This window comes from Tasmannia lanceolata, unplaced genomic scaffold, assembly GCF_043159265.1.
Source record: "Tasmannia lanceolata isolate RefF3 unplaced genomic scaffold, GAP_Taslan_0.1 ptg000003l, whole genome shotgun sequence".
Taxonomy (NCBI): Eukaryota; Viridiplantae; Streptophyta; class Magnoliopsida; order Canellales; family Winteraceae; genus Tasmannia; species Tasmannia lanceolata.
Genome location: NW_027518680.1, coordinates 13,943,718 through 14,011,317, shown reverse-complemented (window position 1 = coordinate 14,011,317; position 67,600 = coordinate 13,943,718). Strand labels below are relative to the sequence as shown.

Here is a 67,600-nt window from a genome sequence, read left to right as displayed (position 1 = left end):
GCTTCCACGACAAGGTCTTAAGAAAGCAGAACCGAGGTAAGTAGGAAAAATTTGAGTTTGCATGGGTTCTTTCTTTGGTATAGTGGTAAAACCAACTTCACAAAGGCTAGATCTAAGATTCTTCCTTTTTGCTGAATATTATTTGAGGCTTGGTGTCTCTGGTAGGTTTGGACCACATGTTTCTTGCCCTTTCCTTGATTCTTAAACCAGGATCTACTCTAGATTTTTCTTTACATTTCGGAAGGTGTACACCCATTCTTTTCAGTGCCAAACACTTTGGATTCTAAAAGAAAACAATGATAAACAAGGAACAGACTCCTAAGGACTCTTTCAAAGAAGACTTACAATATTCAAGGGACTTGACTAAATTTTGATTCACTCTTAAATCAAATGTATCATTTTTTTAAATGGTAGGGTCAGCCACTCTTAGAGTAGTCTCAAAAACCAAGTCAAGATGCTCTAATTTCCTCCATCGGGATTTCCGTCATGGTTATTACCCCCTTTGGGTTGCTCAGTTTTAATGCCCCTAGTTTAAAAAGGTGTCAAAGTAAGTCTCGCTGACACTGTTCGGATTCCAAGATCCTACCCTATGCAGTGATTGTTTCTCTGTCTTCTTGAGTCTCCTCTTCAAAAGAAGTCACAACTTTTAATTTTCAAGTTTTCAGTCTAAAAGACCACTTGTCTCAACTTTTGCTTTCCAAGTTTTCAGTCTAAAAGACTACTTGTCCTAACTTTTGCTTGCACTCGAACTTATGAATTCTACGTAACTGAGGAACTCCTTCTGCTTCTATTCAATTCAACTTTTCATGGGAAGTATTTGCCTCTGACTAGATTGTCTCTTCAAGTTTTCAATCCAGCATACCACTACCCTTACTTTCTGATAAGTCAATCATTTTGCTTGTTGACTTAGCAAGAAAAATGACTTTCACCTTTCTCTAGGCCGCCCTTTCGGGTTTTCAACCTAGCGGGTCTTCAGACTCTCATTCTTTTCTTTCTGTTTTTCTTTTCATTCGCCTCGAACCTTTACTTGTTTCACCAGAAGGACTTTCTAGGTGGGCTCGGGTTCAAAAGAGTTGAATACCTAAGGTTCTAAGGATTTGGACCGAATCTGGTCTAGCCAGACTACCTACGTACCCCAAAAATGGAGGATCAGGTCCGCGTAGTTCGCTTAAGGATTTTTCAAATAATGGTTTAGCATTTAGCTTCAAAATTTTGAAAAGGGATTTTATCCCAAGGTTTGACCGAACCTGAATAAATCAAGTTGCCTACGTACCCCTGAAGATATGGGGATCAGGTCCGACGTAGTTCGGGCGCATAAATGCCCCGGGTTTATAATGTGTTTGAAAAGAAGTATTGGCTTTAAATTGTTGGCCCAAAGGGTTCTCAAAAGGATTTTAAAACGTTAGGATTTTTGCTATTAAGGCTCAAACGTCCAATGATGGCCTCCTGATGTATTTGATGTACAAGCTCTTTTGCTTAAGGTTCAAAGACTTTGATTTTTTTTTTTTCGAGGAGTCTGACGGCATATTAGGCAAAACTTCAACCACTGTGCTCCGCTCCCATCTCAAAGATTTTGGATTTATGCTCAAGATTCCACAACTCCTTGTCTGAAAATCTTCTCTCAGTATTTCATCAGCTCCACAGGATGTCTGATGCTTATCTCTTTAAAATTTTACTCTTCAACTGGATGTCTAAAGCAGATGAAATCTTGCTTTGCTCAACGACAGGGCATTCCCCTGATTTATCCTTATAGGATCAAGCAAGACTACCTCTAACCCCTATAAACAGGTTTATCAATTCTTTGCACTCCTCCGGAGATAAAGTTTTGCCAATCCATCTTTCCCGAGTTTCGGATTTCGATACCACTATCGATGGCTTCGATTTCTTCTTTAAGTGGCTATGCTCGACGCTCTTCCTCTCGTTTGACCATCTTTCAGATCTCGAGGTGAATTTCATCTGCATTCTCATCCGAGAAGGGGGTCTTTAATTGTTTAAACATAAGATCTAAGAGTGAATCATAGAGTATCAAAGATACGAAATCAACAATTTTATTGAATTGAAACTGTAAGTACATTGATGATTTTTGACACACCTCAATGGGCTCTTCATCAGTTCTAATAGAAAACAGAACACTGACTCTGTATAAGAAAGATTGACAGCTATGACTTCTTCTTTTTTCTTTTCTTTTCTTTTTTTTTTTTTTGACATTGACACTACAAGACTCAACAACCTTCAACCTAGGAGTTGGCATAGATTCAACAAAAAGACATTCTAAAAACTGTACGCATCTTCATGAACAAGAAACTGGCACTGAAAGTTTATGGGTAACCCGCCTATTTTCATGGTGACAGTTACTGAGTTCGATCCCGGAGTAGGAATCTCGGAAAGGGCAGTCCCACCAAGTCCGGATGACCTGGCTTGTACTGACTTTCATTCTCTGGCATCGGCGGAGTCTTCTTAGTTATGCTTAACTCCTTCTGATTCTCAATCATCAGCTCTTTTCCTTCTAAAGTCTTATTGTCACTCGGCGCTGAGGTATGAGCAAGAACAGCTGATTCTGCCTGCCACTGAATGAGCTCATCTTCTTCAAATCTCAAAACATATGGAGTACGATTAGGTTCACTTGGCCCTGGAGTAATGGAAGCAGGAATGACTGGCTTTGTGAAAGACAAGATAAACTTATCTTTGTCAGTTATCGGAATAGGTGGATCACTTTTCGGCGCAGGCTTTGATGCAGGTTTTGGCCTGGGTTTCTGAATGAAACTGAGTTCATGGATAACATGAGGGTCATTGTCTATTACATTCTGGATCTTATGCTTCAACACCTCACAATAATTGGTATCATGATCAAAACACTGGTGATATAAACAATATCTCTTACTACCATGCTTCTCCGAGTTTTTCAAAGGGCTTAAACGGGAAGGCAAAATGAATTTTCTGATTCTGACCAACTCCTTTACAGCAGCTTCATATGTACAGGGTAATTTTGTGAATTCTCTTCTGTGCTTCCCAGTTGATTCCTCTTTCAGAACAAGGGGTTTGTTTAGCGGCTGATGAGAAGTTCCAATGTAATTCATGTCCTTCGAAGCATTGAGGTATTTCTTTCCTTCTGAAAAACCAATTCCTGTTTCAAACATCTTATTCCGTTTCTGCTTGAGTGATTCTTGCCTGCCATTAAAGAACTCATTTATATTTCCCGAGGAAAAATGATCAAGGAACCTCTCAACTACATCTTTCAGGCTGTTAATCTCCCTTGGGTTCAAACTGCCATACCATTTCCTGGCCATCCCAGTTAAAGAGAGTGGGAATAGCAATGCCATCTGGTCTGGAAATAATCCTTGACCTTCTAAAAGAGTAATGAATAATATCAAATGTCTCTTTGGACATCCTATCCCATCATATTCGTCGAACTCTGGAATCTCAAATTCAGGAGGGAGGGTGACATCTGGGAAAAATATGGAGTTGTGAAGGTTAAGCTCCTTTTCGTTCTGAACTCTTGTATCCTCATTATTAAGGTCTAACAGCCCGAGTTCTTCTAACAATGATTTTCCTTTATCCACCTGGGTCATATTTCTGCTACACTTCTCTTCGGCACGCAATGCATCATCAACATCTACTGATAACTTCACAAGCTGACTTGAACTCGTAATCATTGAAGGGTCCGGGATAATCAGACTCTCAGAAACTGGTAACTTTTCTTTTGCTTGGATTTTCAAATGAGTCATGTCTTCTTTCATCCCTGTTACCTCCGTGCAGAGGATTTTCAACATGTCTCTTATCTTCATTAACACTTCCTCAGATTCAGCCATTTAGTAAAGACCGGGTGAAACAGGTGAAGACTATATCTGGTAGAATAAGCGAAGCAAAAGGCTACCTGAATCAAAAGAGTTTGGAAATGGTTAGTCTTATGGATAGACAGTCATTTGCTGAACCCAGACTTTTGAATTGGAAGTGCACACACTAGATCAATGGTCCCGGGATAAAAAAAATTCTAGACAAATAGAGATAGAGTAATCTTGAGCACATCAATGGGCATGTTAATTTGGAAAGAATCCTCAATCTACTCCTTAAGGTGTTCTTTGGGTATAACTGCTCTATTTTTATGCGAAAGAGTCAGGAACGATAAATATCCCTAATCAAAATAAGTTTCGATCTCAGCAATGATCATGCACTCAAAGAATACCGGTAAGATCAAACTTTTTCATCAATGATTTCGATATGATCCAAGGGTAAAAGATAAATGATATGTAAACATGGATCAATGAAAAATCAATGGCTCAGATAATAGACCATGGCCATAAGAATGACAAAAGTAGGGTCAAAGACCAGATCTAAAATCTGAATGATGGATATCAACAACTGTACGATCAATATGATCAGAAGTGATAGATCATGGTCATAAGGACAGCAAACGAGCTATCGGTCAGATCTCAAGACAAAACATGTAAGGATCCAATCCTACTGAGCAATGTATACATGGGAATCAAGATAAGGTAAACTGACTCCAAAGGATAGCAATCATGCTCAACATGTGTTGCGAAAAATTCGGCAGCACAACGGCTATACAAGGAGGTCAAGGCAAGGTGAACTCATGGTCTTCCTAACTCTAAGAGATAGTGGTTATGCTCAAAAATATTCTGGATAAAATCCGGCAGCATAACGACTATACAAAGTATTCCCACAGCTCAACCAAAGGTATGAACAATGATTACCAGAGAACGGCGATCAACTAAAAGACTGAGAATATACAACAACGGGTCAAACCCTATAATCAACAGATCAAGGACCAAACCTGGCCAAGGTAATGGCGGTAAAAAGCCACTGACTAGATCTAGATCTGAATAAGGAATGGATATAACCAATTGAAATGAATAAAGAATCTCTGACTAAGAGGAGAACCCTAATATACATAAACAGTATATATAGGTATATACACATACACACAAATCCTAACCAGGGGCACCAGCCCTAATTCTAATCTAGCGGAGTCGAGAAAATCTCGACTCAAGACAGACTGGTGAGTGTACTAGGACCGTGTCGTAGTCATATAAAATGAGCTACCCTAGTCTACAAATGGGGCAAAGCTCCTAACTCTAGGCTCCACATGTGTGAGCAACACATGTTCGACCCTATATGAATGTAATATACTCATATAAACAAGGGTACTTCCTAGTTGGATTTCACTAGGTCAGTAAGTATATACATAATATATAAAAACAAAGTAGGGCTCCAGACTCAATCTAAAGGGTACTATGCGTATGAAACATACTTAACATGTATAACACAAGTACGCCCCGTGTTATACATAGTATGCTTCATTGCTCATCGGCTGCTGTAGACAAAAGTACGCCCAATGTCTACGACTGCAGCTCTAGCGCATAGCTTGGAAATAGATTCAACAGTACCATCAGGGTGAAGACATCCCAGTCGGATACGCATTGAATCTATCCCGTGGAGCCAAGAAGGAAAAACAATGAAAGAAATAACAAATATGATAATGCATGATGTGTAGTGTGTGAATCCCTCGTTTTAATTACGCACCTGTCTGGTGCCCCTGCATTCTAAGCGAAAAAGTTCCCATTTAAAATGATTTTAATCCGAATTTCTCCAAAGTTAATAAAAATGGCATTTTTATAGAGTTAGGCATTGTTTCAAGAAGTCCCCAGCAGAGTCGCCAGCCTGTGGACCCCGATCCGGAGATAGGCGGCGAGGGAACGGGTCCCTAGCACCCTCTCTGGATCATCCACGTGTGTGAGAGCTCTGCCAAGGAACTCTCGAAACGGATGCCACCCTCATAGCATAGCACGAGTGGCGATATAAAAGAAAGAGATATGTCTCGATCCGGAACCGAGGTTCGAAACCGAGACATACCTGAAATAAACTCAGAGTCGCCATCCATGGATATGCCATGGAACCCTAAAATCAAATCCTCTGTGCAATGGATAACCAGAAATATATATGGGTTCGTGCCTGGTTACGAATGGGGAAGGTCTGAGAGCACCCCCGATTCGTCCGAGTGCAAGCACTTGGTCTCTTATGCCATTTATTATTAACTCCAAAGAAGTTTGGGTAAAAATCATCTGAAATGGGAACAATCCTCAGGAATCGTCTACCTAAGCATGCATTTCCTGAGGATAAAGATAATAAACACATATAAAATAAAATGAAAGATGTGCCACCTAAGCATAGCTAGGTTATGAGTGGCAAACCTAATGGGTGTCTAAGTTCTGATGTGCAAACACATGCAAGCTACAGCAAAAGGTATAGGATCAGTACGAGAAAGTAAGAAAACACATCAAAACATATAATAACAAGATAATAAATCCTAAGACTCTAAATTATTAGCCCGAGTCCTCGGATGGTCTGGTATTCATCCAAAGAAGCCTACGTATCCCCGCCTCCACGAGAATCAAGGCAACGTAGTTCTTCGCGCCTATTTTAAGCTATGATGCCTAAGACACCTAGCCCTCTATCCTAAACTCGATCTAAAAGACCGGACCAATTATTAAAGTTTATTGTACGATTATTTAAATTCCAGTGAATTGTAAATTTTAGGACACCCTATATGCCCTAACTAAATGCAGATTAGCCCTAGGCTAATCCAGGTAGTTCCTACAACCTATGTGTAACTAGGCTGTATTTCCTAAGGAAAACCAAAGGTGGACTACCGTATCCTACTCTAGTCATCACTCGGCGATGTGGATCGCCGACTGACCGGACGGAGGCGCTCCTATAACTCTAGGACAGACCCCTAACTCTAAAACAAGCACACAGCAAACAAATAATCAAACAACCTATCAAAAGAAAAACCCTAACTCTAAAACTCTCTATCTAGGAGAAACTCCTAACTCTAGAGGAAGATCTTTTGAAAACAAGATTTTAAAGGTTTTTGAAGAAGGTTTAAAACGTTTATTTACAAAAAAAGTTTGGCTGGACTTGGGATGTAAATCCCAAGCTGCACTACGTACCTCGTGGAAGAGGATCAAGCCAACGTAGTTCGAAACGAACTCTCCTAATTGCTACCTCTAAAACATTCAACACTTTAGATTTTTGATATTTTTTTAATGTTTTTGATGTTTTTAAAGTTTTTCAAATGTTTTTGAGTTTCGCATTTCTAATGTTTTTTAGATTTTTAATTTCTGATTTTACCCTTTTGGTCAAAGACCTAAGGGAACACACAAAGCAAAACCCTAGGGCTAAACCTTAGGGCAAACAGGGGAAACCCCTAAACCAGGCAAGCTAACTATCAAAGATGACAAAAGGATCTAAGACCCAGAAGGTAAGGCTCCAATGAGACTGGGCAAGTCTCCAACAAACAAGAGTAACGACAACACTAAGGAGAAGCTCCTAAAAACAACTATAGAAAAAAAAGGGAAATGAGTCAAAGACTCTCTAATACTGCTATCTAAAGGACGAGTGAGTCAAAGACTCTTTGAAAGAAAAGGAATACGAGTCTAAGACTCTAACAACCAATTAAAAGGATAAATGAGTCAAGGACTCTCTAAAAGAAATGGAAACACGAGTCAAAGACTCCAACAAAAGGATAAATGAGTCAAAGACTCTCTAGAAAAACCAATAAGAGAAAGATTGAGTCAGAACTCATTAATAACACCACCTGAAAGACAAATGAGTCAAAGACTCTCCTATAACACCACCGAAAAGGCAAATGAGTCAAAGACTCTCCTATAACCCCACCTAAAAGGCAAATGAGTCAAAGACTCTCCTATAACCCCACCTAAAAGGCAAATGAGTCAAAGACTCTCCTACAACACCACCTAAAAGGCGAATGAGTCAAAGACTCTCTAATAACACTATCTAAAGGATGAATGAGTCAAAGACTCTCTAATCAAGGCTGACTCCTATGCGAATGGACTATCGACTAAGGAGAAGCTTACAAGCAAAAGGAATAAGAGACCTTGTACATATTTGGCAAAGGTAAAACACCCAGCAGGGCCGGACAGCTACCTAGCCCTAGGGTGCAACAAATGTGCAACCCAATACCCATAAGGGTAGGGGTATGAAGCCAAGCCGAGTAGGGTATTCTCCCAAAACCAAACGACGCACAAAGAGGAGGTTTAGCAAGAGAAAGACACCAGGCGGGTCTAAAAAGGAATAAGAGACCTTGTGCATATTTGACAAAGGTAAAACACCCAGCCGGGCCGGACAGCTACCTAGCCCTAGGGTGCAACAAATATGCAACCTGATACCCATAAGGGTAGGGGTATGAAGCCAAGCCGAGTAGGGTATTCTCCCAAAACCAAACGACGCACAAAGAGGAGAACTAGCGAGAGAATGAGACCGGGCGGGTCTCCCAAACACACACAAAGATGGGCTCTAAGCAACCTTATCATTACCCTTGCAAAGGGGGAAGCAAGGCTAAGACAACTAATTGACCAAATTGGTCTCTAATTAACAAAGGACCAAACTGAAGTACAACCTCAGAGAGGATTCTACAAATGAGGCTTGCCTCCAAAGGAGGATTGCCTCCAAAGGAGGATTGCCTAACGAGACAGAGTATGTCTCCTAGTACAGGTTCTATTATCTAAAGAAGTCTAGAAGACTACGCTAGTCTATCCAAAGAGAGAAGAAAAAGGTTACTATGTAAACTCAAATTTCATTCAATTATTATAAAAACAAATCAAATATCCGCAAAGTAAGATCTACAACTAAAGAGTGCACAACATGTAGCAATCATAAAATGATAAACAACATTAATTAGTCCAGACCAGCCGCTGGATAGCCTAATAAAGTAAAAACAATATCAAACACTTCAAAGCCAACCACAAACCCCAATACGGGGACTCCAATGAAATCAGATGATGCCAAAGTAATCATCTGATTTCCTACACAATAATATTTCTACAAACCGCCTTGAAATCAGACGATATTCGTGTCAAGGACATCGAATAGTGCAAATCATCTGATTTCCTTCTTCAATTAAACAATTTATAAAATTAATTAGCCCAGACCAGCCGCTGGGTAGCCTAATGAAATAAAAGAAAGTATGATAAGGTTTCAAGATAGTCTCACCTGAATAATCCATTCATCACCATCTTCAAAACCTAACTCAAAGCTTAGTATAAGAAGAGTATTAGATTTTCAACAGATTATACGAATATATCAAATGATATTCCCAATTTATAAAAAATTTAGTGCATAACAGGGGGCATCAACTTGTGCAGATTCAAGTGCAAAAAAAACGGTGAGCCACAAAACACAAAGATGGGCTCCAAGTAACCTTATCATTGCCTAGAGAAAGGTTTTAATGGTTAAAATAAAACCAAAAGGTTGGGTAGGCCTACTAAACAAAAGAGGGGAGCGCTACTTGGATTGAGCAAGTCTCCTAAAGATGGGCTTGGGCTATCGCCTTTATCGCCCTTGCAATGAATAAGGGAACTAAAATCTAAAAGCATCTAAAAGACTGGGAAAGTCTTCCTAAAAGAGAAAGGAAAAAAAAACTAACGGGACTTAGCAAGTCCCCTAAAAAGATGGGCTTGGGCTAGCGCCTTCATTGCCCTAGCAACGAATAGCAGGAACTACCATCTAATGGTATCTAAAAGACTAAAGAAGTCTTTAAATAAAAGAGGGGAAGCTCTGATAGGACTGAGCGAGTCCCCTATAGATGCTATTTACCTTATGAGCTTTATACCTTATGACAAGGTCACCCATAATAAACCACCCCAAACAAACAATCATGCACCCAATGATGGAGAATTTCATACCATTTCCCACAGTTGATAATATGACTGCATAAAGATTCCTCATCTAAAATTATTCCAGTGAGGTTGACATGACTGTTATTGCTATAATCATTATATTAAATCTATCTCACCTGATACATCAATAAAAAACAAGACCAGCAGCAATTTGTTTGAGATTAAAACAATTCAAGGAATAATGAGAAAAACCAGCAGACTTGGTGTATTTACAACAACTAGCAGGTGACAACACAAGCACTACGCTATGCTTCTTTGCCTACTGAAAATAGCAAAAATGACACTTTGAAAAGGACAAACACAACTATCAGATCAATGTTGCTGTTACTCAATTGATGCTAGAGCACACGAAATCTGTAATGGGGTAATATTAACGACAGAATGACCATTATGCTCACAATATAGCTCAATCAATGATGAGTACTTCTTATAGAATCAACAACTAGCCCCAAATCAATAGAGAACAATCATCAGAATACTCATATAACTCAACCCTTATTGAAATATCTGTAAAATCTCTGAAAAGCTAAAACCAATGAAAGAATAACAACCATACCAGCGGTATATGCGACCCAATCAATGGAAGTACAACCATCCAAACAAAGATATAACTCTATCAATTATGCAATGCTCACCAATATGCCCAAATCAATTAGGGAATCAGCATTAGAATAATAATAAAAAATTCAATTACTGATGGACCATCAATGAAATCATCAATAAATTCAAATTCACCCAGGAATAACTATCACCCCAGTAAGATGATCTAATTAACGACAAGGTTTATAGAATCATCAATAGACTAATATTCATGAAAGAACTATTGCCAAGCAAATGTTACAGATCAATCTCATCTGAACAATCCACACCATAGAAATGAAAATTTAATGCACAAAAGAAATTGCCTGAATCGAGAATATCCCTTACCAGTGATATAAGTTGAAGCCAAAGATGCCAGAGATGGAGATCAAGGAATTGATTGAGAAAAAAATGAATCGCACTGGCCTCTCTCCCTCTCTAATTTTCCACAGATCTCCCTTCCTATCTTGCTCTCTGATATGATGTCCTTCAATAAGCAGATCCGCGAATAATAGTGAAATTCCAAGCAGATCCTCCACAATGATCAATTTCAATGGACAAAAAAAATCAGATCCAAGGTTGTCAAAGTTCGATCCAAGATTTCCAAGGTAGATCTATGGCTCTGGCTAAGGAAATGGCAGATCAAGGTTCCAATATATGTATCTAGGATTTCTGGTTCAAATTGGCCGGAGCTTTGATATCCTGGCCGGAGGAAAAGATAAGAAGAAACTAGGGTTTTGGTAATTTGGGGTTTTGCAGAGAAGAAGAAGAAGGTGGGGTTGCTGGTGGCGTTAATGGAGGGTACGGCCGGAGGTGATGCCGGGGAAGAAGGTGGTCGGAGATGGGAAAAAGGGTTTTTTCACCGGAGAAGATGGTGGTGAGTGGTGGTTGGGTTTCCGATTAGAGGTGGTGAAGTGGAAATAAAAGAGAGGCTAGGGTTTGATCTCTCTTTTCTCTATTCTCAGATCTGAGATCTTAGATCTGGGATTTCAGATCTGAGACCTTAGATCTGGAATTTCTCTTTTATGGGCAGATTTGCAGAGAAAAAAATGGGATCTGGACAGCGGTAGAGGAGATAGCTAGCGACTAGTGATTGGAAAATGAGGTGACGAGAATGGGGTTTTGAGGGAGGAGATGGGCGGAGATGGGATACTGGTCGGAGAAGATGGGTATCGGCCGGAGAAGAAGGAGTTGGGGAGGTGATGATGGCTGCTAGGGAGGTGAGGATTTGGGGAAGAAGAAGAAGAAGAAGGTGGAGGTGGGTCCGGCCGGAGTTGATGCCGGAGAAGAAAAAAAAATCGTCGAGACCTCTTTCTCTCTGCAAATGGGTTTCTCCCTCTCTCTCTCTCTCTGCTAATTTTTCTCACGAAAAATGAGACCTCTCCTTTGATTTTTCGTTGCATTTTATTATATATATGATTTTTTTTTTTTTGATATCGGCACTCCATCTTTGGATAAGGCGCACGAACTGCTAGCTGCCCCCCGCCCGCTTTGTCTTATTAGCCAAAAGACAATATTCGGCTATTTTTCAAGAAGACACCCCCCCGTCTAGGATAATTTCCCCCCTTTCTGCATTTATACTACGACACTGGCTCGGTCCGTTCGCAGGGCAAACCAACTCGGATTTCGACGAAATTTTACAGGGACCTATGGGGGACCCTAACCTAGCTTAGGGTGTAATTTGAGACCCTAACTCACTGGTTTGGCGAGGTTTCGCACCAGCAACACGAACTTGGGTCCGGTCAAAATGGGGTGTCTACAGCAGCTGACAAAGAGAGAAGAAAATTATCAGATTCAATCTCTTGTATATGAAAAGATTTGTAACTTCAAAAATTCAGGAAATGAAGCCCCTTTTTACCATTTTCCCTGTGTTTGCTCTCCTATGAATTTGTCATGGAAGTAAATTCGTACTAGGGGCATCTTTTATAACCTGTTCTGGTCATAAAAGATATCAAGTGAACTCTGATAATTGAGATAGTTATTTTCATTAAATGAAGATAAGAAGAGCTTCAGTAGAGCTTTAGTCAAATTCCTCTGAGAGTCTTTCTTATCATCTTATTGAAAACATATCTCATAATCCCCAGTGGAGTTTCTATCGACAAAATATAAATAAACCAAACATTCAAATTAAATCATCTGCATCTGTGCATAAACCATCAAGCCTCCGAGCTAAAAATCAAGCTTCTATGCTAAAACCCATTGCCTCCGAGCATAAAACCTTGCCTCCGAGCATAAATTTCTTGCCTCCGAGCATAAAACCTAGCCTCCGAGCATAAAACCCTGCCTCCGAGCATAAAACCCTGCCTCCGTGCATAAGCTACATGCCTCCGAGCATAAATCCTTGCCTCCGAGCATAAAAACCCTGCCTCCGAGCATAAATCCTTGCCTCCGAGCATAGAATCATTGCCTCCGAGCATAAATTCCTTGCTTCCGAGCATAAATCCCTGCCTCCGAGCATAAAACCCTGCCTCCGAGCATAAATCCTTGCCTCCGAGCATAAATCATTGCCTCCGAGCATAAATTCCTTGTTTCCAAGCATAAATCCTTGCCTCTGAGCATAAAACTTTGTTTCCAAGTATAAATTTTGGTCTCCGAGCATAAATCTTTGCTTCCAAGCATAAATCCTCGCCTTTGAGCATAAAACCATGATTTTGAACATAGAAACAAGCTTCTGTGCAAAAACTCAGGCCTCCGAGCTAAAATTCCCTAGCATCTAAGCTAAAACCTTTCAACCTCCGTGCATAAACCATTTGCCTCTGAGCATAAAACCATCCGCCTCTGAGCAGAAAACCAACATTCCTAACAAACCAACCCTCTAATAATCCAACCTTCACCAAGTCATTTTCTCCATCCTGTTCTCTAAATCAATTTTGGGGCTAGTCAAAATGTGACGTCTGTTCAGCTTTGACATTCGCGCGACAAGCACGCTCTGCCAAAGAGGGGCATTTGTAGACACCCCATTTTGACTAAGCCCTAAACCTTCCCGGTTCGTGCCAAATCCATCCGAATCTCAGCATTAGGGTCCTAAACTTCACTCTAAGCTTGATTAAGGCTTTATTTTAATCTCTGCAAAATTTCATCGAGATCGGAGTTCGTTTGCTTCGCAAACGGGCTGAAATGGTGTGTGCAGTGCAAAGAGAGGGTGGCCCACACTGTTTCTTTGATTTCCCCCAAAATCCATGTATTTCAAGGAAAATCCAAGTCAAATCAAGACCTCAAATACCCATGTATACATATTTGAAAGCCTTGGGACCTCAGAAAAACCCTTGCAAAATCCCAGAAAAATTCGACAAAAAAATTCACAAAAGACAAGTAGAGTTAGTGCAGTTATCAACTGCAAGGGGTGATTTATCCAGTTGGAATCGCGCATTTGTGCGCCCATCAAGTGGTAGTGCAAATATCAATTTTTAATTTTCCTATAAATATCAATCAAGGCCTTCATTTACGAGGGGAGAAGTTTTTTTTTTTGATATTTTTAGAGAGAGAGAGGGTGAGAATTTAAGAGAGAGAAACCGGATCTCGTCAAACCTCCGGCCATTTTTTCAGACCTCCGATCGTCTCTTCCAATCATCTTTTCCGGTGAGATTGCCGGAGTTCAGCTGAAGCGTTCCATTTACTCAGTCTCTATCACAAACCATTGACATCGTCTCCATCTCTCCTTCTCCGATCTGATCAACAAAGCATCAGTGAACTCCATTTTTCGGCAGATCTGAGCTCCGGCTAAGAGTCATCTTCTCCAACAAGCTCCGATCACAGCTACAAACCCTAGCTTGCTTATCTTTGTTCTCCGATCCTCCTCCTTCACCTCCACCGGCTCCGATCCTCCTCCTTCATTCCTCCACTGCTCCGGTCATTTCTCCATCTTCTCCGACTAGAGTCCGGAGCTCCACCCCATCTGCTTGTCATCATCGTTACCATTAACCTTCTTCTTCTTCTTCTCTGACCTAGAGCCGGCTAGATTCCGGCAAAGCTCTCATCGATCCAGCACATTTTTCCGCCATTGAAACCCTAACCTGCAGATCCTACCGATCCATATCATTTCCGGCCAGATCTGTCCATTCCGGCCCGGAATTTCACCTCCGATCATCATCTGCACCTTGAAGCGGTTCAAAGAGAGGGAGATCGAGGCATCCATACATCTTTTGGAGTATTTTCTTATCAATATTCATTCTTAGCTGAGGAAAATAGGTATTTATTTTTTTTGGTTTAATTTCTTTAATTTTTTCAATTACTGTTACGATTCAATGCTTATTCTGCTTATTGATGCTAGAATTGTACAGAGTTGTGATGAATTAGTTGTTTTTTTAAACCTGTAATTTAGTAAATCTGAAGTTATTTCACTATCGATTTACTAATCTAAGATTATTATTGAGGCATGATTTTTGAATTTAGCTGTACAGTTAATTTTGTTGATTGATGTTCTAGATTTTTTTAAATCTGAGATATCTCTGATACTTCTTGTTTGTAATTTGTGTGCTTTACGATTTTAGTTATGGAGGATAGCATTCCCCTCTAGTATATCTTTTAATGATTGATTTTTGGGGTCATTCCATATATAAGGCAACAATTAAATTTTTATTTATTTATTTAAACAGAGCAATGATAAGGGAGATATATAGATGGATATATGGGCATGAATGTGAGAGAATGTGTGTGGCTGTGAAGGTGAAAATATATGTGATGAATATATGAGAATGTGTATGTAACTATATGATTTGCACTTTGGCTTGGTCTTCCAAGGATTCAACTTCTCACTGATTTATGTGGTTTATATGCTGGTTCAACCTTCAACTAGTTAGGTCTTTTGCTGATTATAATTGAATTTGGTCTTTCACAATTCAGCCTTGTTATATGCATGTTTTGGTTCCCCAATTCTGCCCCTGTTTTGCATAAAATCAACCCCTAGTTTACATAGTTTCAACCGATGAATCGGCACACATATATTGCATTGGTTTAATACGCTCTTTTGAGTCATTGATTTATCGCAAATCATAAATACTCAATGACTTGATTCATTTCCTTTCACTTTGGTCTGAAAGTGACAGCATTCATTAGAAAATTACAAAATTGGTGATGGTCATATCTTTCATAATCGGAGATAGTTTGAGATAGTGTTGATTAAAAATGTGGTACTTATTATAATGCTATAAATATGACTTCGTATTTGGTTTACTATTGAAAATAAAACAGGAAAAGAATGCACCAAAATTTGTCCACATTTTCACCCTCACTGTTTAACATAAATCTGTGCACTGAATCAACCCGCTATTCAGCACAAATCTGTCCACATTTCACTCACTGTTTTTGCACTTGAATCTGCACAAGTAAATGCCTCCTTCAAATTAAAATTTGTACAAATTAGAAATATCATTTAATATATTTAACCTGCTGAATATTTAATACTTGTCTTTTATACTAATCTTTAAGTTAGATTTTGAAAATGGTGATAAATGGAATGCTCAGGTGAGAATATCTTGAGGCTTATAATACTTGTTTATTTATTTAAATAAACTGTTTTAGGAAAGAAGGAGATCAGATGACTACTCTATTCGATATTATCGACATGAGTACTGTCTGATCTCAAGGCGGGCTTAGAAATATTATTATGTGTATTTGTGATATCAGATGATTACTTTAGCATCATCTGATTTCACCCCCATATTGGGGCAGCGCTTGTGGTTGGGCATAGAAGTGTTTGATGTTGTTTTTACTTTATTAGGCTATCCAGCGGCTGGTCTGGACTAATTAATGTTATTTATCATTTTATGATTATTACAGGTTGTGCGCTCTTTAGTTATAATTTCTTCTTTGCTTAAATATTTGATTTGTTAGAAATTTACGATTATTTGATAGCCTTTTCTTCTCTCTTTGATAGACTAACACAGTCTTATAGATTTCTCTTAAATTTCTTTAGATACTAGAATCCCCTTTCCTTGCAAGGGCGATGAAGGCGCTAGTCTAAGCCCATCCTAGGAGACTTGCCCAGTCTTGCTAGCATTTTTCTCTGTCTCATCCTTATGCTGAGGAGACTTGCCCAGTCTTGCTAGCATTTTTCTCTATCCTACCTCTGTGTCTAAGAGACTTACCCAGTCTCATTCTCTTGCTAAACCTCCTCTTTGTGCGTCGTTTGGTTTTGGGAGAACACCTTACTCGGCTTGGCAACATACCCCTTACCCTTATGGGTATTGGGTTGCACATTTGTTACACCCTAGGGCTAGGTAGCTGTCCGGCCCGGCTGGGTGTTTTTACCTTTGCTAAATATGCGCAAGGTCTCTTTTTCCTTGTTACTTGTGAGCTTTATCTTAGCTTGATAGTCTCACTAGCACCCTTCTTTATCTCATTTTCTTTTAGGAGACAGGCTTTATCTCATTAGCACCTCCTTCTTAGAATCCTATTTTCAGAGTCAGTCCTTAGCCTAGGAGTCTGTCCTTAGCTAGAGAGTCTGTCTTTCTTTCAGGAGTCAGTCCTATCATCATAGGGGTTAGGATCTTATCCAACCTCTCATCAAATCTTGTTTTTTTTCTATCCGCTCTTGTAAGGTATAGGATGCTGTCCAACCCTTACAGAGTTGTTATTCTGTTCATTCCCCCCGCAAAGCATAGGATGCTGTCCAACCTTTGCGGGATATCAGGAGTCTGTCCTCCCCTTATGATGATAGGATTATATCCTCTTGTGTCAAAAACAACAAAAAAAATTTCAAAAACATCTGAAAATCCAAAAATCTCAAAAATCTTGAGTCATTTAGGAGTAGTTAGGAAAATCGTTTCCGAACTACGTTGGCTTGACCCCTTTCAACAGGGTACGTAGTGCAGCTTGGGATTCACATCCCAAGTCCAGCCAAACCTTTAAAAATAATTATTTCGAACCTTAAAAAAAATATACAAAAAATCTTCAAAACCTTTTCAAAAAGATCTTCCCCTAGAGTTAGGAGTCTGTCCTAGATATTTGGGGTATTTTAGAGTTAGGATTTGTCTTATCCAGTCATGTTTAGAGTTGATTTGTGTTTGTGTGTTTTGCAGTGTTTTCTTACTTTATTGCGCAGACCTTATACTTTTTTGGTGTGTCATGCATGCGTTTGTTTATCAGAACTTAGACACCCATTAGGTATGTCACTTATAACCTAGCTATGCTTAGGTGACACATGTTTCTTTTATTTTATCTTGTGTGCCTTTGATTTCATCTCCAAGACATGCATGTTTAGGTAGACATCTTCTCGGAGATATTCGTTCCCATTTCATGTGATTTTCGCCCAAAACTCTTCAAAATTATTAAGTAAATGACATAAGAGACCAGGTGCTTACACTTGGGCGAATTGGGGGCGCCTAACCCCTTCCCCATTCGTCATCAGGCACGAACCTTCTTTTTACATCTCTGGTTATCCGTTGCAACAGAGCATAGTATGGGATCCAGGGCCTACTTCCCTGGATGGCGACTCTTCTTTGTATTAGGTACGCCTCGAATCTGGGCTAGTCCCCGAATCGAGAGGTATCTCACCTTTGTATCGCCACTCATGCTGTGAGAGGCACATTCTTTCGAGAGTTCCTTGGTAGAGCTCTCCATTCACGTGGATGATCCATAGAGACTGTGTTAGCATGTGGGGGCACGTCCCTCACCACCGCCTCTCTCTCGGATCGGGGTCCACAGGTTTTAGAGAAGAAGATGATGGTAGATGGATTGAGGAGGGTGGAAGTGGTGGCTGAGAGAGGGGGGTTGATGGAGGCGGTGGCCGGTCGGTGGGTGGCTTACCGGAGGTGGAGGCGATGCTCTTCCTCCCTCTGCTTTTGCTATGCGGCTGCCCTCCTCTCCCTTTCTTTTCTTTTTTTCTTAAACCCTAGTTTGTTTGGTATTTATAAGGAAAATGATAAATTCTCACACCCACTACTTCATGGACAGCCCCCTCTGCAGATAGCTCACCCCCCCTTATACATTCGAACCACACCTCTTTCCTGGCTCGCCCTATCTGCCATTTCTCGGCAGATTTTGCTGAAACATTACGGGGACCTCGGTGGGACCCTAAGCCACCTCAGGGTTTAATTTATGATCCCAACTCACTGATTTGACGAGGTTAAGCATAAAACATGGAGATGCAGGGCACGGTCAAAATGGGGTGTCTACAGTGACACACCGGGTTTTCCATCAAGAACACACTTATGTATTTTGTGTTTCTGTTTACTTTAGTCATTTATTTTAAAGTTGGATTACATTAAATCGTGGATTTTACTGAATAAACTCTTTTTGTGGATTTAAATGGTGTCTTAGATAGTGAGCAAAATTGTAACTATCTGTCTTTTTCATCTACAGCATTGAACCCTAGTTCTATCTCTAGTTATTTGTCCGGGATCGAGGTTTTGAGTGGGACTAATTTTGAAAAATGAAAGGATCATATTCCCATAGTATTAGGGTGTTTGGACCTAGATTATGCACTTAGGAATGACAAACCTGAAGTGCATTCTAATGAGAGTACTGGTGCGGATTTGGCTACCTATGAAAAATGGGAACGGTCAAACTGCATGAGCCTTATGATTATGAAATGCACGATCTCTACCTCTATCCGAGGAGGCATTCCCGACTCAGAGGAAAATGAGGAATTTACTGCTAGAGAGTACCTACAGGCAGTAGAGGATCAGTTTAAGGGATCGTCTAAGGCTCTTGCCAGTACACTGATGATGAAGATGATCACTATGAAGTACAATGGTAGTAGTGGTGTGAGAGAGCACATTATGCGAATGAATGACATGGCCTCCTAGCTAAAGAAAATGAACATGGAGATCTCTGAGGGTTTCCTTGTTCATTTTATCATGACATCTCTTCCTGCGCAGTTTACTCCATTTAAAATTAATTACAATACGCAGAAAGAGAAGTGAGAAATGAGTGAACTCATAGCCATGTGTGTTCAAGAAGAAGAGAGGTTGAAGACCGAGCAACCTGAAAGTGCTCATTACACCACAGAGGGAACGTCGAAGGGTCACTTCAAGAAGAAAACCAAAGGAAAGGGCTTTGGGAAAGGCAAGAAGAAGGTAGCAGGTGGTTCGGCTCAGCAGAGCTTGACCGGTGGGATGAAAAGTCGCATTAGGTGCCATTTCTGTAAGAAACTTGGTCACATAAAGAAAGAGTGCTCTAAGTATGAAGAGTGGCTGCATAAGAAAGGTAATAATTCAATTTTTGTTTGTCATGAATCTTTCCTTGTAGATGCTCCTAGAAATACCTGGTGGATAGATACAGGTTCAACTATTCATATCTCAAATTCCTTGCAGGGATTTCAAGAGAGACAGAGACTCAGGAAGGGGGAGCGAACAATTAAGATGGAAATGGAGTAGAAGCAGACGTCAAGGCTATTGACACTTTTCGTCTTGTATTAGATAGTTGCTTCATTATGTATTTAGAAGACACATTTTATGTACCTGCCATGAGTAGAAACCTTATATCTGTATCCAAACTTGATTCCTTTGGATTTGAATTTAAGTTTGGGAATAAAGGTTTTACATTACTCCATGATTCCAATGTTGTTGGTTCTGGTCCTCTTGTGGTCAATCTATATATGATTAATTTAGATAGCTCGTTTGCACATTCTCTGTTATCCATGCATGTGAATGAGGAAATCAGTTACCGTGGCAATAAATGGGGTCGAGTTGATGAAAAGTCTTCCAGTTTGTGGCATAAGCATTTAGGCCACATTTTCATTAGTCGTATGGAAAGACTGGTTAAGGATGGAGTTCTTCCTTCACTTGACTTTTTTTATTTCGGGATTGGTAGGCAGTGTCTTAAGGGTAAACAAACCAAAACTAGTAACAAGGGCACCACTAGGAGTACCGGCCTGTTAGAAGTTATTCACACTGATATCTGTGGGCCATTTCCTACTCCTGCCCTAAGTGGCGAGAGATATTTCATTACCTTTATCGATGACTTTTTACGTTTTAGCTACGTCTATCTCATCAAAGAAAAGTCGGAAGCACTGGATACCTTTAAGATCTATAAGGCTGAGATTGAGTTACAACTTGGCCGGAAGATTAAGGTTGTGAGGTCTGATAGAGGTGGGGAGTACTATGGCAGATATTTCGATACGGGCTGCAGTCCAGGTGCGTTCGCACTTTACCTGCAGGAGAACAGTATTGTCGCTCAGTACACGATACCAGGTACACCTGAACAAAATGGTGTTGCTGAGAGACGAAATCGTACTCTTATGGATATGGTGAGGAGCATGATTTGCAATTCACCATTGCCCGAGTCCTTGTGGGAAGAAGCATTGAAAACAGTCGTTCATATCCTAAACCGTGTACCGAGTAAAGCTATGGCTAAGACCCCTTATGAGTTATGGGCCGGTAAAAAGCCTAAGCTAGGATATTTGCATGTTTGGGGCTGTATGGCTGAAGCCAAAATATATAACCCATAGTTGAGAAAGTTAGACGCTAGGACCATCTCTTGTTACTTCATAGGTTACCCTGAACGGTCTAAGGGTTATAGGTTCTATAGTTCTACTCATAGCACCCGGATTGTAGAGACTAGATACGCTATATTTTTAGAGGATGGTTATCTCAGTGGGAGTTCTGTGCCTAGGTCACTTACTTTTGAGGAGAACCGGGTATTTGTTCCAATACCGATAATCCAAGAAAGAGTAGTGTCGATTCCTCCACCTGAGGATATTGATGCACCAGATGGCACATTGGAGGTTTCGCCCCACATTCCTGATGCTCCAGGGACGATTGTCGCTGAGCAACCTGTGTGTAGATCACAGAGAGAGAGGAGGTAAGCTATCTCAGATGACTATGTTGTCTATCTAAACGAGTGTGACTACGACGGTGAAATGGATAATGATCCACTTTCATTTGGTCAGGCCATAAATAGTGACCAATCAGCTCAGTGGCTTGAAGCAATGAAGGATGAGTTGCTCTAGATGGAAAAGAATCGTGTCTCGGAACTCACTGAGTTACCTAAAGGGGTCAAGCCTGTAGGCTATAAATATGTCTTCAAGACCAACAGAGGCTCTAAGGGCGGTATTGAAAGATATAAGGCCAGACTAGTCGCTAAGGGGTTCACTTAGAAAGAGGGAATAGACTACAAAGAGACTTTCTCTCCAGTATCAAGGAAAGACTCTTTGAGGATAGGTATGGCTTCGGTGACTCATTATGACTTAGAGTTACACCAGATGGATGTGAAGACTGCATTTTTAAATGGTGATCTTCGTGAGGATGTCTATATGATTCAGCCTGAAGGTTTTAAGGCTGAGAGCGAAGAGCACCTAGTCTATAGGCTTAAAAAGTCTATTTACGAACTTAAGCATGCTTCTAGGCAGTGGTATCTGAAATTTCATGAGGTAGTGTCTAGTTTTGGGTTCAAAGAAAATGTTGTAGATCAATGCATATATCTTAAGATTAGTGGGAGTCGATTCATCATCCTAGTGTTATATGTTGATGATATACTACTTGCCAGTAGTAACCTAGGCATGCTGAAAGAAACAAAATAATTCCTCTCAAGAAATTTTGATATGAAAGATCTTGGTGAAGCTTCCTATGTCATAGGAATTGAGATTCATCGAGATAAGACTCGAGGATTGCTGAGATTATCTCAGAAGACCTGTATAGAGAAAGTCCTTAAGAGATTCAGCATGGATAAATGCTCCCCTAGTCTTGCCTCTATAGTTAAGGGTGATGTATTTAGTCAGTTACAATGTCCCAGGAACGCACTGGAACAGGATGAGATGAGACAGATTCCTTATGCTTCCTCTGTTGGTAGTCTCATGTATGCTCAAGTTTGTACCCGTCCAGATATTGCATTTGCAGTTGGCATGCTTGGGAGGTACCAAAGTGACCCAGGTTTGGATCACTGGAAGGCATCCAAAAAGGTTATGCGTTACCTGCGAGGGACTTCAGATTACATGCTCACATTTAGGAGATCAGATAACTTGAGGTGATTGGCTATTCTGATTCTGACTTCGTTGGTTGTCGGGACACCCATCGGTCCACTTCTGGTTACATTTTTATGCTTTCAGGAGGACCTATTTCTTGGAAAAGCGTCAAGCAGAGAATGACGGCTTCATCCACTATGGAGGCGAAGTTTATTTCATGTTCAAAGGCTTCGGCCCACGCCTTATGGCTGCAGAATTTTATTTCAGGGCTTCATTTAATTGATTATATTGAGAGGCCGCTGAAACTTCTCTGTGTTAATTTTGCTGCGGTTTTCTTTTCCAAGAACAACCTCGAAGCATATAGATCTAAAGTATCTTGTTCTGAGGAAAAGAGTTCAGAATCAGCGTGTATCTGTGGAATACATAAGCACCGCACTTATGTTGGCGGATCCCTTGACTAAAGGCTTGTCACCAAAGCTCTCCAGAGAGCATGTAGCGCGCATGGGATTGGTTGACACTTTTGATAGCCTATGATAGTGGGAGTCTGCATTTGGTATTGAGATACACTGTTGTGATCACATTATATTTTATGATTCTGATATATATTATGATTATTTTCTACCGCTCCATTTCGTGCATATTTTGTAAATTGATTGTTAATAAGAGGTAGAATGTGTCTGTATGACTGTTTTGGACCATGTTTACATCTTATGCATGTATGCTTTTACATTCATGTTAGTAAGAATTACTAATAATATAATCATGTTGGGTAGAGTTGGTGACCCAATGGTTACATGGTTTATTGTTGGTAGTTTTTGCTAAACAGAATGTTGTGTTTATTATCTAATTAACTTAAAGTTATGATCCTTATGTTTGGCTCAAAGATCTTGCTAGCCAAGTGGGAGAATGTTAGGAAATAATCCTAACGGTGGATGTGGCTTTTGCAAGATCGACGGTCGAGATCATTTGGTTAGTTAATTACTTTTGTGAAAAGTCATTAAATGAAAAGACTTTATATAAAAGGTATAAACGTTTAAAAGAGACGTTTGGGGAGAAGGATCGGCGCGATGAGGAGTCGCATCTCTTCCCACAAACGCCTATAAAAAGATCTCTTGGGTCCTATTTGCACACAACGAATTTGTTTCCAATATTTGAGAATCCACGCTTGAAGAGAAAGGAAACCGGTCCCCATCACCAACTATTGTGTAGCAAAGAGAAACCCTGAAGAAAGAAAAACAAGATTCATGGCTTCCGGTATGTCTTTTTCTCATTTTAATTCATTCCATATTGTTCTCTGTTATTTTCTCAATGTTGAATCGCTAAGATCCGTTGCCGGTGTTCATATTGTATCGAACATTAACAGATTTCTCATAGTTGGAGAGAAACTAACGCTGCAGCGGACTTATTATCGAAGCGACTCTGCCTTCTAAAAGGTGATGATATCCAATTCGATGGGGCCATTCCGGACCTAGTGGATATCCTCCACAAGGATAGATTGGGGGAGTATTATATCATCTTGTAATGTTTCACTTTTTGGTATCTATTTGTTCCTTGCTTCTCGTTTGTTTATGTAGCTGTGGACCCTGATCCGGGAGAGAGGCGGTGACGGACGTGCCCCACGCGCTAACAGTCTCAGGATCATCCACATGAATAGAGAGCTCTACCAAGGAACTCTCGAAAGAAGTGCCCCTCACAGCATGAGTGGCGATACAAATGTGAGATACCTCTCGATTCAGGGACTAGCCCAGATTCGAGGCGTATCTTAAACAAAGAAGAGTCGTCATCCAAGGAAGTGGGCCAAGGATCCCATACTATGCTCTGTTGCAACGGATAACCAGAGATATAAAAAGAAGGTTCGTGCCTGATTACGAATTCGGAAGGTCTAAAGAGCACCTCATCCACCCAAGTGCAAACACCTGGTCTCTTATGCCATTTACTTAATAATTTTGAAGAGTTTTGGGCGAAAGTCATATGAAATGGGAACGAATATCTCCGAGAAAACGTCTATCTAATCATGCATGTCTCGGAGATGAATAATAAGCACACATAAAAGAAATGAAAGAAGTGTCGCCTAATAATAGCTAGGTTATGAGTGTCATACCTAATTGGTGTCTGAGTTCTGGTGTGCAAACACATGCATACTACAGCTAAAGGTATAAGATCTGTACATGAAAGTAAGAAAACACAGCAAAACACAAAACACAATTCAATTCTAAACATAACTGGATAAAATGAGTCATAACTCTAATGCGACCTGACTCGGACCAAGATGGCCGTCCATCCCAGCTGCTCTACGTATCCCGGCCTCGGGAAGAATCAGAGTCAACGTAGTTCGATGCCCTATTCTAAACTACAATGCCTAACCATCTAGAACCGCTATCCTAGACTCGATTCCACTGGACTCGACTGATTTTTAAAGTTTTTTGTACGATTGCTTAAATTCAAGTGAATTGTAATTTTTAGGACTCTATATGCCCTAACTAATGCAAGTTGTTTAGCCTAAAGCTAATGCAGGTGGGCCCCACATCCTATGTGTATCTAGGCTGTGCAACCTAATGAAAACCATGGGCTGACTATATGCTTCCTAGTCTAGCCATCGGTTCGACTAAATGTCTAACCGATTACTCGAGGCCTCCTAACTCTAGGGACACTCACACGACAGGACACACCATATCAACAAATCAGGACAGACTCCTAACTCTAAAACACCTTAAACAAACTAGGACAGACTCCTACCTCTAGGGGAAGATCTTTTTGAAAAAGGTTTGAATATTTTTGTATTTTTTTGAATGTTTGAAATGTTTATTTTTTAAAGGTTTGGCTGGACTTGGGATGTGAATCCCAAGCTGCACTACGTACCCTGTTGAAAGGGATCAAGCCAACGTAGTTCGGAACAGATTTTCCTAACTACTCTTAAATGACTCTAAATTTTTGAGATTTTTGGATTTTCATATGTTTTTGATATTTTTTTACTCAAGAGGACAAAAATCCTATCATCATAAGGGGAGGACAGGCTCCCGATATCCCGCAAAGGTTGGACAGCATCCTATGCTTTGCGGGGGAAAAAGACAGAAACACGACTCTGCAAGTGTTGGACAGCATCCTATACCTTGCAAAAGCGGATAGAAGAATATGATCTGATGAAAGGTTGGATAAAATCATAACCCCTATGATGATAGAATTTGATTCCTGAACAAGAGGACTGACTCTCTAGACTAAGGACGGATTTCTATGCTAGTGGACTATCAAACTAAGATAAAGCTCACAAGTAATAAGGAAAAAGAGACCTTGTGCATATTTGACAAAGGTAAAACACCCAGCCGGGCCGGACAGCTACCTAGCCCCAGGGTGCAACAAATGTGCAACCCAATACCCATAAGGGTAGGGGTATGATGCCAAGCCGAGTAGAATGTTCTCCCAAAACCAAACGACGCACAAAGAGGAGGTTTAGCAAGAGAATGAGACTGGGTGAGTCTCCTAAACACAAAGATGGGCTCCAAGTAACCTTATCATTGCCCAAACAATGATAAGAAAATGAGATAACTGACAGACCAAGTTGGTCTTCGACTAGAAGAGGGTTTAAGACCTGTGAGACTAGAGGTAGTCTCCTAGGGGTTGACTCAGGTTGATTCATTAATGAGACAATGCCTGTCTCCAAAGATTTGGATCTAAAAGACTAGGCAAGTCTTTTAAGAAAATGGAATGCTATTTGGACTGTGCAAGTCCCCCTAGAGATGGGCTTGAAATGACAAAGGAAAGAAACCTGAAAGACTTAAACAGTCTCATAAAATGAAGAAAAGATTAGAAGGGAAAACATTACTAGGACTGTGTAAGTCCTCTAAAATAATGGGCTCGGGATGACTCCTTCATAGCCCTTGCAATGAGAGGGGATTCTAGTATCTAAAGAAAATTAACAGAAATCTATAAGACTGTGTTAGTCTATCAAAGAGAGAAGAAAAGGCTACCAGATAATCGCAAATTCCATTCTATTCTTATAAAAATAAATCAAGTGCTAAGCAAAGAAGAATTTTCAATAAAAAAAAATCTATAGCAATCATAAAATGATAAACAACATTAATTAGTCCAGACCAGCCGCTGGATAGCCTAATAAAGTAAAAGAAAACAATATCAAACACTTCTATGCCCAACCACAAACACCACCCCAATATGGGGATGAAATCAGATGATGCTAAAGTAATCATCTGATATCATATACACATGATAATATTTCTATATCCCGCCTTGAAATCAGACAGTACTTATGTCGATAATATCGAATAGAGTAGTCATCTGATCTCCTTCTTCCTATTAAACAATTTATTTAAATAAAAATGAATGAGTATAATAAGCTTTGAGATAATCTCACCTGAACAATCCATTTATTACCGTCTTCGAACCCTAACTCAAAGCTTAGTATGAAAGAGAAGTATAAATTTATAAATACTGGACTATAGGCTTAATTTTGGAAATCCTTATCGAAATCTTCTCAAATTTTATTTCAAAGTACTCTTTATTCGGTTTTTTTTTTATATATTTATCAAGACAGAGAAAAATGATTTTCTCATTTAAAGTTATTGGATAGCCAAAAACCTGCTTGCGGATAAATTATCTCAACTCCTTAAATAAACTTACTGTCATGTCATTATATCATCAGATAAACACTAAAAATGACAGCATGAATGCAAATCATAGCATCATGACTATACTTCCACAAATTATAAAAGGAACATAGCAAAGGCCTAGCAGGAATAGTTACTATATATCATCAATCAAATACTAAAGGAGAATAACTCCAAATATTGAAGGGATTATCATAGGTTTGAAGCTAGAATTAAAGCTCTAATGCATGCTTTTATTTTATACTGAGATCAAATCTGCACACAACATAATCCTCTTCTTTGAATTGATCGACTGAAAATCGTAGTATCTAGGGAAATGCTAAACCAGTGATAAAATTTGTAAATTTCTGCTAAGAAGATGAGGAAATAAAATCAGGTTCAACCAAAGCAACGACATAAAATGCACAAGAAAAACCTATAATGATGTTCTAAATATCACAATTTTCACAATAAAAAAATTATTCACAGCTTCTCCTCTTTTCTTCCAAACTCAAAATTCTACTCAATCAACAAAAGCAATGCAACAAAGAAGCAGGATTATAAATTTAGAAAAACATATTTTTCCAATCGAACAAAGAATTCATAATTCTTATCATCACAGGCATGAAGATCATCTCAAAATAGACATCATATTAAATTACCTGATGAAACAACAGACTCTGCACCTTCAATTTCTTTGTTTTTGCCTCTGATTTAGTAATCAATCTACTAATATATTCCTTCCTCTTCACTGGTTGAAAGAACAAAAGATCAAGGTATTGACTGCCCGGAGCTTGTCAGAGTATGACCAGAACTTGATCGGAGAAGAAAATAGGCAAAACGAGTTAGGGTTTGGATCTGAAAACGGCAAACTAGGAAGATGAAGAAGATAATGACGAATCAAACAGATCTGGAGTGAAATACAGCAGTGGAAACGAAACCGGAGTTCCGACGAGCTTGCCGGGAAGTCTGGCCGGAGAAGAAAAGGTATGGTTTGGGTTTAGTGGTGGGAAATGAGGGTAGAAGAAGATGTGGATTGAGGTAATGGTGAAGAAATGAAAGGGAGAGAAGAAAGTAGGGTCGGATTTTGAGACAACAGTCGGATTCCGGCAAGGAGTTTGCCGGAAGAGATGATCGAACAAATCTCTCTCTCTCTCTCTCTCTCTCTCTCTCTCTCTCTCTCTCTCTCTCTCTCTGTGTGCGAATTTCTCTCCTCTCCCTGTGTGTGTGTGTGTGTGCAGATCTGATTTCTAAAAAGAGAGAAGAACTGGAGCTTTACCGGAGGCTTGCCGTTGATCGATCGGAGAAGATGGTTCAGTCAGAGGTTTGCCGGAACTTTTGATCGGAAAAGAGTAGCTCGCCGGAGAAGATGAGATGATCGGAGATGAGGAAGGTGTGCGATTCTAAGATCCCCTTTCTCCTTCTCTCTTTTCTCAGAATTTTGGGGAAAATGAAACCCTCGAAATTTTTTCTCTCCCTCCTCTCTCTGCAGATCTGAAAATGAAAAAAAAAAAAAAAAAAAAAAAAAAACCCCTTTTCTTTTGTAACGAAAAATGAGCTTTATATAAGGAGATGCTAAATTCGCATCCCCTCTACTACCTTGGACAGCTCCATTTAGGATAATCCACCCCCCTCTTGAATTTGCCCTACGACACCCATCTCGGCTCGTTCGCTAGGCAAACACGCTCGGAATTCAACGAAATTTTACAGGGAGCTTGGTGGGATCCTATCCTAGCTTAGGGTGAAATTTGGGACCCTAATTCAATCATTTGATGGGGGTTTGCTCAAACTCAAAAGGTTTAGGGTACGGTCAAAATGGGGTGTCTACAGTAGCGTGTGCGGCCCTCCTTATCTGTAATTCTTTTCGCATATTAATATATCTGGTTGGGATCTCGCCTAATCCCAGCTTACCACTAAAAAAAAAAGTATGCGAGTACAAGTTGAGACCATTTTGACAATTATCAAAACCATTCGTTTATTGATCCCCATAGATGATAGATTTTGCCCAAAAATCCTCCATTGGATAATCTTAACCATCCATAATATATAGAAGATACTTTACAGGTTTTTATATGATAGATTTTGCCCCAAAATCCTCCATTGTTGGAGGTACCAATCGTCGCCCAATGAGAAGCTAACACGTGGCACTCGAAGGAGACTCAAAGGCACTAATGGTAAAAGGGTAATTTCACTGCCCACGCCTTCAAGAAACTGCCCACCACCTTGGTAGGGTATTCTAGAAAACTGCTTATGCCTAATCAGAAAAGACCCCTTCAAAGGCTTGGACTCTAGTCTATAAAAGGCGGACAAATCTTCATTTCCTCCTTGTGGTTGGTTAGGTAAGGTTAGTCTCTCATCCTTTCGGTGAGAACATCAGAATGCCTTCCGGAGGTTGTCAGAGAGAGATCCAAGGTACCCATTCAGTTCTAGACTCATTCTCACTCTCACTCTCACTCTCACTCTCACTCAATTGTCTCCTAGCATCTATCATTCTTGTTGTTAAGATAGTACCCCGAAGTCAACTCCGGCAAGTATAGTATTTAAAAAAAAAGTACTGTGGACCTATTAATTAATAGGATGATCCGAACCGTTCATTTATTGGGCCACAATATAAATAGGATGATCCTAACTCTGCGATCTATAATGTGAGCATATGTATGTACATAGTTAATAATTTTGTATCTTAAATTCTGCGAGGAGAGGGATTTATATATGATGAATTATGAGAAATTAGTGCTTGATTCATAAAATTTGTGTGAATTATCCTACAAAAAAATTAAATTTTCAGCAAACTTTTCAATTATTTGGCAAATCATAATAAAAATTAGGGGAAAAGATAAGGATTTTGAATTCATAACAGCTTCCAATCTTGGCTTACATAGTGCATGTCAACATAAAGTGCACTTATTTTCTGAACATTGGATATAATTAGGGCTTATGCGAAACGCTTGAGGTATTCTTCAGCAGTCACGTATTTGTAGTCAGGGTACAGATCTTGGCTATCTACACCATGTGGGCCCTCCACTTCAAACTCCAAATCACCATGGTAGAAGATCTGGTACAGGTGGGCCACCCCAATTTGAAGAGGCGGTGGGAGCTCTGCATAAAAAAAGAAAAGAAAAAAAGAAACAAATTTAGAGTTCAATCGTCTTCCTTCTCATCATCCAATGAAAAGGGTCCTACTGTCATTTACTTACTTTCCATGGTACCAAGCCATTCCTCCTGTGAAAGGAAGCTCTTCTTCAATTCCTTCCCTATGAGTTCCTCCCATATCTGGACCACCTCCATCTGGCTTAAGATGTTGCCACGTGGACGGAAATAGATGGTCTTGTTCGTGGTTCGAGGATCATCAACGGACATCATTGTGTACATTGCCATGTCATCCTCGTCTACCCATATACCTGCCAAGTCAGCATCAGAGAATCAGACCTTGAATCGATATCCTATTCCGATTCTCTCAAGTAACACCAACTCCAACAGCTTAAGCTTTTCGAGTATTTGGTTGTTTCACATGGTATCAGAGCTATTGCTTCAAGGCCGGTCCAGGGGTTTAAAAACCCAACTCCTTGATATTAAAAAAGTTCACAAGTAAGGCCAACCCACAAACGAGGGGCCACACTCGAGGAGGAGTGTTGAAGTATAGATGATTAAATAACACCAACTCTAACAGCTTAAGCTTTCCGAGTATTTGGTTGTTTCACATAAAGGAACGAGACGAAGGGTGGAAATGACACCTGGGTGGAACTAGCAAGCGAGGGAAAATGCTGGAATCTGTTTCCCGCCCCAATGGGTGGTAGTTTGATTGCACCTCAGTTGGTTTGAACATTTTCTTGAAATTCTTTTGAATTAAATTTTGAGTCATGCTAGGGAGACCGGTATGACCGAGCAGGGGACCGAACAAATAGCTTCTCGCCACAACATCGGAAGTGGCATAAGGCAGCCCTTAAATTTAGGAAAATAAACAAAAAAATAAATTTTTTGCACACATGGCAAATTCTCATTGCTGGGTTCTCTCATCGGTCATACGCTCAGTCACCATATCATTTTTCAAATATCATTTTAATGGAATAGGAGTCGGATTAAGATACCGATTCCTGATCCCGGTAATCCAAACGCAGCTTAAAGTGAGTTGATAATTAGTCTCACTGATAGTATGACAAATGTAACTTACATTTCTTGTCGCCATTGCCGTAGATCATGGCGCTATCGGTGGGGGGCATGAAGTGGCCCACCTGTGCTAGTGCCGCAAGGAAGTAGCCAGCGCAACAATTGGCGGACACATACGTGTAGGGGATGTTTGCAGCTTCTATGGCACGTCGGATGAGACGCTTGTCGGTGAAGATATAATCTCCGGGAGGGATTGCGTGCTCCATCCGATCTACGTCCATCCCAAATTCAGATGGAAGAAACCGCTACATGGGACCGACAATAATAGATGTTAAAAATAGTCATAAATTTTGGCAATTTTATGGATAAAACTCTCGTATTTTATTTATGAGCGTATGAGCGATTTTGCAAAAGCAATTTCACAGGCCCTATTTTTTATGGGAGAAATGCGAATTGTGAACTGATTAAGGGTGCGTTTGGATTGCTGGAATCAGGCGCTGGAATTGGAACTGGAATCGGAATTGATACGAATATTTCTGCCTGATTCTAGTCTTTGATTCAAAAATTGAAGGGAATCAAGGGGTGGAATTGACACCATGGCAGAACTAGAGAGGGAAAATGTTGGAATCTTTTACCTGCCCCAAGAGGTGGTATTCTGATTCTGCCTCAGCTGGAATGGAGTTTTATTAGAGTTTTTTTGGAAGGTTAGAGATCATAAAGCAGAATTAATTTTATTTATGAAACGGAATAATAGAGAAAATACAAGGCAATTTAAAAGACCTGTCAAAGGTTATAACAGTTGCAGCCAATTTAAAAAGAACAGAAAAGTTGAGTTTGTGCAATTATTAAAACATGGTTGTGCTGTGGTGATCACTCCACACCACAACTCTGAAATCCCAACACTTATAAAACAAGAGGTGTGCTAAACTCAAGGCCGCCCTTGCAAAAATAAAGTGAAAGGGAGCCCACAATTAATACCTCAATAATAAATACACTTTGGTGACTTACAGCCAATGGGGCACCCCTTCACTGAATGTTTGCAAGGGCGACCCTAAGTTTAGCATTCCTCATAAAACAAATAACAAAAAGACCATAATGCCCTTAAGATTTCAACAAATTCCTAACATGTGAAGATCAATGTCTAAGCTAGGAGGTTTCATACATAATAGCATAAGATAGCATACCTTAATCGTTCCAACTTCCTTGATGGCTTCGATAAGCTTAGTCTGTTCAAGGATGGCATGTCTCAGGTGGTTTCCGGCAACCGCAGAGACCACCACGTCTACTTTCTTCAGAGCAGAAACCAAGCTCTCATGGTCTTCAAATGAACCCTAAGCACGTCCATAAAAAATGAAAATTTGGAATGAATTTAAGGTGATACGCTAACGTACGAAGGGGTGGACAGTGTGATTGCTGGCCTAGTTAGATTCAGAGCTTAACCAATGAGGAAATGCACTAATCATAGGACCAGATGACAAGATAGATAATGTTAAAAATCCGTAATCCATTTTGGTTAAAAAGATAATGACAAAAATGAAAAGTAATAATTTGAGAGATATTGTTTTAAGGGATTTGCTAGGGAGTAGGGACCATCCTAGAAGGCATTTCGCAGAATGGCTGTTGCATGAGAGGGCAGCCGCATCAGATGAATTAAATTAATTAGGACAAATCTGTTGAAAAGTGAGCCTATGGGGCTGCACTCTCATGCAATAACCGCGCTTCCGCCATGGTTCCTTGCAAATCCATTGTTGAAAATAAGTTCCATCGATTCTAAACCGGCATAGGCCGAAACATTTAATTTTGGATTGGTTTTTCAGCTTTTGGGGTCCTGCCCAATGGATGTTACTACTTACTAGTGTTAGAATATATCGGATTTTGTAAGATCTGACTGTTGGATCATTAGGGTGTTAGATTTAGCAACTAATTTAGGGTTGATTTTATAACCACTGTCTAGGATTGATTGTATACGCATGCTTAGTGCAATCAACCCCTTAACAGCTGGTTAATTGGAACTATCCCTAAGATAGGGGTGTTTTAGTCATTTTAATTAGGCCATCTTGCATTAATATTATGACCTTCATATGAAAATTGAAAGTGAAACAAATTTAAGGTCCATTTTTAAGTGAAAAAATAGGCATAAAATTTGTTATATGCAAAGGCAGCCTTAGGCCACGTTTGGATTGCAAGGAAAAACATTTCCAACAGATAATTTATTCTTTGGAAAAAATTTGAAGGGTATATGATATAGAAGAAAATGATATGATTATGCCTAAATTAGAGGGATATTATTATTATCATAAATTGACGGTCCCTCTAAGTAAAAATTGAATAGATTTTGTTCAAGTTATTTTTTTTTTCCATGAGTAAAAAATATAGGAAAATTTTAGAAATATTTGTCCTTTCCAAACTTTTCCAAAAATTCCTCAATCCAAACAGGCCTTAGAAAAAAATATCAGAAAAAATAGGATTGCATGTTTTACTGTACTTGAAGTAGAGTTGCACCCTGCATTTTGAATCCGATGAGCATCTGGACTTTTTCGGCATCGGACGCAATCTCCGGCCGATAAAGAACGAACGTCGGATGGCCAAGGTCCATGCTTGCCTTCACTAGCCTTCTTCCTAAATACCCAGTTGCTCCAATGATCAAAACTCTATCCTTTTTACCCTCCATCTCTCTCTGAAGAAATTTCCTAATCACTCTGAAAAACTAAGTAAAACAGCCTCTCTATCAAAGCTTTTTGTTAGAGGACCTTATCATCTAGCAGGAATTTATAAACAAACATCTAGAAGAACCACTTAATAGAAGAAAAAAAAAGCTGCATGAATCAGCACTCTTTGACATAAGAGTGCATGGAAGACTAAATACATCTCTTTAAAGACATATGTAAGCATTATAATAATTCTGGGATGAGCCTCTCTTGGATTCCTCCACCAACAGAATAATTTTTTTTCATCGAAATTTACAAAAAATAAAGATTTTCCATTAAATGACCAAAATGCCCTTGTACTAGGATAAGGGAAAGGAAATTTTATGTTGGATTGGGTTGGCAGTATCTTAGGGGTATTTTTGTAATTTCGTTATTCCATCCCTAAATAATCCCATGCGCCATGCCTCAAGTCTCACCAACCTTAGATTTTTAAAATTGAAGTGCTAAAATGGGATGAAGAATGCAGGCACTGCATTTTATATTATGGACGTAGATAGGGCTGGCAATTTCACCCGGGAAAGCGGGGATCCGCCCCGCCCCGCCCCGCTTGGGGAGGGGATTCTCCGATTTGAGTGGGGAAGGGGAAGGGGATTTTAAAAATTCCCCGGTGCGGGGAAGGGGATGGAGTTGGCCCCGCCCCGCATTAATGCCATTTTTTTATTGTATTTTTTAAGTGTTTTTTTTTTTTTGGAAAACTACTAGAAACCCCTTGGATCAAAACATATCTACAAGATTCCCCCAAAATTTTCATAATTTCCATTAGTACAGTTTTGTCCCTGAAATAGCTTTTTATGTTTTCTTTTACCCATAATCCATTGGACATTGTCCCTCAATATATTAGTATATTACCCTTAGAAATCCCTAAAATCTCTCCATCGAACCATCAGTGTAAGGCAACATTAAATTCTTTGAAAATCTCCTTCCCCCAAATAAAGGCAACATCTCTCTGATGAGTGATGAGATTTTATATGGTGTGCGCTCGTATAGTCCATTATTTTTCAAAAAGTAATGTATGGGCTACGCCATAGGATGATCCAAACCGTCCATTTGATAGGGTACAATTTAAAAGTACTTTACAGGCCACACTATAGATCATCCAAACCGTCCATTTGATGGGCTACAACGTAAATAGATTGCGGCCCAAAAATTATTTTCATAGGATGATTGCAACCCTCCGATCTATAGAAGGTATCATAATATGCAATTCCTCAATAGATTAGGGGGTTGGGATTATCCTATCGAAATGATTTTTGGGCCACAACCTATTTACGTTGCGGCCCATCAAATGGACAGTTTGGATCATCCTACAATGTGCCCATCAAGTGGAAGGTTTGGATCATCGTATGCCTATGGTAGTATGGTGTGCCCATCAAATGGACGGTTTGGATCTTCCTCTGGTGTGGCACGTACAATACTTTTGGCAAGTGGGATTGGGAATTAGGGATCTGCTAGGGACTATTGATCAATTAAATGAATATGAGAGCAACCACCTTTGTCCCCAGGTTAATAAAATGAATAAGACAAAATCTTAGCCTATGTGTGGGTTGTGTGGCTACTCTCACATGCAATAGCCAAGCCGCAACATGCCTGAAGTGATTGTCCCTAGCAAATCTTTAGTTTTAAACCTAACATTTAACAAAGTAAAGTGAGAAAGTAAAGTGATTGTCCCCGAAGGATGTGGGGCAGGGAAGGCGAGGGGATGGGGATTAGATATTCCCCGTGGGGAGGGGAGGGGGATTCCCCACCATCCCCGCAGTGGGGAGAGGAAGGGGAGGGGGAAAATTCCCCGCAAAGGGGAAGGAGTAGGGGACCCCAACATCCGGCCCCGACCCGCCCCGTTGCTAGCCCTAGACGTAGACTCTCTTTGTATTGCAGGAAAAACATTTCTTGCACAAAAAATTCTAGGAAATTTTTTTTGTTTGCACAAATTATAGGAAAAAGATATGGCAATAGCATATATATTTAGAGGGGTGTTATTATTATTATTATTACTCAGAGTTATGCCGGCAAGATCGCCGGGGATTGTCTATTGTTGTTGTTGTTTCTCATTCATAATGTAGTGCTTTTGAAGTTAAATATAAGCCCTTGCATAAAGAGCCGCAAAAGGGCTCTTCATTGAATCCACGTCATTTTCAGTAACATTTTAAAATCGGTTGAAAAAGTAAAATCAGTTACATTTGATGATGTGGATCCAATCAATAGCCATTTTTTTGGCTCTTTATGCAAGGGATCCCTTGTATCTATCATTCCTCTAAATATAATTACGTGTAAATAATGGTTATAATAGTCTTAGAAATGTTATAGTAAGTGATTTTCAAACAGGCCTTAGGGTGTGTTTGGCGTACCGTTTGAAATAGAGTTTAAAACGCCGTTTTGCAAAACGGTGTTTTGGTTCAAAACGGCATTTTGCCAAACGGCGTTTTCATGTTTGGTTCGCCAGATCAAAACGACATTTTAAACGGCAAACGGAGGTATTGTGTGTTTGGTTGCAAATGCCCCAAAACGGAGTTTTAGTGGTAAAATGACCAAAAAGGGCATTGTTTGGTTGGCCTCAATGTAACTAAACTACTCTCTCATTAGGCCCAATATTAAAAGGTCATTAGGATCTCATTCAAACACTATTAAAATTAAACATCATTGCAAAAAAAAAAAAAAAAAATGGCTATACCTTTGGGGTTCTTCTCCTTCTTCTTAACGGCCGGATTTGACGGATGAGTGGAGGCACTGAGGCAGTGAGGCAGACGAGTAGGTTTGCAACTTTGCAAAGTAGATGAAGAAAGTAAGAAACTAGGGTTTCTTTTAATTCTTTTGTCTTTAAAAAATCAAAATTAAGAGATCATATAATGATATCAGCAGCCCCATTGTTTTGAATTAAATATTAACAATTTAACAAATTTGTGTCCTCAAGAATGATATTAATACCCCCACTTTTGTGGTATTTGACGTAACGCATAAAGTCGCACGCATATATGTAAAAATGGGTTTTGATGAGGGCAAACACGTAAAAACCCACAGCCCAAAAACTCCGTTCAAAATGGCGTTTTGCAAACGGACCTCCCCCCTCTGTTTGCAAAACGCCGTTTTGAGGGTTCAAAACGGCGTTTCAAACGCCAAACGGTGTTTTAAACGGTACGCCAAACACGCACTTAGTGTCGTATTTATAAATAGTATTAAAATAAAGGGGTCACTGTTATGCTCCTTCCAAAAAGACCGTTATTGGGCTCTTCTTCTTTTACACAGTGGGATCCATTAATCGGCCAAATGCCTTAGAAAGAATACCTTGATCGGATGATCCTAGGGCCTATTCTGCCAAGAAATGCTAAACTGTAAATGACCATTTTTGGAGGTGATAATTCCTCTTATTTACGGTCATTGGTATTGTGCAACTTGGGTCAGGTTGGATCGGGTTGAGGCCAACCCTAATCCAACCCGGGATAGCATTCCCTCAACCCTAGCCCAACCCAACCTGAGTCACGAGTTGAAGATGATCAACCTTAGCCCAACCCGCCTCTAAATTTCTCAACCCTAACCCAACCTATCTACCCAAAATCGGGTCAGGTTAAGTCGGGTTGGTTCGGGTTTACCTTGGGCAAAATAGAAAAATATAATAACCAAAAGAATATTAAGATAAAATTAGAGGACGAAGGGTTCAGGTTGCTGAGGCCTCAACCCTAACCCAGTCCGAAATTAAATCGGGTTGGCTTTTCCCAACCCGCCTCTAAATTTCTCAACCCTAACCCAACCTATCTACCCAAAATCGGGTCAGCTTAAGTCGGGTTGGTTCGGGTTTACCTTGGACAAAATAGAAAAATACAATAACCAAAAGAATATTAAGATATAATTAGGGGACGAAGGGTTCAAGTCGGGTCAGGTTGCCGAGGCCTCAACCCTAATCCAGCCCGATTGATCGGGTTGGCTTTTCCAAACCCTAACCCAATCCAACCCAACCCGAGCCAAAATCGGTTGAACCCGACCCAAGTTGCACCCCTAGTCATCGGACCAATCAGCATTTTTGCTTAGGGAGTAAATGAATGTTTTACCCTATTTACCATTACTTTATTCTATTATATCCCTTGTAGGGCCCAAAATTTTTTTCCCACCATGACTGTAAAAGTGTCTTTCTGCTAAAAAAAAGGGGAGGGGGAGGGGGAGGGGGGAGGGGCGAGGGGGGGGGGAGGCGGGGGCGGGCCTTTACCATCAAGTTAAGGATAACAAATATGAAATATGTGCGAGAAGCAAGAGGAAGATAGTTGTTGAAGTATAAATAGAGGACGACAAGTGACATGAACTGCTAGTTTGTGACCCCCCTGATCACCATAGCCATGGGCCCTTGTGTTGTAACTGAAACCACTCAATGGTGGGCCCTATGTAGATGTGCAACGCTGCCAACAGCTAAAATCACTTCAAACAAAACTATTATAATCAAAACTAGTCTTGATAGAAGAAGCAATGATGGAAGGACAAAACCAGCTTCAAGGGTGCCCCCATTGGTTAATTGCAGCAAAAGTCAAAGTTGTTCCTTATGGTGCTATCCAAATTCGGGTTTCGGGTCGGGTTGCCCGACAGCCCAACCCGATTTCCAATTAGGGTTTATTTTTCCCAACCCGACTTGCGAAAAAGCTTAACCCGACCCAACCCAAATTTGGGTTGAACCTGTCGGGTTCGGGTTGAACTCGACCTGTGTGGGAACATCCAAGTAACAACGACAGTTTGAAATTATATATAGTGCTAATGTCCTCAGTACCATATTTTATAATGGCACTACTCACCGTATTTTAATGATCGCACTCCTCACTTTATTAAAATGTACGGTATGGCCCTTTGCTGATATGTATGTCAGCATTACTCTTTTACCATTAACTCCTTTGTTGATATCTAACATCTATCTCTATGAGAAATTATTTGAGGGTAAAATCTTAATCTACATACGAAAAGTATCGACAAAGGGTACCTGTCTATGACAATTACGGAAAAAAACTATCAAGAAGAGGTAAAGACATGACAATGACAAAAGAACTACTTTATATTACTCATGCAGGACACTTGCAAAATATTGACGGATTCTGGGCACCTGAAGAGGAACAACAATTATGGAAGCCTCTATCGATTGGAGGGCTAGGATCAACCTATGGAAATGATTTTTTGGGCAAAACCAATTGATGTTGTGTTTCACCACATGGACGGTTTGGATCAACCTATAACCCTCTATAGATCGGAGGGTTCGGATCAACCTATGAAAATTATTTTTGGGGCACAACCTATGTAGGCAGTGGCCCATCTAATGAACGGTTTGGATCATCTTATGGTACAGGCCATACCTTACATTTTAATAAAGTGAGGAGTGCGATCATCCAAATACGGTGAGTAGTTCCATTATAAAATATGGTAGTGAGGACATTAGCACTATATATAATTTGAAACCATCGTTGTTACTTGGATGTTCCCACGCGTGTCGAGTTCAACCCAAACCTGACGGGTTCAACCCGAATTTGGGTTGGGTCTGGTTAAGCTTCGAATTGGAAATCGGGTCGGGTCGGGTTGGGCTGTCGGGCAACCCGAAACCCGAATTTGGATTCCATCTGAAGAAGTTCTGTATATGTGTTTTTCTTTTCCAACATTGAAATAGTCTCCACAGTCCACAATGGATGGTTTGGATAATCCTATGGTGCGGGCCATACCGTACTTTAATAAAGTGAGGACTGTGATCATCAAAATATAATAGTGTGGATAATATTTCCCTTTGCTAATTGTTAGTCCCTATTTGGTTTGGATTTTGAGAACCGATTGTGAATTAAAAACTGATTATTGGTGACTCACTATTGGTTCTCAAAATCCAAAACAACCCGGTTTGAATTGAGGTGGTCAACAATTGGTACCATATCAAATCGGGTCAAGTCGACCCAACCCGAATTGGCAATCGGGTTGGGTCAGGTTGGGAAATATGGGTTTTTCAGGTTGGGTCGGGTTCAGACCCAAGTTGCACCCCTAACGATGAAGAGAATACTACTTTTTCTTATTCACTACGTGCAGGTCAAATTACGAAAAGTTTGACATTATAAATAGATGACACCTGAAAAAATATTGACGAATTCTGAGCACCTTAAGAGGAACAACAATTATGGAAACCTCTATAGATTGGAGGGCTAGGATCAGCCTATAGAAATTATTTTATAACCACAACCTATTTATGTTGTGTTCCATCACATGGACGGTTAAATCAACCTATGATGTGGTCTGTACAATTCTTTGTCGGCCCGTGCATCGCACGAGGTGATTGCTAATATATATATATATATAGTAGTTAGATTAGATAGATTAGATTAGATTTCTTGCCCTTCTTGTTGCAAGTAACATTTCCCTACAAATGTTAAATTAGAAAAAAACCTTTAGGCCATGTATGGCAACAATGAAAAATTATTCCATGGAATAATGGTCGACACAGGTGTGGGTGAGAGAGAGAGAGAGAGAGAGAGAGGGCGCCCTTGAAGCTGATTTTTGCAAGGGCACCCTTCATTCTATCATTCCTTTTTTGAAATGGATTCATTCTATCATTCCTCTCAACTTTTTCCTGATTTTTTTCGCCACTACTCACTAACTCATTCGTGCCAACAGACATGGCCTTTAATAGTCACCTCCGCCCTTCTCACACATCTAGACCCACCATTATTCCATGGAATAATTTTTCATGGATGCCAAACATGACCTTAGTCGGAAACAATTTGAGAAAAGGAAAAGAGGGTCACATCATGTATGAACCGAGCCCACAAATCAAAAGGACCAGGACCATTCATCTGCTTCCATCATTGTATGACCCATAGCCTACAAATCACATAGATATTGCAATCCAAACCAATGTTTTCTAGTTTCTTTCAGAATTTTCTTTTGAAGAAAAAAAAATCTAGAATATCAAAGAAAGATCTTCAAGGTTGAAATTAATAGTTGGAAGTCTTGAGAGTACAGAAAAAATGTTTACTAATTTATAAATGAATAGTCAGCATAGAGAAAGAGAGATGACAAATGCTGTGGCCTCTTACCTTGTGTAATGATCTAATCAGTGAAAATTTTCAATAGGGTCTAAACAAAAATGTATCATCTCTCAGTATCAGAGGTCATTGAGAAAATTTCAAAATACCAAACAATTAAAGATGTTTACAGAAGAAGAAATCTCGTACAGCTTCACATACTTTCCATTTTCTGAAAAGCTTCTTGTATCAAAGACTATCAAAGCTAGTGGACTCAGCTAAAATGACAGAAATTTGAGAGAGGAGCATCATACCCACGAGTGATCCAGAGTGTCTTTCTATTAATTGAGCCTATGGCTTCTCCCTCTGAAGGCTACACCACCAGCTCTATCAGGCCGGACAGGGCCATTTGCCTGAGCTCCCACACCCCACCAAGCGACAAACTTGTGCCTGTACAGAAGTTAAGGACCTTGCGGAAAGGAGTGTAATGAGCAGAAAGCACATGCAAAAACATGGGTTCCCAGGCACACACAAAATGCTTACGTGAACATTGCACGTGGGCTTGCAAATAGCAGTAGCTGGAATGGAAGCAAGAACTGAGTGCGCTTGTGAGTTTATCAGTTAATATTATCCATTTCAAAATTTTAACAAAAAGCAGAAAGTGTGAATTTAGCAGACAGAAGTGCAAGAAGTGATAAAGCTGCAATAGGAGTGGTAATAGAGATTAAAGGCTAGCTATTTTGTGACCCTAAATGTCAAGAATCACGAGTTTTTAAAGCAGGTGTCATACTCAAATAGGTGGGTGTGCAGCTGTACTGCTAAAAAGGAAGCATAAAAGATAAGTAAACAAAATACATATGGTCTGCAAGCAAATTTAGAGAACCCAGACATGCGCAACAACAAATGTTACTAGGTGTTCGATGTCATTAAATCGTTATGGAAAAGGGAAGTGATATATTCACCCCCTTTTTTTACTTGGGACAACCCTCTAGTGTATGGGGTTGTTTAATTGTGCTCTTTGGGTATAGTATTTAGAAGGCCTACATTTCTCCAAGGGTGAAAGCTAGTCAGGTTACAATGTTGGAGAAGATCAACCCCCATTACTTCTTTAAAGGGAAGAAATTTTGCATGATCAATAGATGTACAATATGCAAAACATGAAGAGAATGTAGGAGACGACACCGAAGATCTGGCGCACAAATTTTAGTTGTTTTGGAGCAGGTTGGATTATTCTGGATTCTTTTGAGCTTCCCTTATGAGCGGAAGTGTATTCATTTTGGGGAGAGAGGTCAAGCTAATGGGAATCTGACCTCTTTTGGGTGGCTCGCGCTCACATTTGTGGATAAAGTCCCTTCAGTGGGAAGATTCATCATTGACAGTAAAGACTTTTAATCTTTTCATGAACAATTGAGGGGTGAGTTTTAAATAGTTATGGCTCAATATCTCTATAGAAATGGAAAGACATTACTAATGGAGAAATCCAAAGGAGAAGAAATGCATAATGCGGAGCTCACTGCCACCTCTTGCAATCAATCTGAATTTTGAAAGAAATTCCGAGTCTTAAGGAATAGATAGAGTTAGGAGAACTTGTGATGGCGCAGACTATTTGGCAAATTATTTTACCTTAAAAATAATAAAAAATAAAATTATGATGCTAACCTTAAAGAAAGAAAAGGCTGATGATGCTCATGGAAGTAAATCAAACAAAAAGGATACACCCAGATTGGAGTCTTCAATATGTTTCTTCCACCGGCGAGAGGATGCAACACCGTGAAAAAGTAAAATAGATGCCCAGCAATGATTCCCATCAGGTCTGGTGTAAGAGGCGAACCAAAAATAACATCCAATACAAGCATTGCCCAGGGCAGATAAAATGCCTGCAAGCCAGTGGGTATACTTCCAGTTCCATGTGAGTCATCGCCACAACCCAGAAGACATAAGAGATACATATGCATAAGAAATTGAAAGATTTCGTTGAAATTGTTCGTTTGGAAATTTCCTGAAAAGCTAATCATAGGTTCTCTCCATCGGAATAATAGGACCGTTACGCAAATTACTAAACTTGTTGAAGAGATGAAAAATAATCAAGGTATATCATTTTGATCAGAGGTGGAAACCTAATTCTCCATAGTAGTGAGGAAATCATAGGAAACCGATAAAAGAAAGCTTACCTTTAGCGTGACAAGGCCATATATGTTGATCTGGGCATTCGGAAACTCTCTACTCCAAACATATAGAAGCATGAATACCATTGAAACTCCTAGGAACGGAGACCATAATATTGGGATGGCAGATAACACCTAATAACTCAAAGAACAAGATGATAAACGGAGTAAGAATGCATATTAATGTCCTCAAATAAGCAATTAACCAATGGCTGTGGTGCACATTACCAGTAGTTAATACTAGGCTTTACAGATAAGCATTCCAGAGGTCGAAAGGAAACAAACATAGATACAAAAACCGAATGAGAGGAAAGCAACTCCTACGCACCAGTAGTGAGATGGCTCCAAAGATTATCATCCACAAAAAATCTGCTGTGCGCCCTTCAAACGGCCCCTTCTCTAGCTGGACCCCATATCTTGCTCTACAGGTCAAAACCTCATTGGTATGAAAGGGTTTCTTTGCGTAGCTATGAATTTCTAAAAACAATAGGAGAAAATCTAACACCCTATAGCAATAAAACTATAACGTTCACAGGTATATGAAAGAGTAAATTTGCTATAATTCTACTTACACCATAAGGAGGCGAATTCCAAAATTAATAGAAAATTTACCAAGGAAAAAGAAGTTTGTAACCAGCCTCCACACCTAGATATGAACATTACAAGAACTTTTAGAATGGTAGGTAAAACCAAAACAAGAGAGGCAGAAAGGAAAAGAATATGACATATTTAGGTTTATTAAAAAAAATGAAGATAAGTGGATTGATTTCATATGGTCACACTTTCTGAAGGCACAAATGTAACCCTCATCTTCAAGTATGATAAAAGATTATAGAGAATAAATATGTATGTAATGATCAAAAAAATATAAACTATATATGTGGCTAAAATGTGCATATGAATAAAATTAAGAACTTGCTAAAAGGAGTGTCGGGACCCGTATCTCCACCTTGGCTTGAATTCCGCAGGCACCTGAAGATCATACTCTGTAGTGCTCTCTCTGAAACACAGCTCCGCACCTCCTGCACATGAGGTGCCCACTCCACTCCATGGGTGCCTCGCCAATCATCAACAATGGCTAATATTAGCCAAGTCCAAGCAATGCTTGAACTTGGTTGGTGTAACTGACTTTGTCAACATATATGCTACATTGCCATTTGTATGTATTTTCTTCAAGTTGATGTTTCTATCCTCTACCCATTCTCTTATCTTATGATGTCTCACATATGTATGTTTTGTCCTGGCATTATATACTTGATTCTTCTCCAAATGTATTGCACTCTTTGTAGAAAAACCGAGAAATACCTTCTCGACAAGGATCAACCACGATGTGCAACAAAAACACCAAAAGAACAATGCAAAGAAATACAATCACACAAGAAATACAAGATTTACGTGGTTCGGCACTGCCTACGCTACGTCCACGGGAAGATTTTCCAATATTTCGGTCTAGCGTTACAAACTCTCTTCTTTTTTGTCAAGAAAACACAAAAGAAAAACACAATCCCGTAAACCCTAACATGCTCAACCCGCGTGTGCATCGTGCAGAATAGTCCGTCAGGGTCCTGTATAATGCTAGAATACAAGACACCGGCACAACAAGGAGGAAGACCTGCAAATAAAAAAAACTAGGGATTTGCTTGGGTCCATTGCAGAAGGCATTTCGCAGATGGCCTGTTGAATCTGACAGCAGCCACACCAGCTTACTTTTCAGCAGATTTACTTTTCAGCAGATTTACTCTTCATTTATGATGTGGCTGCTGTCAGATGCAACAAGCCATCTGCGAAATGCCTTCTGCGATGGACGCTAGCAAATCCCATAAAACTAATATCGCAAAAGCATGGCATCATTTCAGTTGCTCTCCCACTCATTTAAACATAATTTGCTGGCTTCCCCATCACATCGTATTTACACAGTCACTTGCAGTAAAAGCATGCATATAGCAGCAACCAACCTATAACTATACTCAAAACTAATATCACCATGAATCAAAGCATCAAAAAAAAAAAACATAGCATGTACTCAGGGACTAGTTTGACGTAAAGAATGTCAACAACTAAAATATGCTGCAGAGAGACACAGTCAAATATGCTGAGCTGTTAAAGCAAATTTTCTCAAATGAATCAAAACTCATGAAGTTTCTTTTCATTATATTGTTTCACTTCTTCTGTTTTTTACTGCTACTTACAAAAATAACTAAAAAAGCCTAAATTTCAGCGATTGAGAACAACCCACTTGGAATTGAAAGGCTAACATACTGCTGTTGCAGGAGATTTGCTACAAACTTTGTTTCCTTGTACTTCTATGATTTTAAAAGAAATTTAAATCAAAATGAACTAATTACGAGACAAAAGATGAAAAAGAAAGGATTGAATTCCAAAGCCCAAATTTTGATTTTGCATGAGGAAGATGGTGGGAGGCCCACGTGGGAAATTCCAAGGTTGCCAGAGCCCAAATTTTGATTTTGCATGAAGAAGATGGTGTGAGGCCCACGTGGGAAATTCCAAGGTTGCCAGAGCGGGAACTGAAAGCGGGAATCGAAAGTGGGAATCGAAGGCTCCCGTGATGGTCGGAAGCGGGAATCGTGAGGTCACCGGGGAATCGCTGGAGAGTTGGGCATTGCCAGGGAATCTCCGGGGAATCGCGTTCCACATAACATTAAACCGCGGTTCCCAAAAGTAGGAATCGGGTTTCTGGGGAATCATAAACCTTGGGAATAGGGTTTCCGGCGAATCCGAACAGGGATTCCCAGTTTTTTGGGATTCGAGAAGCTTCCCGTTTCGGATTCGAGAACCCGGGAATCGAGGTTCCCCACTCCCAGGGAAGAATCCTGCCTCCTTGGGAAATTCCCTAGTCATGGGGACCTTCCCCAGTTATGAGAACTTTCTTTTAGTGGCAATAGAAGATTTATTTAAAAAAAGAAGGCAAAAACCACAATGATATCTCAGAACACAAGCCAAAATAAAAATACAAAAAAAAAAAGAATAATTGACTTAAAGAGGAAGAAAATCAAAAAGTTCTAATCAAGGCCTAGCTACTCTAGACTGGGCAGCCGAGCATCTTTGCTAATAGTTGATCGCTACACATTGAGACTATACTGGAAGACCACCCTGCGATCCAAAATTTCTTCTTGTCAAAGTATAATGTGTATATTCTTGTATTAAGTAATGAGTACTTTTGTCTTTTTTCCTTTAATAATAATCATATATATATATGTTAGTCGTCCTAATTAGGTCAAATAACAATCATTTTCCCCCCTAACCCTTGTTTGCAACTTCTTTCTCTCTCTTCTCTTCTTTCTTCCCCTGCCTTCTCTTCTTTCTTCCTCTTCTTGATCTCTCGTGACATCGTATCAGAGCATGTGATCTGACGTTTTATACTCTAAACTGAATCTCATCACCTCTTCCCTCCCTCCCTGCAGTTCCTGAAGACGAGAAAAGATGAGACACGAGATGAGATACCTCTCTATACAATATGATACAAATGTTTTCCAGACATGTTTCTTCCTGTCCCAACACGAGATGAGATACCTCTCTATACTCTAGGCGTGTGTGCTGATCGTAGTTATTTGTGTCGATCAAATCTGGTAACACTTCCATGATGTGCTGATTGTGATTTACTGGTTGGTTGCTTGTGTTTTTTCATCATGTGGTCAAGTAGTATCGTACTCTTGAGATCGATTATATCAGATCTGTCCGTGACCTGACGGTATTAGTGTATTACCATATGGAAAGCGCTGTGGATTCTAAATCTGGTGTGTGGCTGGTGACTTGGTAGGCCAACAAATCACATTTGTTACCCTGAATGAACGAAATTATTTGGTTTGAACTCAATCATTTAAGATCTTTATTGGTGCCAAAGGTAAGCTCAAAATTTTAACATCCAATCCTCCTGGATGAAAGATAGTTATCTGATGATGACATGGCTGCTTAATAGCATGGAGCCTTCCATCATTCCCACGGTTTTTTTCTGCAACACCGCTAAAGCCGTGTGGGAAGCCATAGAAGAAAAATATGTTGGAGATTATTATCAAAAATCTAATGAGAAATTTCTAATAATATTTTTACCACAAATCCAATTTATAATTAATCAGAATAATAAAAATATAAATACGAAAAGTTTACAAATAGCCTGTTTAGGGATCGAGGAATGTCAGAAATCACTCTTTAAAGTCAATGCACCCCCTTCTGCATTGGGTGAAGGGATCGAGGAATGTCAGAAATCACTCTTTAAAGTCAATGCACCCCCTTCTGCATTGGGTTCACCGACGTTTGTCTCCCAAAATACAACGATCCGTCCAGGTTGTTTCTATGCAGTGAAACGCTCCCCACGAACTCATAATCACCCGTATTGCAAAAAAAATGATAAAAAGGTGAAAAACTAAAAACAAAAATGAATCTAGGGAGTTTTCCAAGAAAGAAACAAAGTGGTTTTGAGGGGGAAAGCTTTTTAGAAAGATGTAGGGAAATTACATTGTAGTTGTATGTTTCTGACGATCCACTATCATGCATGTTTCTTTTCTTTTATGGAGAAGAGAAAATGATTTTACTCTTAGATTTAGGGGAGAGAGAGAGAGAGAGAGAGAGGGCCATTATAGAAAATAACTAGGTATTTCGTTACACCCCTAAAATCTCTCCCACTCCCAAAAACGTTTCGCCTTTATTTCATAAAAGGAAAGCTAAACCACAAATAAATTAGTTACAAAACCCCCCACATGATTTAAAATTTTAAAAATATGGGGTACAGGCATCTTCCGGACTTGAACCTACACTTAGTGTTAGCAAGTTTATGCCTCAAGGAGTTGTAGTGAACTGAGTCTTGAACTAGGTCTTTGAGATCAGACTTCATCTTTCCACACACAGTATGGGTAATTAATCAAGTTCTAGTCGGTTTTGCGCTTTACGATCATGCACGTGTATCAATTTTTCATGAGTGTTTTTGGGAAGTACCCCATCCTTTTTTTTGAAAGATAGACAGAGCAAATATATTAAAACGGGAAGACCAAGGAGGTCACCCTAGGAAGAAACAAGAGAAAAAGAAAGAAAAAGAACAAGAAAAAGAGAAAATACAAGGGCCTCAAGGAGGGAAGAACTCAAAAAACTCCAAAACATCCTTATTTACACCCTCCCGAGCCAAAGCATCTGCCTCGCCATTCGCAGATCTTTGCACATGATTGAAAGCTATGGAAGAGCCACGAACGAAATCGTGAATCTCATCGAGAATGGACCAAAATCTCCACGGAGGCGATGCGGATCCCCGGAGCCATCTGATGACATTGAGAGAGTCTCCTTCCACGATAAACGAGTTCAAAGAACCCCTCTCAATGTGTTTGAACCCTTCAAACGCCGCAAGAACCTCAGCTTCACTGGAATCACAGACCCCCAGGGGACCAGAATAAGACCAAATGGGCTCACCACTAGAAGAAAGGCATAATCCCCCCACGCCAGCCGGCCCCGGATTACCAATGCTAGAACCATCAAAATTAATTTTCAGACAGCCAGGCGGGGGAGGACTCCACTTTTGAATCACCTTGGGGCAATGGGACCCTTCCATACAAATCACGCTCCACCCTTCCCATAAATAAAAAGAAAAAACGAAACGGAAAGAGGGAAGACAACGAGCCCTTTCTATTACAGAAGCAATGATATTGATGACAACCCTCTGAGTAGATTTATGCACACCCTAAAAAATTCTCGCATTCCTCTCCTTCCAAATTTGCCAAAATGTATAAAATAAGCACATCTTCCAAAGCATTCTCCCCTTTTTCTTCCAAGGTACTCCCTCCCAGCACTTCAACGAATCCAAAATAGAACTAGGGAACACCCAGCAAAGGCCAAATCTCGACAATATTAAACCCCAAACAACTGACGCAAAGCTGCAATAGATAAAAAGGTGAGAGGCCGACTCACCGGCCTTAAAGCAGAGAGGGCAATAGTCAACTAGAATCATTCCCCTCTTCTTGAGAAAATTAATGGTTTGAATCATATCCCTGCAAGCTACCCACCCGAAAAAACACACCCGAGGAGAGCATGAAGAATTCCACACCATAGCCAAAATTGGATGAGGCGAGCCAGGGATAAGATGGGAATAGAAAGACTTAATAGAGAAAAAACCTGATGTATCCCAAATCCATACTCTCTTATCAACCCCGGACAACTTAATATAGCAAGATTCTAACAGATGAAAGAGACTCGCCAAAGCCTCCAACTCTCTCTCAAAGAAATTCCTGCGAAAAGCTGGCATCCACAACACTCTACCACATTCCCGAACGAAGCAATCTTTAACCAACACTGCCTTGTTAGGAACTATTAGAAATAGCGCAGGGAACAAAACACTCAAAGGCTCAGAAGCACACCAGGCATCCAACCAGAATCGGATACGATCTCCTGAATATACTTTAAACCTGGTTCCCAAAGCAAATTTTGATCTGACTTTCAAAATATCTCTCCAAACAATAATCCCTTTAGGCGAGAATAAGTCGTCCGACTCCCACTCTCCTAACTTAGCCCCATATTTAATAACCACTACTTTTGCCCACATCTGGTCTTGCTCACTACCAAACCTCCACAGCCATTTCCCTAACAGCGCAATATTAAATTCCCTTATTCTCCTAATCCCCAAATCCCCAGACTTAAACGGAGTACAGACCTCCTCCCATTTCACCAAAGGAACCCCAAAAGAATCCTCGAAACCTCCCCATAAAAATCTCCGTTAAATTTGCTCGATCCTCAGCGAAATACTAACCGGGCATTTAAAAAGAGATAGGAAATATGTAAGGATGTTAGCTAGAACCGCCTTTACCAACACCAATCTGCCACCTTTGGATATGAGATTCCGTTTCCACATGTCTAGCCTCTTATCAATTCTCTCAACCACTGGGTCCCAGAGATGTTTCTTTGGTCTACCCACCCCAAGAGGAAGCCCCAAGTAGCTGGAAGGGAGAAAGTCCAGATTACAACCCAACTTCGCAGCAAGGTCAGAAGCTAATTCCGGAGGCAGATTAACAGCAAACATACATGATTTGTGGAAATTTACTTTCTGACCAGAAAACAGCTCATAACATCTGATAGTCCCCTTAAGATTTTCAATAGAAGGCGCATCAGAACAGCAGAAGAGCAGTGTATCATCAGCAAACTGTAAATGCGACACCTCCACCTTATCTCTGCCCACTTCAAACCCTCGGAACAAACCAAGGTCGCACCCAGAAACAATGAGCCTGCTCAACGTCTCAGCCACAATCACAAAAAGGAAAGGGGAAAGCGGATCCCCTTGTCTCAACCCCCTAGAGGACTTTTAAAAAGCCTTTCGGAGATCCATTAATAAGAACCGAAAAGTAAGCAGACTCCACACATCTTAGCATCCATCCCCTCCACCTTTCCCCGAACCCCATACGACCCATAACATAATCCAGACCCCCCCAATCCACCCTATCATATGCTTTCTCCATATCCAGCTTACAAATGATCCCTCTAGAACCCGACCTTAACTGCGAATCGATAGCTTCATTAGCTATAAGGGCGCAATCCAATATCTGTCTATTGGACACAAAGGCACTCTGAGAACCAGAAATAACGGAAGGCATCACCACCTTAATTCGGTCTGCTAACACTTTTGCAACCACTTTGTAAAGACAACCCACCAAGCTAATAGGCCTGAAATTCGATACTTTGACAGCACCAGTAACTTTAGGGATAAGAGAAATAAAAGTAGCTCCTGAACTTCGATCCAAGCTCAAACCATTAAAAAAATCTTGGAAGAACCTCATAATATCCTGTTTCACGTAATCGCAGCAAGACTAAAAATAAGCCAAGCAAAATCCATCTGGGCCATGAGCTTTATCTCTGCTCATTGAAAAGACAACTTTTTGAACTTCCTCTTCGTCAAAGGGAACCTCCAACAGCGCCCTCTCAACTACCGTTAGCCGATTGTACACCACACCCTCTGGAGTGGGACGGACAATATTTTCTGCAGAATATTAAGACTCATAGAAATCAAGAATGGCACCGGATATACCCTCTTTATCAACAAGCCTCCTTCCTTCCACGTCCAGCACAGAAATGCGATTATTCCTCCTACGAACATTGGCCATGGCATGGAAGTAGGTTGAATTCCTGTCGCCCTCTTGCAACCATTTCACCCTCGAACGTTGTTTCCAAGAGATCTCCTCTCTCAGTAACAAACCTTTATGTTCTTCTTGAACTTTGCCCAGTTCAACTTTCTCAGCCTCTGATGCCAATCCCTCCTCAATCTTCACCTTGACCACTCTCATAAAACTCTCCACCCATCTTTTCCTAGCCAGCTTAACCAGCTTACCTTCCATTACCCAAGATTTCAACTTAGATTTCACATACCGCAGCTTCATACCAATGATCACATCAGCTTGACCAAATACATCAATTGAGTTCCACCATTCGCCCAATAACGATTCCATACTAGGATCCTGGAGCCATGCCACCTCAAACCAGAAAGGAACAAGCCCCCAAGATTCCAACCTGGGATCCAATAATAGGGGACAATGATCGTACACCGAATGAGGAAGAATTTTTTTATGAACTTCAGGGACGACACTCAACCGACCAGGAGAAATAAGAAAACGATCAATGCGGCTGTGACTCTCCCCTCTACGCCAAGTAAAACTGCCCCCTGAAAGAGGTAAGTCAATAAGATTATGCTTAGCAATGAAATCCGCAAAAGCCTGCATGTTCGAATTAGATCGCCTACATCCCCACCGCTCACTAAGCAATCTGATTTCATTAAAATCTCCTCCAATGCACCAAGGAGCCGACCAAGAACCCCTAACCCTGTCCAACTCCTCCCATAAAATCTTTTTTTCCACCCCAATAAGCGGACCATACACTCCAGAGAACAACCACAAAGAAGAATCCACCCGATTTCGAAAAAGAACAGATAAAGAAAATTTACCACACATCTCGGCCTCTTTCTGCCATTTATCTCCATCCCAAAAAATTAAGAGACCACCAGAGGCTCCATTGGATGCCAGAAAAGAAAATTCCCATGCAGTTTTACCACCAATACTTTTCAATAATCGCCGATCGATGAGACCCATTTTTTTATTCTTGAATACAAACAACCTCCGGTTTGAGATTAACCACAAGATCTTTAAGCTGGATCCGCTTGTCGAGAGAACCCAACCCATTAATATTCCATGATAAAATCTTCATAAAACAACTCTTTTGGAGGTACTCCCACCCGCTCTCTTCGAATACTTCAGCTCAGATAAACCCACCACTTTAGATTTACCCGACGAAGATCCCCCATAATTCACCGCAGACTTCAACCTCTTTAGTTCTCTCTCCTTTCTGCAAAGCTCTATTCCCCCCAGAATTTCCACGAATCCGATCTCTATTCTCCGCCTATTCTGATCATCTTTCTGAAATCAACTTCCAGCACTGGATAGATGAAACCCAATTTCTTGCTTAACAACGCCGTGTGATTAACCAGAGTCTCATTGACATTGGGTCCCTGATCGGCTATCGAATCAGCAGAGAAACAAAAATCCTCCAAAGGACCCTCAGAGAAGGAAGGAATATACACTTCCAGGGGAGCAGGCGCCAAAAAATGGTTCAAAGGATCATACACAACCAAGCTCGAGATAGGGTTAGGAACCCCCAGCACATCCAAACCAAGATCCATCACCTCCAGGTCCCTCGGACCAGTCAAAGGGGGACTCCAAGGAGCATTATCTTCCGCCTCTTCAAACACAAGGCACCGGGAAAAAGAAGCATACTACTTGCTTTTATCAGGGCCAATCAACGAACCAGATCCATCTTCAAAATAGGCGTCGACAGAACTATGCCTACCACAAATAGAAAGCAAGGTCCGTTGGGCCCGCGAATGAGAGAGAGTCTGAGGCAAAGGAGAGGAATCCAATCTAGGCCCAGGTCGAGGCAACGGGCCCAACTGAAGGGGCCCAACCACACCTGGGGAAGATAACAAGCCCACCTGGCCCACCGACCCAAGCCCATACGAAACAAATGTGGGGGAGTCACGCGTGGCTCGAGGAGACAGAGCCTCAATAATATCAGCTATGCTATTCCAGGCTAGGGGCATACTAGACCTTTGACATTCACAGGTGTCAAAAGATCCACATACACTCCTCCATCTAAAGCCAGGTGGAGAAACATTTTGAAATTCAAAATTACTTCTAACCTGCACCACTACATGCGCATCATTGAGCAACCAGCTATCTTATACCGCCTCTTCATCTTCCTCAAGAGCCTCCGAACCAGAAACTTCAAGAGAGCCTCCCTCAGAATCCGAACACAAGCCCAAGTTGGAAGAACCAAAACTGCTATCAAGACTCTCCGTAATCGGAGAACTCTCAAGATCCGCATCTCTCTCCGCCCGAATCCACATAATCTTTCCATCAATCGAAGCCAGAATCACCATTGAATGACCAGTATCCCCATAAGAAGCTATCTTAATCAAAGCACAGGAATACCCAGAGCCCTTAACATAGGTCGAATCAAGAGCCAACACATTCCCAATTTTTTCACCTAAAAATTTGAAATTCTCAGCAGACCAGGCTTCAGGTGGAACGCCGGTGATTCACCACCAGACAGCAGCTCCATCCCTTGGAAATTTATCTGCCCGGAGCCTCATCTCCTCAAAGGGTGAGTTCACCGCTTCTAGCCATATCTTCAAGATACTTACTAGATTAACCTCAATCGGAGGGAACACCATCACCTCTCCAGAATCTATTTTCTGAATAGACACATTGCTCTGTAAATGCCCTTTTCTAACCAGCCACTCTTCTAATGCAGGAACATTCCCAGACCAACCTTCTCTCAGCTTTCCCCAAAGGCATAGATCAGCATTGCAAATAGACTTCAAAGGCACAGGGTTCATTTTCAAGGCGACACCCGTTGAAAATTTTATCTCATTAGAGATACTTCTCAGAGGACATTCAATATTAGATTTCTTGTGCCAAAAAGAGCCACCTTCTACAACCCTGCCGCTTCTAATACCCATAGGAAATTACAGTTCTTACAAACCACCCTTCTCTGGAAATTCCTAAATTTACACCTGATACATCTCCAATCTCCCCAACCGCTTTCTTTCCTTCTGGTCCTAGCCTTTTCAATTCGCAGAGTGCGCTTATTTCGCACCCTATTCCAATCAGAGGATCCACCTCCCAAATAACCCAACCCCGCTGAACAACCAGCAAAATCCCCACCACCACCAAGCGGAACACTGTTAGCTCCGGTAGCGAAAATTTGAGGAGCCATACCCGGCCACTCCAGAAGAGAAGGCGCCAAAACACAATGTGCAGAGGCACCTATAGAAGTGACTATACCGAGACCTCTAATACTGACTCCTCACCCACCGGAGGAGACACCGACTCCAACGAAGAGCTCGAGGAGCCGGAAGTCTACTTAGCAGAGGCAAGCACCTCAACAGAAAGCGAAACAGAGGATGAAGATGAAGAAGAAGAAGATGAAGAATAAGAAGCTGAGGAAAATACAGATGAAAGCCGCGCGGAAAAAAGCGAAGACGGAAACAGAGAAAAAGAAGGAGAAGAAGACGAAGAAGGTTACGAAGAAGAAAATGGAACAGACTAAGGAGAATCAGAAAACTCAGAAGAAGAGGCAATGAGGAAAATGGATTACTTGCAGCAGCAGGAAGATGCGGAGGAAGAAGACAAAGAACCAGAAACCGAAAGCGAAACCGATGAAGAGAACCCAGACTCGCTTCTCCGACATAAGCAACGCCAAAGAGAACCCACTTCCAACACCTCAGACTCAGACGAGAGCCCAGCTCCATGGAGGCGAAGACTCTCCCCCTAGGTCACCGGAGATAGATTCCCTTTTTGCTCCCCTCATGGTTGTTTTCCACTCCTGGAAGTAGCGCATATTCCCACAGTGCAACGCATAGGTGTGTCCTCCAATGTTGCTCCGTGACCTACACCATACACCCGCAGAATCCTGCCTTGGACTCATTAAGAGATAACTCATCTTAAACACCATCACAGTAATGAGCATTGTCACCATAGGAATGAGACTACGGAATACCCCTCAAAATATTCAGTGGTCCTCCTAGCCACCCTACAACTTTGTTTTTACCCATTGAACCTCCTTCATGGAATCTCCAATCACAGAGGTTGGGTGTCCACTGCACTGACTAACTTATGGGCTCATTCCCATTCCCCTCAACAATATATCTAGCCTCCATGCTAGTCCTTTTATAAGCGAATCAATTATATTGCTTTCAGACCTTACACGGTCTAAAGCCATCACTCTTTGAGACAGTTTTCATTGAATTATGTCTGAAACACCTTTTCACATTATGATTGTGTTAATATATATTCATTATCATTGTCCACGCATGATATGGGTATGCAAATCATATATTTACATAGTGGACATGTCACTCATGATAATCAGCTATTCTGCTTAAAACATAATATCTTGCATGTAGGAAGGCATAGAATGTCAAGTAACATGCTCTATAAAGCTACTTTCAACATTTCTCTATAGGTTGTAATTCATCAGATGCTCATAAGTTTCAATCAGGCAACAATTCAAATACCCCTACAATTACGAGCAATTATTGAATAAAAAGGTAACTTATTATATTTGTTTTAATGCGCACCCCCACACAACTTACAAAATAGTAAGTATTTCATGACACAATAAAATCCTATTGTTTAACGATATTCAATATCATGTATCATGAATCTCAATCTCATGCATCATAATTTATTTGCCCACAAAATTAAATAAATCTAGATAAGTTCGCATGCTTCAGTCCCAATAGAAGAAGCATACACAAATCATGGGTTTCCTTAGCTGAGTCTTCACGACGGAGGAGACAAAGGATCCATTGGATAAAATCCATGTTCCATAGGTAAAGACTTAGGTTCAGTCATGCCCCACTAGGAATGTGACTGATACCCAATTGTTAGTCCGATAGCTTGCTATCACTTGTATAAGGATGGTGACAATCCTAATGTTCCCAATCCTATTTCGACTCTTGAAAGAGAGGAACTATAGGGCTGGACTATGATTCATGCTATCAGTAGAGTGTGTGCGCGGAGTCTGACTGTTACAGTCCCCTTTACCATTTAAAAAAAAAAAAGTTCCCTTTGCTTCCAGATATCGGAAAGCTGTGACCAAACCCTCATGACATCAATCAAATTAAAAGTCCCTCCTTAGAGCGGGCTTTCCAAAGACTTTCAAATCTTGAGCGACATTCAATGTAGTTAAAATAACTGAGGTTTTGGTTGTTCCCTCCAGTAGAGTGTGTGCGCGGAGTCTGATTGTTACAGTTCACTTCGCTTCCAGATATCGGAGAGGTGTTACCAAACCCTCACGACATCAATCAAATTAAAAGTCCCTCCTTAGAGCGGGCTTTCCAAAGACTTTCAAATCTTGACCGACATTCTATGTAGTTAAAATAACTGAAGTTTTGGTTGTTCTGTCAAGTAAGGCCTTCTCAATGCCATCTTTTTTCTTATGAGATAAGCACCACGAAAATAAATTTCGGTTTCGGGCAAAATTTGGTAAAAGGTCTCGAAATATCATTTTTTAAGGCCGAAATTTGGACCAAAATTACCGCGAAATTTGGTAAATTATTAAAATAATATTATTTTATCTATTATTTCGCCGAAATTTCTGAAATTTTGGCTGAAATTTTGTACATTTCGGGAATTTCGGTTTCAGGGCAATTTTGTTTCAGTCCCAACCGAAATCCGAAATTCGGTCGAAATTTAAAACCATGCCCCCAAGAACGTGTCCCTTATTTCTTAAAACCCGAGCCTCTCAATTTGATCACAACCCTAGCCCCTTTACCCCTTACCCATACTGCTGTGTTTAAAATCAGTAGTCTCAGGTCAACTTTCCCAACCAGTCGTACATCACTATATTATCTAACCCTACTAAATTGAAGCCCCGAACATAAGAAGCAAGCTTGGCCTTAAATATTAAATAAGTACAAAATGTCATATCGTGAAATTGAAAAATTAATGCACCATGTGCCATAATTATCATCCAAATTACAATGCATAATAGTTATCAGAAGAAAGTACTGCTGAAACAAATATTTGCCACACCAGTAATTAACAGTAATAAAATTTTACTGAAAATGTACACATGGACACATACCTGAAACTGTGAAAATGCACGATCATATAGTAAAGCAATGGTTTCAGGATTACATAATCCCAAGTGATATGCCGTAGTAGTCAACACACAAAGGGTCCCATAAGCCCTGCTTACAGGTGGAAGAGAATTGTAGAATCTGAAGGATGTTAAAAAGAAAAGGTTAGCATGGCTGTTAATGGTACTCTAAACAAGAGACGTTCAACAAAACACTGGCAGGAAGTTTCTCATCGATAGTGGAATTGGTTGAGGTAAATTTGGTATATACTAAACTGCCTTGCAACAGATTTATGACTTTCTATATTGAATTCTACAAGTAAAAAGATAGTCGTATGCGAATCATGAATAACTTAAAAACAATGTCTACTGAACAGTAATAATCCAAGCTTGGAACATAGTATATGTGGGCTTGTATGTTGAAGGCTCCAGGCACACAGATAATACATGCATAGTGTACAAAAGAATGTCTATGCGACACATGCACTGCACAGACATTATACAGAATACGTGTATATGTATGTCAAAGCAATAATTAAAGTAAATTACCAATAATAATGGCGAATCATGTATTCATGTAACACACCTTTCTAAGAAAACCTCTTCTTCACTAGAAACAATAAGAGAAGAGATAATAAGATACAATATAAATCTTGGTGCGGCCAGATCCTAGTTTAAGTAGAACTAAAAACTGCGTTGCCACAATAATTAACATCGACGACTTTTGATCTCCTTGAAGCCATCGGTGATTCAACTAATGGAAATTTGAGAGGTTTATCTCTTGTTTAACCTTAATTATCCACTACAGGGCATTTTTGCACCTATTTTCTTTCTTACCAACAGTTTTCCCACTGCTAACCTACTCCCACCAACTCCTCTCTCATCCATGGTATTCTACATATATCTGAACTGAAGCCCTCCCCCAACCACTAGATTTTTCTAAAGTTGCCTCCCATCTCAGCGCCACCACAAAATATTATAGCACTACCCAACTATTATTCCTGTCCGCCCCCTCTCTAATGCCCACAAGAATTTCACAACTAAACCTCGAGACCGTCCCACCATACCCATTCGTTAACTCTTAAGTCCTATTAAAACAGCTCCCTAGCCAACTTCCTTGTCAAACTGAGACTCTCAACGGTTCCTTACATCAATTTATCAAACAATACCGAAGATAATGCTTCACAAATAGTGCAACCGCCCCTAATGGGAGAGGGCTTCAGTTCAGACATGCAGAGAACTCGGAAAAAGCCCAATGAAAAAATTGCCCCCTGTAGGATTGATATATGGAGCCAAAACTCTTTGGTTTTTCTACTCTCTTTTTTCTTGAATAGTGAACAAGCTCTCTTAGTCAAGCTCTCTTAGTTTTTTACTATGATTTGTGGGCACGGACACGAGTGTCGCGTGTCGACACGGACACGGCAAACCCCCAAACTTTAGAAACGGGGACACGGCTAAAATAGAAAGTATATGTAATCATGATTTGTGCATATGGATTCGTGTGTCTAGTTTCGACATGGATACGAGTTGTCTAAATGAGATAAACCAATATTCAATAAAAAACAGACTGTCAAACTTGACACGGTACAAAAACATGTCCACACACCCACATTAAGTATAACACTTCCAACAATACAAGTAAAAGTGTCCAAAGGAGTGTCGACACGTGTGGACACGCGTGTCATGTCGGACACGTGAGTCGGCAATAAATTTGAAGTGTCGGCCAAATCATAGGTTTCTTAACTCACAGTATGGGGTATCCATGGTTAAAATTTCAGCAAAAAAGGACAAGGATTGATAGGATAAATAGAAACCACAGGACATGACTGAATCTGGGGAAAAAAACGATGCCCCCCCCCCCCCCCTAGGCCTGAATCCGAGGAAAAAAAGAAGATATTGAGAAGTAGCCGTTGTCAAACTGTCTTGGAGTATCAAGGTCGCTTTGAACGACTCTCTAATCGATCCAGAGACTGGTTAGAGCCATAGTTGGTCGGGACGTTTGTAGTAGGACTTCGTCTAGACATTAGACAGACAGTCAAGATGCATCGTTCTCACACGATGACAACGGCTATCTCTTATGCGTTATTGATGGTGGAAAGACACAATGAAGATAGTCAACGTACGTATGAAGGCTCTATTAGTCGACCCTTGATCTTGTTTGAGAAGGTCACATCGAATCCTCGGGTCGTAACATGCATGTGAAGCAATTGACGGAAGAGCAACGAAGAGTCTATGTTGGCACTGTGACGAGAAATGGCATAAGGGTCATCGTTGATGATAAAAACAGTTGTTGATGATCGAGCCAACGAGCGATCCCAACGACGATGATAAGGATAAGGGTGGAAGAAGTGTGACTATGATCAGCAATGATCGTATGGAAAAGCTAATGCAAAAGGAGCATAATGTCTTCCCAGTGCAGCAGAGATTTCCAGAGTTACTTAATAATCAGCCTTGAGGACAAGGTTGAAATTAAGGGTCGGGGATGTTAGAACCAATTTTCCTTATTTAGATTGCTTTCCTTATTTATTTTATTTCCATATTATACGAGGTCTCCATAATTTCTTTTTCATACTTTGCTGATTTCTGTTTCCTATTTTGTTTTCTACAATTTCTATATAACGTAGATGTCGTATGACTATTCCTTAAGCAATTAATCACACTTAGTGCAGTTAGTACATTGGAGGCCAAGTTTCCTTGAATTAACTCAGTTTTTCTCCACTTTTTTGTCCTATTCCATCATTCTTCTCTATTTTATGTATTGATAAAACATTGGTCTATCAACACTACTCGAAAAAGATCTATTTTTCTTCTTAACTCAACTAAGGCAAATTTTTCCCAAATCAATGATCCATAAATAACAAAACCAAACCCTGAGTGGCACTAAATCACTTCATCAAACTCAAATCCCTTCTTCTGTAAACAAATTAAAAGGTACATCGCATGAATACTCTCGCAAAAGGAAAATAAACACAAATAAGAAAAACATCTTCATTCACACAAAAAAAAAAAGAGTACCCAGATTAAAAGAGCTTTCCCAAAAAAGAAAAGAAAAAAAAAACACAATAGAACAGCAGAAAGGCAACTTCAATAGAAGAATAATTAGTTTTTCTAGTGATTCTGAGTCCAAATTTAAAAACCCATTTGAGAATTGCAAAGCTTCTGTAAATAAAGTGCAAGAAATCAAGAGAAGATGATCATAATCAATTAACCATATGAAAAGAGGAAAAAAAGGGTTTTCAAAGACAAAGAAAATAAATTCACGAATGAAAAGGAAAGGAAAAGAAAAGAAAAATTACTCTGCAGGGGATGACATTGTAGATTCAGAAGAAGCTGATTGAAATGCAAAAATCAAATCCCTCCTCCCAAATTCAACACAAAGAAAAGAGAACATAAACGCTTATGGCCTAGAGGTGATTCTTAAACCCCAGAAGCTTCACCGTCCCACGTGTTTACGCACGTGACTTGCTCAAAAGCCTTTTTAATAAAGAGAGATTTGCTTATCTGGCACGACCTCATTGGGTACAACACGTTGAAGCACACTATTAAGATAGTGGGCCCCACATTTAATTGATCTTAGCCCTCCATCTGATAGGATTGAAGAAAAAAAAAAAAATTTAAAAACATACAATCAAACAGTCCTAAATTCCAATAATTATTTGATTGGCCTATTTATTTTTTTTAGGTTAGGATTTATTTTCAATTTTTCTCATTTATTAGTTGTTCTTTGTTTTTTGTTTTTTTCTATTTTTTGTAAATTTTGTGTAAAATGACTATATTGGATACCGTTCATGAAGTATGGTATTATTGCCAATTTTTTTATGATAAGTGTATTTTGGTTATTTTTTTCTGAGATAGGGGGTATTTTAGTCATTTTCTATAGAATAGGCGTAGTTTGGTTAATTTCTATTACATAGGGGTGTTTGGTAATTTCTGATTAGATAGGAGTATTTTGATGATTTTCTATGAGATATGAGGGTTCAAGGATTTTTTTTTTTTTTTTTTCGTATTTTTCAAAAAGTACTATGGGATGATCTAAACCGTCCACGTGATGGGCCACAATCTAAATAGGATGTGCCTAAAATATCATTTCCATAGGATGATCCCAACCCTCTGATCTATAGAGAACTAAATAGATCAGAGGGTTGGGATCATCCTATGGAAATGATTTTTTGGGCACAACCCATTTATGCTGTGGCCCAATCTTAATAGTATGGTCCGTAGAGTACTTTTTGAAAAATACGGGACTATAAGGGCTTACACCATATAAAATCTCCTATTTTGAGTAGATTTCTTCTTCTTCATGTTTTTAAGCCACTTCTAACCCTAACTCATAGCTTCTCAATCCCTCACTCACCACTGGATAAATTAATATTCAATGAATAGAAATTTCATGGCTGCCTGACATTGCCTAAGGCCCTCTCTGTATAGCAAGAAAAACATTTCAGACCGGAAAATTTTTCTTCCCACAATTTAGAGAGAAAGGGTATAATTATGGTTAATTTAGAGAGATGTTATCATCAATTGAAGGTCCTAGGTAAAAATTGAATAGGGACGGTTCAATATTTTATTATTCTGTGTAATAAAGTAGGAAATTTTAGAAATATTTTTCCTTTACAAACTGTTCAAGAAAATTCGTGTAATCAAAAGAGTCCTTTGGTTTTATCTGAAAAGAAAATAACACAAAATCTATCCTACGAAAAAAAAAAAAAATCTCCAATACATTAGTTCACCAAACATTGGAAAACTTATTAGGAGAATTTCTTGGGGATAGCTGACCCCAACTAGTTTGGGACAAAGGCTTGGTTGAGTTGAGATTTTCTTTGGGATCAAGGCGAACTCAACAGTTTGGCCCAACTTGTGCTTGACGGTCAGATCAATGGAACTACTGATCTTGTACACAAGGCACAAACGGGCCCAATAAGCCTGTCAGGAGGGCACACCATAGCTTCGAAACTGCCCAACGTCATCATGGGCTCCTTTGAGTTCGAGTTGACTCTCTCTCACCTAAGTCGTGTTCTTGTTCGAGTCCGCATTTTGCCCCACAAAGTCATCAATCAAAACTCCGTTGACTCTCGAGTTATGACCATGTCAGCCTAGTACTCAGTCGCAGTCAACTGGGACTTTCTTTGGGGGCAAGTTTTCACTGGCATCTGCGTTTTGAAACACTGGCAAACTAGAAACAGACAAGAACACAAAATCAGCCATATTGGATCAAAATCAGGATCCCATTTTCCTTTCAGAAAAGCAAAGCCTCTCCATCAAAGACACAAGGACTATCTAAAAGGAACAAGTTCAGTTCAATTTTGAACGCATAGAAAAAAAAAAGCAGTACACACTTTGGGAAAACAGGCAGAGTATCTTTGGTAAAACATGAATGAAGATAGTCAACATACAGATGAAAATCATATTTCATGAGTAACAAAGATAGCCTCCAATTTAGAAATGATATGAAACATTTTCTTCAGTTACAACAGATTTCATCGGCAGTTCCATACTAAAGTATTTTGTTCTCGCAAAGTCTTAGAATCTAGTTGACCATGACCTTTTCCTTTCTTGGATTTTCCCTTCTCCTTCATTTTCTTCATCATATCTTCAAATGTTATGCAATGATAATCTGGCGGTATCATAAATGGGTCTTGAATATCTTCTGCACATTTACTAGGGCCTGAAATCATGGAAGAGCTTTGACGATAAGGGGCCTTTAGCCACTGAATCCATGAATTCGAGTTTTGCATAGCTGGGCTTTCTTGGCCTACAGCACGAGAGTTCATCGGGCTTGAAGGAGGTGTGGAGAACTCTTCCTCTGGCTGCAGCTCTTCAAACTTTGTGAATGTAACCAGCACTCGAATGGTAGGAACAACCGAAATAGCAACCTGAAAGTAACCATGGTTAATATATAAGGAACATTGTTGTAATCAGAATCAAGACACTTCAACAGAAGATCTAGCCAAGCTGGTGCACTAGATGAACCCACTGGAAATAAGGTAAATGATAGGGACTACCTAATCCATCCTTCTCATTGGCGAAAGTCAAGGGACCCAGTCCTTTGTCATCTGTTTTCTTTCAAGGAAATATTTTTATTGGAAAAATTTTTCCCCTAAGGCCATGTCTTGTAGCCAGGATTTTTTTTTTTCACGATAAATTAGTGTCTCCAAGTAGTAAGAGAGGGGTAGGGCGGGTGGGAGGAGGAGACTTGAGAGGGCACGAATGAGTTGAGGGTGAGAAGTTGCCAAAAAATCAGGAAAAAGTCGATCAGATTTTGAGTGGAGTTTTTTGTTTCCTAGTTTTCCTGGTTTTTCAGGCTTTTCTCGCTGTCTTCTCACTCAGAACCTCTCATATCCATCCCTCTCCCACTGTCACTCAGAACCTCTCATATCCATCCCTCTCCCACTTCTATTCTCCCTCGCCAAGTTTACACACATGAATTTGCTGCAATAGATATTCAAAATATTTGAGATTGCACACTTCATGCCTAAGACAGTGTACAGTTTTTACTTCATAGTGCAATCCGATTAGTCCGAATCTTTGTTTGAAATTGAATACCATGAATCAATTGAATACGACAAAATCGGGAGGTGGAGGGTGGTGTGGGGGGAGGAGGGATGGTCGTGACTGGACTACCTGCTTGGAAGAATGGGCTTTGGTTCTAAATGGAGAGAATGGATCAGATGTTGCTTATCGTGCGTAGATGTTGCTTATTGTGCGTCAGGTTCTCAATCCTAATCAATGGTTCTCCTAAAGGATTCTTTAAATCCTCTAGGGGGCTTCGCCAAGGTGACCCGTTATCCCCATTTCTATTTGTGATAGTTGCCAAAACTTTGAGCTGGCTTATGGAAGAAGGCAGATCTACTGGGCTGATTGAAGGTTTTAAAATAGGTCGGAACGGAGCGGAGGTATCTCACTTAAAGTTTGCTGATGATACTCTTTTATTTTGCTCTCCTCTTGCATCAAAGATATTGAACATTAAGGCTAGATGCTATTGGGGTGGTTAAACATTAAGGCGATTCTTGCTGACGATACTCATTTATTTTGCTCTCCACTTGTATCAAAGATATTGAACATTAAGGCAATTCTTAATGCCATGAGATGATCACAGGTCAAAGATTGAACTTCCATAAATCCAGGATATTTGCATTGAATATTGAGCATCGGGAGGCGCATGGTATTGCCAGTATTATGGGTTGTCAGGTGAACCATCTCCCTTCCAGCTATTTAGGGTTGCCTCTGGGATGGGGAGACCAAAATAATGCTCATGGGATACTATTGTAGAGAGAATAGAAAAAAAGCTAGACACTTGGAAGCGAAATTTAGTCTCCCAATGTGGTAGAGTTACTCTCATAAAGGCAGTGCTAGCAAACACCCATATATATATACTAGTAAAAAACCCCATGCGATGCACAGGCCGACAAAAAACTGTACGGACCACATCATAGGTTGATCCAAACCGTCCATGTGATGGAACACAACATCAATAGGTTGTGCCCGTAAAATCATTTCCATAGGCTGATCCTAGCCCTCCAATCTATAGAGGTTTCCATAATTGTTGGTCCTCTTAAGATGCACAGGTTCGTCAATATTTTGAAAGGCGTCCTGAATCCGTAGTATTATGTAATATGTTCACAAAAATCCGTAGTATTATATAACATATGTACCTAATCCGTAATTTTGCAAAGAAAAAACGAAACTATGTTGACTTTGTCCACCTTTTTCTATTAAAAAAGCATAAAGGAGGGGGGTAGGATTGAAATTATGTGGCTTCAATGGGTGCCTTTGTTAAAAAGCATAAAGGAGGGGGTAGGATTGAAAATATGTGGGTTGAATGGGTGCCTTTGTTAAAAAAAAGTCAAAAAAAGTGATGTGTAATTCTATTAGAATTTTGGGACAAATTCAAATAATTCTCTCATTTTCTCTTCTGCTATATATATAGTGAGAGAGAGAGAGAGAGAGGGATGATAGATGCAAGGGCCCTCTTTATATAAGGGCTAAAGAAGGGCCCTGGAATACATCCACGTCATTAAGTGCAACTGAATTCAGTTTCTCAACCAAATTTAAAAATGACATGGATCTATTCCAGGGCCCTTCTCCGGCCCTTGCATAAAGAGGGCCCTTGCATCTATCATTCTTATATATATATATATATATATATATATATATATATATATATATATATAGATAGAGAGAGAGAGAGAGAGAAAACGGTTCCTACACACATGTGTAGATAAGTTATCTACACACTAGCTTAAAATACAGTGGGGCCCACATTATTTGGGTGATCCAAACCATTCATTTTTAAGGCCCTCACATAGATAGGGTGTCCACAAAAAATCAGATCCATAGGATCATCCTAACCATTCGAACTGTTGAGGCAAAAAATGGACTAATTTGTGAAGGTTTAAAGACATCCATTTTACATCCACAAATCGTAGGGTTGGGATGATCCTATGGATCTAATTTTTTGTAGACACCCTATCTATGTGAGGGCCTTTAAAATGGATGGCTTAGATCACCCAAACAATGTGGGCCCCCACTGTATTTTAAGCTCGTGTGTAGAGAACTCTCTACACATATGTGTAGGAACCGTTTTCTAATATATATATATATATATATATATATATATATATATATATATATATATATATATATATATATATTATGTGTGTGAGGAAAACGTTGGTGCGCACGCTTAAGCGCACCATTTTTTTGGTGCGCTTAAGTGGTTATAACGCCTCCCATTGGTTCATGTATGTAGGACCCAAACATTTAAACGAATGGGAGGCGTTATAACCACTTAAGCGCACAAAAAAATGCGCGCTCAACACTTCTCTCTCTCTCTCTCTCTCTCTCTCTCTCTATATATATATATATATATATATATATATATATATATATAGAGAGAGAGAGAGAGAAGTGTTTTTGCGCACGTGCCCAGGGAGCTCCCTGTCCACAAGTGGCTTAAAAAGCCACCGATTGGTCTCTTTTTTGTGGACCCCGCAGAGGTGGACCCACCATACGAACCAATCGGTGGCTTTTTAAGCCACTTGTGCACAGGGAGCTCCCTACGCAGAAACAGTTTTCTCATATATATATATATATATATATATATATATATATATATATATATATATAGAGAGAGAGAGAGAGAGAGAGTTAAGTGAAGCTACACATACGTGTAGCTAACTTAGCTACACCGACGGCTTAAAATACAGTGGGCCCACATTATTTGGGTGATCCAAACCATTCATTTGATAGGCCCTCACATTGATAGGGTGTGCCCAAAAAATCAGCTCCATAGGATCATCCCAACCCTTCAAACTGTGAAGGCAAAAATTGATAGATTTGTGAAGGTTTTTACACGTCCAATTTTGCTTCCACAAATCGTAGGGTTGGGATGATCCTATGGAGCTGATTTTTTGGGCACACCCTATCTATGTGAGGGCCCATCAAATGAATGGTTTGAATCACCCAAACAATGTGGGGCCCACTGTATTTTAAGCCGTTGGTGTAGCTAAGTTAGCTACACGATTGTGTAGCTACACTTTTCTCATATATATATATATATATATATATATATATATATATATATATATATATAAGTGCCCTATGAGCATTGTGAATCGCATGTAATAGATCCAGAGAAGATTCCTTAGGGGGGCATCAGATGAGAAATAGAGCATTCCCTTAATGAGGTGGGAAGACGTTTGTAAGCCCATCAAAGGAGGCGGTTTGGGTATTAGGAGAATTAAAGAAACGAATTTGGATCTTATGGGGAAGTGGCATTGGAGATTTGGGGAGGAGCAATCCCAACCATGGGCAAGATTTATTGCAAGCAAGTATGGCGCAAATCTTGGGCATTGGTTACCCAAAGACACTATAAGTTATCCTAGGCGTGATATTATGCCTATTAGCCATCACTTTAATCAAGAACTAGATTCGGAGTGTACTCAGGTGATCATATCAGGTTTTGGAATGCGAAATGGCATTCCCATATCACTTTGTGCTCCCTCTTCCCTCACTTATTTGTTGTAGCAGCTCACAAAGATGTTGGTAAAGGATTACTATGAAAGGAGTGGCGACGGGGTGGTTTGGAGTTCGGCTTTTAGAAGAAATTTCTTCAAAAGGGAACTTCCATCTGTGGCTAGGCCTCTTCGGTTGCTTGAAGGTTGTTACATCAAGAGGTCTAGGAAGGATAAAAGGGTATGAAATTGGGATTCTACTGGGGTTTTTACTGTAATATCATTCTACCTTCAGCTTGTGCCTTGTCATGCATCCTCCATTGAAGCTAAACTGTGGAAGATTCAATCCCCTCCTAGAGTCAGCGTTGCTACCGGAGGTCGTATCAAGACGATTGACTTCCTTCTGAGTCGTGGAATATGGATAATTGATCATTGTGTCTTGTGCATAGCATCAGGGGAGTCAGTCGATCATATCGTCATCATTGTAAAGTTGCTAAGAGAGGTGTGGAGTAGAATCCTTCAAAGGTTTGGAATGTCTTGGATCTTTCCCTCCAAGCTATCAGACTTACTTACTGGATGGCTGGGCATTAGTTCCATGAAGGAAAAAAGGCAAAATTCTCTAGAATGTTTCCCTCCTTGCAACCCTTTGGGTCCAATGGAAGGAGAGAAATTCTAGAGTCTTCGATGGTGTGGCCAAGTCTCCACATTTTCTTTACATCAAAGTTATTGCCCTTACTATTGCTTAGGTGAAGTGCCGCCCACCCTTTCGGTTTGTATCAGCCTTTGATCTTTGGGAGGGTTGGAAGGAGATATGCTCTAGTAGTGAGCTCTGCCCCCTACTGTGCAAGCGTG

The 67,600-nt window shown here is 40.1% G+C and overlaps 3 protein-coding genes across 6 annotated transcripts in view; all 3 read right to left on the bottom strand.

Annotated features, from left to right (window-relative positions):
• Nucleotides 1–29,547: 29,547 nt before the first annotated feature.
• LOC143861415 (bifunctional pinoresinol-lariciresinol reductase 2-like) lies at nt 29,548–34,029 on the bottom strand. The gene is made up of 5 exons (XM_077372342.1): nt 33,328–34,029; nt 32,027–32,173; nt 30,907–31,147; nt 29,933–30,136; nt 29,548–29,834 (listed from the first exon to the last, which is right to left on the bottom strand). The coding sequence occupies exons 1-5, from the start codon at nt 33,511–33,513 to the stop codon at nt 29,671–29,673; spliced, it is 942 nt and encodes a 313-aa protein (XP_077228457.1). The 5' UTR covers nt 33,514–34,029; the 3' UTR covers nt 29,548–29,670.
• Nucleotides 34,030–40,547: 6,518 nt separating this feature from the next.
• On the bottom strand, nt 40,548–60,229 carry DER1 (DERLIN-1). The gene is made up of 7 exons (XM_077361508.1): nt 60,092–60,229; nt 56,802–56,937; nt 43,250–43,323; nt 43,006–43,099; nt 42,684–42,812; nt 42,229–42,389; nt 40,548–40,962 (listed from the first exon to the last, which is right to left on the bottom strand). The coding sequence occupies exons 1-7, from the start codon at nt 60,184–60,186 to the stop codon at nt 40,854–40,856; spliced, it is 798 nt and encodes a 265-aa protein (XP_077217623.1). The 5' UTR covers nt 60,187–60,229; the 3' UTR covers nt 40,548–40,853.
• Nucleotides 60,230–61,999: 1,770 nt separating this feature from the next.
• Nucleotides 62,000–67,600, bottom strand: part of LOC143851968 (uncharacterized) — a 13,859-nt gene continuing 8,258 nt past the window's right edge. For all 4 annotated transcript variants that reach the window (XM_077361493.1, XM_077361497.1, XM_077361487.1 and 1 more), the window contains one exon: nt 62,000–62,668. In XM_077361493.1, coding sequence (XP_077217608.1) covers nt 62,273–62,668 — 396 coding nt within the window. In that variant the 3' untranslated portion in view covers nt 62,000–62,272. The remainder of the gene's footprint in view (nt 62,669–67,600) is intronic.

Bases quoted from the DNA above. Each gene is read 5' to 3' on its own strand.
- LOC143861415 (XM_077372342.1), bottom strand. From the start codon at position 33,513: ATGGAGGGTAAAAAGGATAGAGTTTTGATCATTGGAGCAACTGGGTAT. The intron at 32,174-33,327 runs GTACAGTAAAAC...GGACGTGCTTAG, and splicing joins AGGGTGCAACTCTACTTCAA to GGTTCATTTGAAGACCATGA. The intron at 30,137-30,906 runs GTAAGTTACATT...CTGACTTGGCAG, and splicing joins CGGCAATGGCGACAAGAAAT to GTATATGGGTAGACGAGGAT.
- DER1 (XM_077361508.1), bottom strand. From the start codon at position 60,186: ATGTTCTCTTTTCTTTGTGTTGAATTTGGGAGGAGGGATTTGATTTTT. The intron at 56,938-60,091 runs GTAATTTTTCTT...AACATCCTTCAG, and splicing joins ACAATGTCATCCCCTGCAGA to ATTCTACAATTCTCTTCCAC. The intron at 43,100-43,249 runs GTAAGTAGAATT...TTTGACCTGTAG, and splicing joins GGAATTCGCCTCCTTATGGT to AGCAAGATATGGGGTCCAGC.